Genomic DNA, 72,089 nt, shown 5'->3' with positions numbered 1-72,089 from the left:
AAACCATACTTATTTGATAATCATATCAAACACACATTTATTAAACACTCCAATCAAAAGACAGAATTGTCAGAATTTAAAAAGAAAATGATCCAGCTATAAAAGATACATATTTTACATTCATAGACTCAAATAAGAAGGAAGTAAAGGATGAAAAAGATTCATACCAGTCCTTCACAAATCAGGTGAGAGTACTTCCCAAGATATGCCATGAGGATTCCATTACTCTGATTCCATAATCAAATTAAAAACAAATAATAAGTACACTAAAGACCAGTATTCATTTTTAACATAGATGCAAAGTTCAGAAACATGAAAATGGATTGTGCATCAAGATCAAGTGGGATTTATACCAAGAATGCAAGTGTGTTTATTATATGAAAATCAAAGTGATACATGAAGGATACAAAACATGATCATCTCAATAGAGGAAAATGGAACAAAACAAAAAAAGACATTTAATAAAATTCAATACCCATCCATGACAAAACTTTCAATATGTCAGATATAAAAGAAATGTACCTCAATATAACAAAGATCATATATGGCAAGACCAAAGCTTTTCCTTTATGATCAGAAACGAAACAAGAATACCTACTCTTGCCACTTTTTTTTTTTTTTTTTTTGCCACTTCTTTTTAACACAGTACTGGAAATCCTAGTCAGAGCAATTAAGCAAGACTATATCTCACTCTTAAAAAAAAAAATCCCCTTGCAAAAATAAGTTGTGTTTCTAAACACATGAATCATCTGAAAAAGAAATTAATAAAACAATCTCATTGGCAATGTCATAAAAAAGAATAACACTTATTAATCAAGGTATAAATTTAACCAAGAAATTATATACTGAAAATGACAAAACATCCATGAAAGATATCGTGTTCATGGATTAGAAGAATTAATATTGTTAAAGTGTCTATACAATTCAGAATGACCTTTGAATTCAGTGCAATCCCTATAAAAATTCCAGTGGTGTGGTGCAACTGGGTGGCTCATAGGTTGAGTACCTGCCATCAACTCAGATGGTGATCCTGGGGCTCTGGTATAGAGTCCCCATTAGGTTCCCCACAGGAAGCCTGTTTCTCCCTCTGCCTATGTCTGCCTCTCTCCCTGTTTCTCATGAGTAAATAAATAAAATCTTTAAAAAAATTCCAATAATGCTTTTCATAGAAACAGAAAAAGCACTCCTAAAATTTGTATGAAACTAAAAGATCCCAACTAGCTAAAGCAATCTTGACAAAGAACAACAAAGCTAGAGAACTAACACTTCCCGATTTCAAATTATATTACTAAATCTTATAAAGAACTCTTATAACTCAATAATAAAACAATACTTTATCAAAAAATGGCAAGGAACCTCAATAGACATTTTCTAAAGAGGACCTTCAAAGGGCCAGAAGGTATATATATGAAAAGGTTCTCAACATTACTAATCATCAGCTAAGTACAAACTAATACCACAATGAGAAATCACCTCAAACCTTTAGGTGACTATTATCAAAATTAAAAGATAACAAGTATTGGCAAAGAGAAAAGAGTACACTTTGGGATGTATAACGAAAATATGGAATATATATATATATACAATGGAGTATTATGTATTCTAAAAATAGAAGGCAATTCAGCTATTTGCAAAAATCTGAATGGACCTTGAGGATGTATTATGCTAAGTGAGATAAACCAAACACAAAAAGAAATACTGCATGATTTCACTTACATGTGGAATCTAAGAAAGTTGAACTTAGAGAAACAGAGGGCTGAGAGGTAAGGGGAGTGGGGAAATGATAGTCAAAGGGCACAAACTTTCTGTTATAAGATGAATAAATTCTGAATATCTACTGTACAACATGGTAACTCTAATTAATAACATTGTATTGTATTGTATACACGAAATTTGCTGAAAGTAGATCTTAAGTGTTCTTTCCATATACGCATATGCAAAAAGGTAATTATGTGAGGTGATGGATATGTTAGTTAGCTTACTTGTAATAATTTCACAATGTATATGCATATCAAATCACATTTTATACCTTAAATATATATAATTTTTATTTGTCAATTATACTTATTAAAAACTGGGAAAAAGAAAAAGGAAAAAACCACTGATCATCTCAATTGGCACAGAAAGAGCATGTGACAAAATTCAATATACTTTCAAGATTTAAAAAAGGACAACTAAAGAAACTAGGAATAGAAATGAACTTCATCAAGCTGATAAATAGCATCTACAAAATTTTACAACTAGAATCCTATGTAAGAGTAAAAGACTACAAGCTTTTCACTTAAGATCAGAAACAAAACTAGGACACTTATTCTCACCACTTGTATTCAACATTGTATTGCAAGATATACACGGGGTAATTGAGGAAGAAAAAATTAGTAAAAGTATACAGAATTATCATTCTGGATCAAGAATAGCTATCTCTAGATGGCATAACCTTATGCATAGAAAATTCTAAGAAATATATATATATAAAAAAGAAAACCATATCTGGGGGCATCACAATGCCAGATTTCAGGTTGTACTACAAAGCTGTGGTCATCAAGACAGTGTGGTACTGGCACAAAAACAGACACATAGATCAATGGAACAGAATAGAGAACCCAGAAGTGGACCCTGAACTTTATGGTCAACTAATATTCGATAAAGGAGGAAAGACTATCCACTGGAAGAAAGACAATCTCTTCAATAAATGGTGCTGGGAAAATTGGACATCCACATGCAGAAGAATGAAACTAGACCACTCTCTTTCACCATACACAAAGATAAACTCAAAATGGATGAAAGATCTAAATGTGAGACAAGATTCCATTAAAATCCTAGAGGAGAACACAGGCAACACCCTTTTTGAACTCGGCCACAGTAACTTCTTGCAAGATACATCCACGAAGGCAAAAGAAACAAAAGCAAAAATGAACTATTGGGACTTCATCAAGATAAGAAGCTTTTGCACAGCAAAGGATACAGTCAACAAAACTCAAAGGCAACCTACAGAATGGGAGAAGATATTTGCAAATGACATATCAGATAAAGGGCTAGTTTCCCAGATCTATAAAGAACTTATTAAACTCAACACCAAAGAAACAAACAATCCAATCATGAAATGGGCAAAAGACATGAACAGAAATCTCACAGAGGAAGACATAGACATGGCCAACATGCATATGAGAAAATGCTCTGCATCACTTGCCATCAGGGAAATACAAATCAAAACCACAATGAGATACCACCTCACACCGGTGAGAATGGGGCAAATTAACAAGGCAGGAAACAACAAATGTTGGAGGGGATGCGGAGAAAAGGGAACCCTCTTACACTGTTGGTGGGAATGTGAACTGGTGCAGCCACTCTGGAAAACTGTGTGGAGGTTCCTCAAAGAGTTAAAAATAGACCTGCCCTACGACCCAGCAATTGCACTATTGGGGATTTACCCCAAAGATACAGATGCAGTGAAACGCCGGGACACCTGCACCCCGATGTTTCTAGCAGCAATGGCCACCATAGCCAAACTGTGGAAGGAGCCTCGGTGTCCAACGAAAGATGAATGGATCAAGAAGATGTGGTTTATGTATACAATGGAATATTACTCAGCTATTAGAATGACAAATACCCACCATTTGCTTCAACGTGGATGGAACTGGAGGGTATTATGCTGAGTGAAGTAAGTCAATTGGAGAAGGACAAACATTATATGTTCTCATTCATTTGGGGAATATAAATAATAGTGAAAGGGAATATAAGGGAAGGGAGAAGAAATGTGTGGGAAATATCAGAAAGGGAGACAGAACGTAAAGACTGCTAATTCTGGGAAACGAACTAGGGGTGGTAGAAGGGGAGGAGGGCGGGGGGTGGGAGTGAATGGGTGACGGGCACTGGGGGTTATTCTGTATGTTAGTAAATTGAACACCAATAAAAAATTAAAAAAAAAAGAAATATATATATGTACACACCCATATTATTAAAACTAATAAATTACAAATTATGTAGTTAATATGGAAATACTTGCCCAGTTTGTCTACAATTTATTTTTTATTTTTTTTGTCTACAATTTAAATGTAATACTTATAAAATATTTTTTTTCTGCAGAAATTATAAGCTATTATTTAAATAAATATGAAAATGCAGAATAGCCAAAGCAATCTTGAAAAAGAACAAAGGTGGAGGACTTAGATATATATTTAAATTTTGAAACCTACTGCAAGGCTACAGTAATCATGATATTATGGTACTGGAAATAAGATGGACAAATCAATGGGATAGAATTGAGAGTTCAGAAATAAATCCTATATGGTCATTTAAATCATTTATGGTCAAATTATTTAAGGTCGATTGAATTTTAGCTAGGATGCCAAGGCAATTCAATTGCAAGGAATGATAGTCTTTTCCACTAAGGGTTCTGTGTAAAATGGATATCCACATGGAAAAGAGTGGATTAAGACCCCTGCTTCCCATCATAAACAAAAATGAACTCACAGTGATTCATAAAACTAAGCACAAGAGCTAAACCTATTAAAATCTTAGAAGAAAACACAAATAAATCTTCTGACCTGAATCAATGCAATGGCCTTAGATATGATAACAAAAAAACACACATAAAATAACAAATCATAACAAAAAAGCTAGATAAATTGGATTTCCTTAAAATTAAAATGTTTTTGAAAATTAAAAACAATGGAAGGAAGAAGATATCAAATGTCATGTTATGCATGGTGAAGAAAAATTGTCTACAACTCTTTGCAAATAGACCAAAAAATAACATGAAAGAGTAATTTCTGGTCATTTTACTAATTTTCTTTCTTTACATACACTCTTAATTTATGCTAACTCACCATTTCCCCCACTCTTCCACTGAAGTTTCCTTTTCTATCTACATCATCTACAATCTTTATTGTTAAACTCAACATTCCTTTTTACTTCTTATCTTGCTTGACTTCATAGCAACATTTGACAACTTTGATGCTCCCTAATTATTAAAACATTTTTACTCTGGAGTTCCATAATACCACACTTCTTAGTTCCTGTTTTTACTTCTCAGTAGATTTTATAGATTTACCTCCATACATACCTTTCTAAACATTTAAGGGGCAAGGCTTAGTCCTAGATTCTCACTTCACAACTGGAGGGCACATTGCTTTCCCTTTTTTCAAAATCTTCAGGGCACATCTATGGCCAGTTTTTTACACTAAAACATTAAACCTTGACTTGTCCTGGGGAAAACTGTCAGGACCCATCTCCAGCAAGAAAATCCTTAAATGTTCATAATCTGGAGATAAACCTGGTAAGGAAAATCTGCTGAGGTCTTTGATCCTCAGATTAACAAAGTCATTCAAATCTTGACAGTATGTCAGATCACATACACTGAGAAAGGATATTACAAATAAAACAAGAAGAATCAAAGAAAGTGGCAGAGTAGGAGGACCCTAGGCCCCTCTTGCCCCACAAACACAACTAGATAACCATCAGATCATCCTAAATACCCCCTAAATTGACCTGAAGTCTGGGAGAATAGACTCTATAACTGAAGGGAGAAAAGAGCTCACAGTGAAGAATTAGAAAGTGTGGAGACATAGTTTAAGGGAGAAACACATCATGGGTGCCATGGAGGGGAGGGAGCCATGGTCACAGAGAAGGAACAAGAAAGAAGGAAGCACACAGGGGAACCCACAAAGAGAACATTTCCCTAAAGTCATTGGCTTGGGAAATGAAAGGGGCAGAGTTTCATCAGTTGTAAAGGTCAGTGGGCTTGTCTGGGATAGAGCCCTGAGGGTGCTGACTTGCTTCTTGATGGAGCACAGACAAACAACCCACACTGTGTCTGGAGAAAAGTGAAATGTCCGAGGCACTCAGGGGAGGTTATTGGCTTGTCTTGGAGACCTTCCCTGGGGGGGCAACATTCACAGAGATGAATCTTCAGGAACTGAGGAATGAACCAAAGCCATTTCCCTCCCTTACCCTCATCATAAACACAGAGGCACCTGTGGGAGTCAGTTCAACACCCACACTGGCTTATACCAAGACCCACACCTCTGTTCTGGCAGGACTGCTTTTCTTGGTCAAGCTTGCCTCAGTTCCAGAGTGGTAGGCCCTTTCCCCAGAAGACCAGTGTGGGCCCCTCCCCACAGCATGTCCCTCAAGCCTAGGATTTTAAAAGTCAGAAGGCTTGGCTGGGATTGATCCAGGAGGGCTCCTGGAGAGAAGGCAGACAAACAACCCAGGGACATACAATATGGAGACAGTGATCTGAAAAACACCTGGGGCACACAGTGGAGAGATTATTCCCTATTCTAGGAGAACTTTCTTAAGAGGCAGCATTCAGGGAAACACATCTCTGTGAATAAAGAAGCTGGTTGGTGCCATTTCCCTTGTCTGCACCTCCACATAAACAGAATCTCCTGAGGGGAGCAGCTCAGCCCTGATACTGGCTGCCTAACCCATTTATTCTAAGCCCCATCCCCATGGTCTGAATGGACTTCCATTCTCTGTCAAGTTTGTTTTAGCTCTAGTAGGGCAAGCCCCTTCCCCCAGAAGACTGGCTGGCACAAACCCCTGCCCACACCATGTCTCCTAACCCAGAGTTCTGCAGGGCCTCAGTTCTGGTGGAATTGGTGCTAGAGCATATCTAGTTAAAACTCATCACATTCAGGCCAGGGACCAAACATGGACCACAGCATGCAGGGAGAGCCTCTGTAAACAATTGGCCTGAAGGAAGAACACCCAAAACACAACAGCAGAGTGCTTGCAGCACACACTGGAGACACCCCTAAAACACCAGACCCTGTGTACTACATGAACTCTTCTTCATAAGGCCTTTACTTTCAGAAGAGGAAGACATAAATGGCTTTTCTAACACAAAGAAGGCAGAGACTCAGACAAAATGCCAAGATGGTAGAAATTATCTCAAATGAAAGAATAAGGGAAGGCCATGGCCGGAGATCTAAGTGAAACATATGTAAGTAACATGCCTGATGGAGAATTTAAAGTAGAAATCATAAGGATACTCACTGAGCTTGAGAAAAGAATAGAAGACATCAGAGACCTTTACCACAGGGATAAAAGAGTTTAAAAAGAATCAATCAGAGATGAAGAATGCAATAAAGGAGATTGGAAACAGACTTGATGCAATGAAGAGAGGACTGGAAGAAGCAGAAGTAAGAATTAGTGACATAGAAGACCAAATAACAATAAATAAATAAATAAATAAATAAATAAATAAATAAACTGAACAAAAAAAGAGAAAGAATTATAGAACGTGAGAATTGATTTAAGGAACTCAATGACTTCATCATATGTAATAACATTTTTATTATAGGAGTGCCAGAGGAAGAAGAGAGAGAAAGGGGAGTAGAAAATTTATATCAAGAAATAATAACAGAAAGCTTCCCTAACCTGAAGAAGGAAATAGACATCCAGATCAAGAAGACATAGAGAACTCACATCAAAATCAACAAAAGCATGGCAACACCAACACATATTGTAATTAAATTTGCAAAGTATAGTGATAAAGGAAAAACTTAAAAGCAGCAAGACAAAAGAACTCTTTAACTTAAAAAAGAAAATCTATAATGTTAGTTGGAGATTCCTCAACAGAAATTTGGGAAGCCAGAAGGGAGTAGCATGATATATTCAAAGTGCTGAAGGGAAAAAAAATATGCAGCCAAGTATATTCTATCTAGAAAAGAACAGAAGGAGAGGTAAAGAGTTTCCCAGAACCAAAAGCTAAAGGAGTTCATGACCACTAAATCAGCCCTGCAAGAATATATATACATCATATATAAATATGTACGTAAATATATATATTTAAAGATTTTACTTATTTATTCATCAGACACACACACACACACACACAGAGGCAGAGACACAGGCAGAGGAAGAAACAGTCTCCTCACAGGGAGCCTGATGTGGGACTCGATCCCAGGACTCCAGGATCATGCCCTGGGCCAAAGGCAGAGGCTCAACCACTGAGCCACCCAGGCGTCCCCCCTGCAAGACATTAAAGGGGCCTCTTTGAATGCAAAAGAGATAAAGACAAGAAAGGATCAGAGAATACCTCCAGAAACAATGACAAAACAAGTAATAAAATGACAATAAATACATACCTCTCAATAATTACTTTGAATATAAGTGGAATAAATGCTCTAATCAAAAGATACAGGATATCAGAATAAACACACAACCAAAAAAACAATGGAAGACCTGTCTGTATGCTGCCTACAAGAGAGACATTTTAGACCTAAAGACACATGTGGATTGAAAGGGGTAGAGAAACTTTTATCACACAAATGTTTGTCAAAAGAAAGTTGCAATACGTATATCATAAAAACTAGACATTATTATTTTCTTTTTGTTCTTGTTTTTATCCTGCTTTGGTATCAGGTTAGTACTGGCCTTTTGGAATGATTTTAAATTTATTTTTTATCCATTATTTGTAAGACTTTGATTAAGATTGTCATTTATTTATTTATATTTATTTATTTATTTATTTATTTATTTATTTATTTATTTATTTTAAGTTTGTTAGAATTCCCCAATGAAACCATGTGCTCTTGGGCTTTTCTGTGTTGGGAGATTTTTGATTCCTAATTCAAATTTCTTTTTTTCTTTTTTTTACATTTTTTAAATTTAAAATAAATTTGTCAACATATAGTATCACCCAGTGTTCATCCCACCAGGTGCCCTCCTCACTGCCCATCACCCAGTTACCCCAACCTCCACCCACCTCCCCTTCAACAACCCTTTGTTTGTTTCCCAGAGTTAGGAGTCTCTCATGGTTTGTCCCCCTGTCTAATTTTTCCCACTCATTTTCCCTCCTTTCCCCTATAAACCCATTTACTATTTCTTATATTCCCCGTATGAGTGAGACCATCTGATGATTGTCCTTCTGATTGGCTTACTTCACTCAGCATAATCCTTCCAATACCATCCACCTCAAAGCAAATGTTTGCTATCCATTCTTTCTGACAGCTGAGTAATATTCCTTTGTATATATAGACCACATCATCTTTATCCATTCATCTGTCAATGGAAACCGAGGCTCCTCCCACAGTTTGGCTATTGTGGACATTGCTGCTGTGAACATTGAGGGGCAAGTGTCCCGGCGTTTCACTCCATCTGTATCTTTGGGGTAAGTACCAAATAGTGCAATTGCTGGGTCCTAGCGTAGCTCTATTTTTAACTTTTTGAGGAGCCTCCACACAGTTTTCCAGAGTGGCTGCACCAGTTCATATTCCCACCAACAGTGCAAGAGGGTTCCCCTTTTTCCACATCCTCTCCCACATTTGTTGTTTCCTGCCTTGTTAATTTCCCCCATTCTCACTGGTGTGAGGTGGGATCTCATTGTGGTTTTGACTTGAATTTCCCTGATGGCAAGTGATGCCGAGCATTTTCTCATGTGCTTGTTGGCCAGGTGTATGTCTTCTTTGGAGAAATTTTTGTTCATGTCACCTGCCCATTTCATGATTGGATTGTTTGTTTCTTGGGTGTTGAGTTTGATAAGTTCTTACAGATCTCGGATACTAGCCCTTTATATGATATGTCATTTGCAAATATCTTCTCCCATTCTGTAGGTTGTCTTTGAGTTTTGTTGCCTGCTTCCTGTGCTGCGCAGAAGCTTTTTATCCTGATTAAGCCCAATAGTTCATTTTTGCTTTTGTTTCCCTTGCCTTCATAGATGTATCTTGCAAGAAGTTATTATGGCCAAGCTCAAAAATGGTGTTGCCTGTGTTCTCCTCTAGGATTTTGATGGATTCTTGTCTCACATTTAGATCTTTCATCCATTTTGAGTTTGTCTTGGTGTATGGTGTAAAAGAATGGTCTAGTTTCATTCTTCTGCATGTGACTGTCCAATTTTCCCAGCACCATTTCCTGAAGAGACTGTCCTTTTTCAGTGGATAGTCCTTCCTGCTTTGTCAAATATTAGTTGACCATAGAGTTGAGGACCCATTTCTGGGTTCTTTATTTTGTTCCGTTGATCTATGTGTCTGTTTTTGTGCAGGTATCACACTGTCTTGATGATCACAGCTTTGTAGTACAACTTGAAATCTGGCATTGTGATGCCCCCCAAATTGATTTTCTTTTTCAATATTCCCATGGCTATTAGAGTTATTTTCTGATTCCATATGAATCTTAAGATATTTGTTCCAACTCTGTGAAGAAAATCCATGGTATGTTGATAAGGATTGCAGTAAATGTGTACAATGCCCAGGGTAGCATAGACTTTTTCACAATAATTATTCTTCCAATCCATGAGCATGGAATATTTTTCCATCAGTTTGTGTCTTCTTCAATTTCTTTCAGTAGTGTTCTGTAGCTTTTAGGGTATAGATCCTCTACATCTTTGGTTAGGTTTATTCTTAAGTATCTTATGTTTTGGGTCCAATTGTAAATGGGATTGGCTCCTTAATTTCTCTTTCTTCAGTCTCACTGTTAGTGTATAGAAATGCCACTGATTTCTGGAAGTTGATTTTGTATCCTGCCACATGGCTGAATTGCTGTATGAGTTCTAGCAATCTTGGGGTGGAGTCTTTTCGGTTTCTATGTACAGTATTATGTCATCTGTAAAGAGGGAGAGTTTGACTTCTTCTTTGCCCATTTGAATGCCTTTTATTTCTTTTTGTTGTCTGATTGCTGAGGCTAGGACTTCCAGTACTATGTTGAATAGCAGTGGTGAGAGTGGACATCCCTGTCTTGTTCCTGATCTTAGGGGAAAGGCTCCCAGTGCTTCCCCATTGAGAATGATATTTGCTGTGGGCTTTTCATAGATGGCTTTTAAGATTCTGAGGAATGTCCCCTCTATCCCTACACTCTGAAGAGTTTAAATCAGGAATGGTTACTGTATTTTGTCAAATGCTTTCTCTGCATCTATTGAGAGGATCCTATGGTTCTTGTTTTTTTCTTTTGTTGATGTGATGAATCACACTGATTGTTTTCTGAGTCTTGAACCAACCTTGTATCCTGGGGATAAATCCCACTTGGTCATGGTGAATAATCCTCTTAATGTATTGTTGGATCCTATTGCCTAGTATCTTGGTGAGAATTTTTGCATCCGTGTTCATGAAGGATATTGGTCTATAATTCTTTTTCTTTTGAGACATATCTTGGTCTGCTGTTTGATTTCTTATTTAGCTCATTTCTTGTGAGGTAGTGTTTTGTTTAATATTTATGTATTAGATTTCCCTGCTATGTTTCATTGTCATTCTTTAGTTTTGTACCATTGTGTTTGGAAAATATACTTATCATAATTTCAGTCTTCTTACATTTGTAATATTTGTTATGCTTCATTATGTGATTTAACCAGGGAATTCTGTATGTACTTAAAGAAAATGTGTATTCTGTTTTTCTTAATGTTTTATTTATATCTTTTAGAACCATATATTCTGAAGCATGCTTCAAATAAAACATGTTCTTTTTTAAAAAAAAATATTTTATTTATTTATTCATGAGAGACAGAAAGAGAGAGATGCAGAGATACAGGCAGAGGGAGAAGCAGGCTCCATGCTGGGAGCCGGATGTGGATCTTGATCTCAGAAATCTAGGATCACACCCTAAGCCAAAGGAAGATGCTCAACCGCTGAGCCTCCCAGGCTTCCCTAAAGCATGTTCTTGTTGAAAATAATAATAATAATGTTAAATGAGGGTACTTGTTTTAAACAAAGCATAAATGAAGTTATTGGTGGAGGGTGGGTGAAATAGGTGAACGGGATTAAGAGCATGCTTATCATGATGAACACTAAAAATGGATTATAGAACTGTTAAATCACTATATTGTACACCTGAAACTAGTATAACACTTTATGTTAACTATACTGGAATTAAAATTAAAAACAGTAAAAATAAACATAAATAAAAACAAAATACCTTTACCTATATTTAGGGTTAAAAATAAACTGTCTTTAGTATATTTTACCATACACACATATTATGGTTACTACCTATTAGTAGCAAATTGCAACAATTATATCTGTTTTTATAACTGATAACATGTGTTTTGAGTATGTAGAGATATGGTAAAATATATGCTGACTTGTATTTTTGTGTCCAAAGCAGTTTTTTCTAAGTTATTGATGTTCTGAGAGCCTCAATAAAGATTAAAACAAAATAAAACAATATGAATAAATGGTCTCTTGTATTCTCAGAATATGTAGAAACAAAATAGTTATTACTTTCATGTTTTCATTTAATGTTATACAATACTGCCATTGTTTAAATCAACATAGCAAATGGATATTCTGGATGTCTATTGCTGCCAAGTCTTCTCATGTTGAAATTTTTATATGCATTAATTGGATTCCTCATTCAACTCAGAAATTATATGTAAATTCAGAAAATGTTTGTTACCAATAAGCACAATAGGTTATTAAATTGATTATTTTGAATGGCCAATAGTCTTAATTAAAGCCGATTGCTCATTTTCACCCAAATGGTTATGTTTTGTTGTTATACATGAAGAGATTTTTGTATAGGTTTTTATTTATTTTATGAAGCTTGGCAAACAAAATAACTCTGTTTTTGGAAATTAATATTCAACATATAACATGTTCAATATACTTAATAAATAATATCACAAAATATGCCTGGATTTATTTGAAATATCTATTTATGTGAGGATAAATAAGTTTTATAATCCTACAGAATCTTAAAAAGAGTAAATACAAAGTAACATTATTTCCTAATGTAGAAACAATCATGGAATAAAATATAACATTATGTTCTATATTGTAAAATTTTCTTTAAAACTCTATTCACTTAATAGCATACTCAATTTTATGATAATGTTTGTGTCTTATGGATAAAATTAATCTGCATGGCTGCTTAGTTTTATTCAAAATAATAACAACAACTCAAATCCAGTATATTTGATTAGCACTGCATTCGATTAAATGAGTTTGAATTTAAAATTAATGTTCTCAAGATTTCATTGGCTAATATTTACTACAATATGGTTATGATATTTATAGCTATCTTAATAAATTGTGTAAGTAAGTATATATTTGTATTTGTCCAACATTTAAATTGTCTAATACTGTAAGGATCCAGGAGAAGTTATATAACTTGCTCAGCTTATAGAGTTGGTTATTATCTGAAATGTGATAAGAATCCAAGATCTTTGGAAGCCTTGGTGGCTCAGCAGTTTAGCATCTGCCTTTGGCTCAGGTCATGATCCCAGGGTTCTGGGATCAAGTCCCACATTAGGCTTCCCGCAGAAAGCCTCCTTCTCCCTCTGCCTATGTCTCTGCCTCTCTTTCTGTGTCTCTCATAAATAAATAAAAATAAAATCTTAAAAAAAAGAATCCAAGATCTTTGCCATCTTTTAAGTTATCCTTCAGTTATGCTATCTTTCTATGTGTTTGTTTTGCAATTAATGTTAGATTGAAAGTGTTCTCCAAAAAAGTCTGCATATTGCACTCCAACAAAAGTATTATTTAATTACTTTACTAGTCTTACCATGGTGCATCTTTTGGCTTTATGGATAATCAAATCAAGTCTGAGAAGGTCTGTAGTACAGATAGAAAATTTATTCATTCATGAAGTACACGTAGCATTTAACTATGTTAGATGTATTTTATCAAATATAAGGTAGTGCATTTTGAGTAATATACATTCATTATGCCATTTAATCCATTGTAAATATTATAATCCATTTCATGTGTAGCTCTCTCCCATGACATTACCACTAGAGTATTACCAGTTTAGAAAAAAAAAAAAAATCCTTCTGCCACCAGAGTTTTGATTTCTAATTTGAAGTTTGTCTTAGGAAGTCTCCTTAAACAATCTCTTCTTAAACATTTTATCTATCTATCATCTATCTATCTATCATCTATCTATCTATCTATCTATCTATCATCTATCTATCATCTATTTATTTATTTATTTATAAGATTGTTTTTATTTATTCATGAGTTTTATTCACAACTAGAAGCAAGCTCCTTGCAGGGATCCTGATGCTGGACTGGATCCCAGGACCCTGGGACCATGGCCTGAGCCAAAGACAGACACTCAAACCACCAAGCCCCCTTTCTTAAACATTTTAAACAATTTTAATACTGTAACAAATAGCACATCTATTATTCTATAAATTAACTACTTAAAAGTTCAAAGATTTTAATACAAAACTAAGGTAAGTGGTCTCAAGCTGGATTTGTTTAACAAATGAAGAAGTTGAAAAACAGAACTGATTAATCTTGAAGACAATGGGAAACTCCCATAGAGACCAAACTCCACACTCTCACCATAGTGACCTACAAGGCCTCTCTGAGAGGTTGCTGCTCCTTTTTCCATCCTCACTTTGTACTACATTTCAAAATGCTTTTTCCTTCAGCTTCAGCCACAAAGTCCAATTTTAGCTCCTGAGAAGTGTTAAATTTTTCCTGTAGTAGAAAATTTCATTTTCTTTTATCTTTTCCTTTCCTTTCTGCTTATCTTTGAGTGTGAGCTTAAATGTCACTTCCACTGAAAGTCTCTAATCTAAATGAATCCTTCTTGTTATATTTCATGTCACCACACACATCTCTTTTATTAGAGAAATCTGTGTGCATATATAATTTATTTATTCATATAATTGCTTTTTAATGTTTGTTTAACCCGTAGATTACAAGTACTGTGATGGCAGGAAATTTACCACTCATGAAGCTTTTACATGTGGTAGCATGTATCTACTTTTTAGTATTCTAGGACATAACTATGGCTACAACGAATAGTGGAATCCACTGCTTAATTCTGTTATTTCTCTTGCTAACATTTAAAATTTTTTCAGTGCTTAGATTTCAGTTCACCTGTTTAGTAAAACTATGTTATATCTTATCTCTGAACATATGCCACAAATCATATCAAATTGTGTACTCTGAAATAACACATTTCACACAGTTTAACTACTTAATAACTAGGTAATTCTCATTTGTATCTCATGTCCTATACTTAAAGTAATTATATGTTGTATTTCTAGTGGAAAGTAATGTTTGAATACTTGATGTATAGACACTTCATATTATAGTAACATACCTCCTTTTGTTTTCTACATTTGTCATGAAAAGTTTCAGTTTATTTCACTGATCCTTTTGTATCTATATGCAGTTGAGGAGGTAATAAATCCAGGTATGACAGATGCCAGAAATAAGTTAACATGAAATAATCAACTGGAAATTTTAAGTTCACATTATCTTTTAAAAAATTGAATATTTGGTACTATATGAAAATGTTAGAAATAACAAGCACAATTTTTCACTTTTATTTAATCTAAGTTCATTATTAAAAATAGCTAATTGGAGGGATGCCTGGGTGACTCAGTGGTGGAGCATCTGCCTTTGGCTTTGGTTGTGATCCTGGGGTCCTGGATCGAGTCCTGCATCAGGATCCCCACAAGGAGCCTGCTTATTTCCCCTGCCCATATCTCTACCTCTCTCTTTATGTATCTCATGAATAAATAAATAAATAAAATATTTTTAAAAATAAAAATAGCTAATTGTATTGCATGACAATGAGAAAAAAGTGAATTGTTTAGAGACTAAAATATTCTCAAAATGTAATTTTTATATCTTTTTATTAAATGAGATGAAACTTCCAGATTTCACTCCTTTAATGTATGTTATTCAGAAAATTAGAATAGCCCTTTAACTTGGTCTTTCATTCTCCAGCTCCTGTTCCTATATATAACTTTAATTAGTTAAACTGTATTTAACTTTACTAGTTTTTAAAAGCATAAAAAAAGTCATATGCCTTCATCAGAAAGCAGTCTCTATTGAAGATGAGGGAATGTAATTAGTAATCAGAATTTACTACTTCTTAAAAAAAAGGCTGCTTTTAGTTTCATAAAGTTTGTAAAGTGTTTAGTAAAGACATTGTCAATCATGTATAGATGCTCCTTTAAAAAATATATTTAAAAAAAAATAAAAAAAAAAATAAAAAATATATTTTAGCATTCCCAAGGTGTATATTATGGTGCACAACATGAAGAAAAGGATTCAATGTCAATGTTACAATCCACTAAAAACTATGGAGTACTTTTTGAACTTATGTGAGAGATTTGTCAAGAAAAATCTGTCCAGAGGAAAAGAATAGGGGCAAGAGACCAGGAGAAAACTATCAAAAGAAAAATGTTTATCAGTTTAAAAGAGAAAAGAAGAAGTTATAATAAAAAAAGAGATGAAATCCTCTTTTTGCCATGGTAGCCTCTTTCATTTCAATAATTTCTTTCTTCCCAGGTATTTTTATTTGATTATAAAAGCCGTGGTGTTAGACCTTTTCTTTCTCATGAGACATGGAGTAATAATATAGGTCTTGTTGGTTTAAGACTGTCACAATATATCCCCCTTGGGAGAAGATACTATTTTCAACTCATAAAGCTAGCAGAATGTGAAATCACTTCTGATTACTGTTCTATTTCATCCTAGTTCAATTAGTATAGAATATTGTATTTGTGAATTGCCTGTCATCCAAGCCTTCCCCTAGTGCTTATAATGGCAAATGAACTGTATGCTAAGCATTTTCTATAATGTACATATAAAACTATTATGTGATGTGCAACAACTATGTTGGTGTATTAAGAAGAAATAAGTGATCTGTATTCATTAATTTTACAATCACAGTTTCATTTTTGTTGTGCTGTCAGTTCATCCCCTGCAAATAAAATTTAAGTAAGAACACAGGTAATTTTCATTGGCAATTCAGGTGGGATTCTCAACATTAGATAAAATCATTAGGCTTAAAGTACAAAATGAGATTTAAACTATCCATTTTTAGATTAGTTTTGCTGTACAGAGAATTGATTAATGAAAGAAAGGAAAATAATTAGAGAATCTGTTCTTGCAACTAATTTTTGAATGGGCTTTAAAATTTCTAATAATTTCTATTTTGGTGATTGCTGACAGAAAGTCAAGTTATACTAATTTCTTATTTCTACTAGCAGCATGGCATGTGAAGCATCAGGATTATCTTTATTAAAAATAATCATTTTGTTCTCCAGAGATTACAATGTTGAAAATTCATGGTTGATTAGTACTGAAATTAGTACTTGAAATTTATGGTTCATGGTTAATTAGTACTGGAAACTAACACCGATATTGTGTTAGTTAGTTCATGGTTAATTAATACTGGAGAGTGACACAGGATTACTGCACTGTAGCAATTAAAATATCCCATGTATTCTTTTCTGTCATAAACAACATGTGTCATTTTAATGTATGCATTTAGCAATGCACAATAGAAACATACTATTGGGATGAAGACAAAAATTATTTGAATGTCTCCAATATTTTACTAGTTATACTATATTTGGCCTAAAGAGAAAATAATTTATATAGATTCTCCAGACTTTGTAGATACTTGTTGAATTATTTTCACATTTTGAATAAATGCAATTGCATATGGTTTTTTTTTTCCTTTTTTCCTTCCTCTCTTCCTCCTTTCCTTCTATAGCCAGGCAAGAGATTAAAAAAGAGATAGGTAACAACTAGGTATAAAAATATATGTGTGATTAATACTGAAGAAATATTTTGCACTATACATAATCAAAATATATCTAGCTGAACTACTGAAGTTAAAGAAGACTTAATGCTAAGCTAGAAAATAAATTGTATCCTGGAAAGAAAGGAAACTTCTTTCATTCACAGCATAGATCACTGTCAGTATGCTAAAAAAAGTTATTTTTACTGTATCATTTCATGAAGTAAATCTAATTGCAAGGAATGAATAAACCCTCGTCTCCTTAAAGTTTTGTTTTTATTTCTTTGACTTCAAATTTATCTTCTCTCCTGGAGGGTTTTGAAAATAAGTATCCTCCCCCTTTTTTTAATCCTTAGACAAATTTCTCTCAGTTTTCAGGAAAACAGAGATTGAAATGTGAGCTTAGCTTTGTTGTTCTGCTATTCTGATCCAACAACATCTCAGGATCTTAGGTTGTAAGATTGTAATATTGGAATATATCACCTTTTTTCAAATGCAGGATAAGAGTCAATTATCAATAAGAAAAGATGTAAACTAAAGAGAATCTTTCATTTTTATTTCAAACTTTTAGTTTATTAATATTCCATATTTATTTTCTTTACCTATCAAATGGAGATAATAGTATCTAGTCCTGTCTTCTTCTTTTAGGTTTCAGGAAATTGCTTAGTGGCTAATGGGGAATGTAATTAGAATTTATAAGTAGTTGATTAATTAATGACCTTAGCTTTATTTTGTTTGTTTGTTTGGGGGAGGTGGTGCATATCATAAGCTAACTGTAATATTCAACAATATTAGAAGTTGAAGATAAACTTGTAGAATAAAACAAGAATCTAAGATAATACATTTTCCAACATGACAGCAATTCTTGTTTTGCTCATAACATTTACAGAGTTTTTTCATATTTATCAACTAAACATGCATTCTATACTCATTCAGGACTACCCAATTATGTGACAAGCAAAGTGCTAAATAAAGAAAAATATTACTTGTTATCAGCCCCAGAAACATAGGAGAGAGAGACAGAAATACAAATCAATGACTATGAACAGTATGATAATTGCTTGATAGAAATCTTTGAAGAATGCTAAGAAAAACATTAAGAAAGAGAAATGAAACTGCACTGATCTCCTAAGTTTACAAGAAATGGTTAAACTTGGCCTGAGTTATAGACCAAAGAGAATGATGAGGTAAATCCACAATGCTCACACCTCCAGAATTCACAGGTATTGTGTTGAGTCCAGGAGACCAAAGTGACACTGGAGAAAGATTTAACTAGAAGCAGGAACAGGAGCTGGAGAATGAAAGACCAAGTGTGCTTCCTGGTCAGGAGGTGACTATTACAGTGTAATTTAATACGTTTTTTATGGATGCGGTTATGGGAGCAGAAGGCAAATAAATCATCAATGCTCCTCACAAGGAGAAGAAATAAACAAATTGTGAAGCATCCATACAAAAGCCATTACTTAAAAATCCATAAAAATAAATTCCTTAAATAATTTGGCTTTTACTTTAAAATTTTTGGCTTTTGTTATACATGGAAAAAATCACATCTTTTTAGCAGTGTTGCACAAGTTCTCTGCTCCATATTTACTGTCTTTCCTAAGCATACTTGTTATTTTATGGTCCACTTTTTTCCTCATTATTCTTATGGTTACTGTAATTTAAAATTGGCGCTACATCTCTTATCTACTATTTCTATGGAAATGCATTGAATCATAAATCCCAATGATTAGTATTTTATCCCAAAAATGTTACTCATTAGTAGTTTAAAGTGAGGGAATTAAATTATTAAATTTAACATAAATGTTCAAGACTTGTGGTATTGGGTATATTGTTTACAAAATAAGGTGTATAAAGGCTTGCTGTAAACTTGGTACAAGTACGGCCTTTCATGCTATCTAATGAAATATCTTCTGTTTCCATATTTAGCCTATGACAAAACTCTGCTTTCATTATGGAATGGAGAATCTGGAAACAAAATAGATTCATGAGAATTTCGTTTAAGACTTTTAACTGGAACCTCTTTATGAGTGGCTCAAGGAAGACTTTTGTTTTTGATAAGATCAAGAAGCAGAGATGGCTGCAAAACATATGAGGTATTTAAAGCTAAAATGAAGTGAATAACTGAACATTAGCTACTGAGATTAACATGGATTCTTCTTTAGGCTGTTAGACAAAAAGATAATCTCCATTCAGAAACCATTTAGGTGGATCAGGCCCAAAATGGGTTTTGAACCATAAATAATCCAAATTGATTTAACTGCACAGAGAAATAATCAACTGTTTACTTTGACTTTATTTTTACATGGCTTTATAATACCTTTCATTTCTTTCATACTGAAGCGGTAACAGTGGTGACCATATGTCTAAGACAATTTATTCTAAAATCAACATGAGACAGATGAGGTTTTCATCTTCAACATAGACACACTGAGGTGAAGCAAGGGGAAATTTTAATCAGAATTTACTGTTCTGATTATCTGAGATTAGGATGCATCAGTGATGGAAGCTTTGTAATTAAGTTGCTGCTTTTTCTTCAACTGACTCTGATTTTCAAGTCAACTAATATACATGTCAATGACATTAAACAGAGAACCTAGGTTCAAATAATTTTCAGTAAATGGGAATTGTTCTTACCATAATCATAATTAGTGTCTTGGGCCCTAAAACAACAAATTATTTCTTCATTGATTTTGGCTTCTCTAACCTCTCATTGATTCTTACCATTATTTTCATTTTTCTAGGATACAGAATCAGTCGTTTAAGGAAACTATATAGTTTAGGAAGGTTTTATTGTGGTTGTTGTTTTACCTATTTTTGTTGTTGATATTTTGAATAGTGACATGATCTAATATACCCATCCAGTAACCTAATATTACTTTTTTATCATTTTTATTATTTATCTGCCTATGCTACTAGAAAATGTTCAAATAATATAATTTTCATAAAACAATTATAGAACATTAGACAAAAACTCTGCAAAGTTGCATATTAACATATTTGTCTATTTTTTCACTAATTTGTTTCAGTAACTACTTTTCAATAGTAAGAGAATATTTTTCTTAAAGATTTTATTTACTTGACAACTAGGCTGAGTGGCAGGCAGAGGGAGAGTGAGAACCAGGCTCCCCCCTGAGCATGGAGCCCAACCAATGGCAGGAAGGGCAATAGTAAAAGAATATTAAATAATATCACTAATAGACATTTGCTTCTATAATAATTCTTGAACATTACTCCAATGTTCTTGTTCTCCTTTGTATGACTGACACAAAATGAATCTGTTTTTTCCTGAAGTTTAAAGTCTTGCTAATCTACTTTTTCTGTGACATTCCAATAGCACACGGCCTGTTTATTAAAGGAGTAAAATAGTTGATAATAGAAATAGAAATCATTTTACTTCCATGAATCTATGCAGATAGGAATGAAATGGAATGAAGAATAATTATTCTTATAATTTGTTAAATATAAAATAATGGTATAATTTATTTAGGCCTTATATATCTGTCCATTCATTGTACACATAGCTATGAGTCTAAGTTCAACTTTCAACTCCTCCAAGTTATAAAAAATAATAAAACAGTGGAAAATACAAGGGTAAGTAAAGACCTTCAAAGTCTCAGATATCTGAGGATGAGGGAGATGTGAACATTATTTCCTTGGTGTTCCTTAACAATTTTGATACAGATGTTTATAGTTAAAAGCTGAGAAATAGGTTAAGCTTCATATTAAAAAAAAATTGAGTACTGGCATCTTGTTGAATTCACCAAAAATATAACTCATCATTAGAATGTGGGACTTGTTAAAAATGTAAGTGCTAGGAATCTAGCAGCAAATTCAGGTTCATTACCTATCTCACATAGCTGAGGAATTTGTATTTGATCTGGTACCACACTTGATTTTGAGGTACATGTTAGAAAAACACTAGCCTAGGGATTTTTTTGAATTTATCACATTCAGTAATTGAACTTTTACACTGCCCAAAGAAAAAAGAGGAGACTTACTCTTATGAAACAGATTTACAACAGACAAGCTGATAAAATATGACTGTGACTTAATAACAATAAACAACTTCTAAACAGCCTAGATAGAGTGCGCTGTCTTTATGGGATCTTGTGTGTGTGTGTGCCACTGTCCTTTTGAAAATATTTTTTGTGATAGGTTAACTAATGATATTTAATTATTAAATTTTATTTTTTACATATATCTGATATTTAAAGTTTCTTAACTTGATTCTTTTCTTCCTCATCAACCTCTGGAGGAACTTATTCACTGCCTATATTTTTACTAAACTCTATGTATTCTTTTACTTATGTACCCATTCATTCATTCAACAAAAGCAAACTATCATTTATGTGTAATACACTGCCATTTGCTATGAAACTACAATGATTATTAAATTTACAGTACTTTTGAGCATTTAACATTTAATCTAGGAAAAACTCAAATAACATAATAGACAAGGATTCAGTGTAATAATTCAAATATGGATCAAGTGCAAAGTAGGTTAATTTAGACCCATTTGCTAGAGATTTTGAAAGTCAGAGAGATCTAGCTACTGTTTATGTTCATGTAAATGGCAGAGCATAGAATCTAACCCACAACTATCTCAATATTGATTCTGCCATCATGTCACCATAAACGAGATTGCAGGACAAAGTATTCAAGGAAAAGAATGAGCAGCAGCATCATTATTTTATGTTTCGTATATTAAACTGTGTTTATTATTACTAGACCTTTACTATATGGCAGATTACATATATGTATGTGTATATGCATATGTGTCTCTGTGTGTATAGGTAAGCAATAAAGCAAAATCACACACACACACACACACACACACACACACAAAACAACAACACAAATACCCAATGAATTAAACTGGAAATTTAGAATGTGGAAAAATTATAGCCCTAAAATTTCTCATTTGCCCTGACTTAGTCTCATACCTCTGACTCCTATCGTTGAAGTGACAACCTTATGAAATGTTATTTTATAGTTTTCTTGTTTTTATTATCAATTTTACCATATATGCATGTATCCATTTATCCCTTTTATGTTTCTGATATTCATTTTTTATTAAGCATTATCTTTGCCAGACATAGCTAGGTTGATGCACATAGCTATAATTCAGATTGTAGCATAATATCCATTGTATGAATGTACTATATTTTATATATCCAGTATATTGAGATGATCACTTTTGTTACATTGGGATTTTTTTCTATTACCTAAATCCCTCTATTAACATCCTATCTCATGTACACATGCACTAAACTTTCTTTTCTAGAAAGTTTCTCTCTTAAATTCAGTTGCCAAGTATTAATATTTTCAACTTAACCAGATAAAATTAGCTATTTAAAGTTGTAGCAACATACTTTCTTATAAGTAAATTACATATGTTCAATTATGTTTTATTGTAATTTCTCCTTAGCATCTCCATTTTATTCTAGCAAGGCTGAGGTTTTCTCATACATTTGCTGGCATTTTCTATTTTTATTCTGTTATGCCATGAAATATTTTATCCATTTTACTATTGAGTTGCTATTTTCTTATTAATTGTAATGTTTTAAAATATATTTTGGGTATTAATAGCTTGTCACTTATATTAGTGTCAAGCTTCCAGTTTGTGCTTTCTACTCTTCCTTTCTTTATGGTAGCCTCTGAGGAACAATCACTATACATTTTGATGTTGTTAATCTCCATGTAATTATTTATTTCTTTTTAATATTTTCCACTCTTTAGAGTTTAAGAACTACTTTACACAAAGTTAATAAAGATATTTTCCTATACTATAATTTAAAAACTTTTGGTTATTTGTCTTTCACATGTAAATCCTTATTCATCCTGTAATCAATCTTTTGTGTTAAGCAAGGGTGGATGGATGGATGGATGGATTGATTGATTGAAAGGATTTCATTCTTATTCTTTCATTTGTTGAAAAGTCCATCATCTCCCCACTAGTCTCCAGAACCAACTCTGATGTGGCTCAAGTTTTCATGTATGAGTGGGTTTATCAGCTCTGTCCTTATAAGTTTCATTGGATGATTTATAGATTCCACAGTGTTTCTTTTGATGTAATTGATACGTTAGGATAATTTTTCACACACATTCTATTTCTCCAAGGATCTCTCAGATATTCTTTACTCTTGGATGCATTTCACATTACTATTCAAAATACACACAAGACCCAAGTGAGAAGTTTTAGTGAATTGGGAAAGACTGACATCTTCATAGTCTTGAATGTTCATAAAACAGTATTTTTCACCAATTTTAAGAATTTTATTGTAGTCTTGTAGCAAATAGGAAACAATAGATTTGATTGTGTCTGATTTCCAAGCCTGGGTTATAAAAGGCATTGCATACTCTGCCTTGGTTTCTGAATTCCTTACTGTTGGAGTAGCCAGCTGCCATCTATGTGCTATCAAGCAGCACAGTGGAGGGGCCCACTGGATAGGAACAAATATGCCAACAATCTGAATAAAACATCTTGGAAACAAATCCTTCCTAAGATATAGCCCCCCAAGCATCGAACTGCAACCTCATGAGAGAACTTGAGTTAGAGATGCCCAAATGAACCACCCTAAAATTCCTGACACAGAACATTATAAAAAACAACAAATCTTTACTGTACTTTAGCTTGCTAAAGTTTGCAATGATGAGTTAGGTAACAACAAATAAGTAATAGTAATAATATAAAATAATATAGTATTATAATTGATACAGTTATAATTATTATGTTATATGGTCAGTTACTCTTGAGGATTAATCCACGTGTTTACCATTCCATGCAACTCTTTGTCTTACTTCTCAAAATTTCCTTTTGGTAAAGATTTTTTTACTTTTCTGCTTATTGAAGTATATGCTTCAGAAGTGACATAAATGAATTTCTGCATTTTAAGTTTGTTCTGCTCTAGGGTGTCTAAAATAGTATTATTTCCCCTTATATTTGAAAGTAAGTTTATGGGATTACCATTTTAATTTACCAGTGTATTTCTACCTACATTTTGGAGGCACTATCAATATGTCTAATTTACATTGTTATAGATATTTGTTTTGTTTTCTTTTCTCAGAACCTGGAAAAAGAATGAATTCCAGCTTCCAACTAATGTGCAATTCAACATCTTTAAAATAAACATTTATAATTTTTCACCTAACCATTCAGAGTCACATTTGACACAACATATGTTTTTTTTTTACTTTCTGCTAGCTTGTGATTTATTATTATTTATTATTTATTATTTTTATGAATTTGGTTGTTTGCTTGTTTGTTTCTTTCTTGTGTGAGTGAGTATATCTGATCTTCAAACACCTCCTTAGTCTAAGGTCAGATGTTTTGCCTTATGCAGACTCAAGCTTTACTTAGTAAGCCTTACGTTCCAGAGATCATTAAAACAAGCATTAGGCTCTTGGTCAAGTATGAATAACTCTGCTGCCTGCTGACTTCTTAGTCTTAGGCTCCTATAAATCTTCTGGCTTTAGAGGAGATATGTTCTTGTCAGCTCACCCATTTATTTATTTATTTATTTATTTATTTATTTATTTATTTAGGAGTTTAATTTGCCAACATATAGCATAACACCCAGTGCTCATCCCATCAAGTACCCCCCTCAGTGCCTGTCACCCAGTCACCACCACCACACGCCCACCTCCCTTTCTACCACCCCTTGTTCGTTTCCCAGGGTTAGGAGTCTCTCATGTTCTGTCTCCCTTTATGGTATTTCCCACATATTTTTTCTCCTTTCCCCTTTATTCCCTTTCACTATTTTTTATATTACCCAAATGAATGAGACCCTAGAATGTACGTCTCCGATTGACTTATTTCACTCAGCATAATACCCGCCAGTTCCATCCACGTAGATGCAAATGGTACATCGCTTCTAATGGCTGAGTAATATTCCATTGTATACGTAAATCACATCTTCTTTATCCATTCATCTTTCGATGGACACCGAGGCTCTTTCCACAGTTTGGCCATGGTGGACATTGCTGCTAGAAACACTGGGATGCAGGTGTCCTGGGGTTTCACTGCATCTGTATCTTTGGGGTAAATCCCCAGCAGTACAATTGCTGGGTCATAGGGCAGGTCTAGTTTTAACTCTTTGAGGAACCTCCACACAGTTTTCCAGAGAGGCTGTACCAGTTCACATTCCACCAACAGTGTAGGAGGGTTCCCCTTTTCCACATCCTCTCCAACATTTGTGTTTTCCTGCCTTGTTAATTTTCCCCATTCTCACTGATGTGAGGTGGTATCTCATTGTGGTTTTGATTTGTATTTCCCTGATGGCCAGTGATGCGGAGCATTTTCTCATGTGCATGTTGGCCATGTCTATGTCTTCCTCTGTGAGATTTCTCTTCATTTCTTTTGCCCATTTCAGGACTGGATTGTTTGTTTCTTTGCTGTTGAGTTCAATAAGTTCTTTGTAGATCTTGGATACTAGCCCTTTATCTGATATGTCATTTGCAAATATCTTCTCCCATTCTGTAGGTTGTCTTTGAGTTTTGTTGACTGTATCCTTTGCTGTGCAAAAGCTTATTATCTTGATGAGGTCCCAATAGTTCATTTTTGCTTTTGTTTCTCTTGCCTTCATGGATGGATCTTGCAAGAAGTTACTGTGGCCAAGTTCAAAAAGGTGTTGCCTGTGTTCTCCTCTAGGATTTTGATGGACTCTTGTCTCACATTGAGATCTTTCATCCATTTTGAGTTTATATTTGTGTCTGGTGCAAGAGAGTGGTCTAGTTTCATTCTTCTGCATGTGGATGTCCAATTTTCCCAGCACCATTTATTGAAGAGACTGTCTTTCTTCCAGTGGATAGTCTTTCCTGTGTTGTCGAATATTAGTTGACCATAAAGATGAGGGTCCACTTCTGGATTCTCTATTCTGTTCCATTGATCTATGTGTCTGTTTTTGTGCCAGTACCACACTGTCTTGATGACCACAGCTTTGTAGTACGACCTGAAATCTGGCATTGTGATGCTGTGGTTTTCTTTTTTAATATTCCCTTGGCTATTCGGGATCCTTTCTTAAAATAATTTGTTCCAACTTTCTGAAGAAAGTCCATCGTATTTTGATAGGGATTGCATTAAATGTGTAAATTCCCCTATGTAGCATTGGCATTTTCACAGTATTAATTCTTCCAATCCGTGAGCATGGAATATTTTTCCATGTGTCTTCCTCAATTTCTTTCAGAAGTGTTCTATAGTTTTTAGGGTACAGATCCTTTACCTCTTTGGTTAGGTTTATTCCTAGGGATCTTATGCTTTTGAGTGCAATTGTAGGTGGGATTGACTCCTTAATTTCTCTTTCTTCAGTGTCATTGTTAGTGTCTAGAAATGCCACTGGTTTCTGGGCATTGATTGTTTATCCTGCCAGGTTACCAAATTGCTGTATGAGTTCTAGCAATCTTTCACCCACACATTTAAAGGAATTGTTACAGTATGTGTTCTGACATTTTTATGTATTTTGTACAGGTACATTTTAGGATATCTGATTTGCAATATTGTCATAAAAGAGGCTCTTGGCATTGAAAATGTTAAGCTGATGTTTTCTAAAACTCCCTTTTGTAACTTTGTAGGAAATGATGTGGAAAAACAAACAACCAACAAAAATTAATTCAGAGATTTTAAAAGGAAAAAAAATCTAAAGATAATGAAAGCAAAGATTTAGATATGATACATAATGGCACAGATGAATGTCCAATAGGAATAGAGTGAATCCAGAATAGTTTTTAAAGAGTTTACAATGAAGATCAGAAAGGAGAAAAAGAAGAGAGCATGAATAAAATAATAGGAATAAGTTTGAAGTTGTAAAAGTTTGTGTTAGATGTCTTCTATCTTCTCCATAAATTTTGTGAGGAGGGAATCTGTGGAGATTTTAAGTAGTGGAGCTGAGGGACTCCTGGGTGGCTCAGCGGTTGAGCACCTGTCTTTTACCCAGGGCGTGATCCTGGAAAACCCGGGATCGAGTCCCACATCAGGCTCCCTGCATGGAGCCTGCTTCTCCCTCTGACTATGTCTTTGCCTCTCTCTGTGTGTCTCACAGAATAAATAAATAAAGTCTTAAAAAAAAAAGTAGTGGAGTTGAGGATATATGAATGCTTTGTCTCAGTTTTCTAATGACTCTTTTAGGGAACTAAAGACTCATTTAAAAGCCAAGGTGCTTCCTTCCCAAGGCCTACTCGAAGTTGCGTAAAATTAATTTGAGGTTGATCCTTTTAGGTCATTTTTGCATTTTTTTCTTCCTATGTATAATTCAGTAGCCATTGTGAAAGTGTAAAAACCAGGGAATCATGATAACAAGTAAGGTGTTATTTTTATATCTAGTAATTGTCAAGGTAAGTGTATCAAAGATAAAAGTAAAAGAAAAAAAATCATATATTGAATGAACTATACAAGCTAAATTTAAGAACCATTTATACATGATTGAAGAGTCTTGTGCCCAACTGCATAGCTAGTATAAGTGAACAATATAAAGGTCAAAATAACAAGTTTGAGGAATATAGTTTTTAACATAGTTTATTATAGTATATTAATATCTTATCATGTTACTTTTAAAATTAAAGGTATTGGGCACCTGGGTGGCTCAGACAGTTAGTTAAGCATCTGCCTTGTGCTCAGGTCATGATCCCACGGTCTGGATTGGAGCCCCATGTTGGGAGACTTGACAGGAAGACTGCTTCTCCCCCTCCCTCTGCCTGCCACTTCTGTTTGTGCTCTCTCTCTAATAAATAAATAAATAAAATCTTAAAAAATAAAAATAAATAATGGTATTGAAAACTCTTGTAAAAAATGTAAATTGATTTGTGTACTAAAATAAGATAAAGCTTTAAGAGTCTTTATTTTTCAGGTTAGTTATCATGATTTAAAGTAAAAAAAAGTGACAAACAATCCAGAGAAAGAGAAGTCCTTAATATGGCAGAAGTTCCCTTTTCTCCTGTTACTGGTATGGTAATACTAGATAGAAAACAATGTTTTCCAATAAGCAGAATTACCTGAAGACATATTTTTCATTATAATTATGGATGGCCTGGTCACAAGAAGCTTAGAGCCATATTCATACAAAAAAGTAGTAAACATTTCTTCATGCTGTCCAATGTTGAATCTAATTTATTTATGAGTTGTGGGAAATATTTATTTTTTCATATTGTATTTTACATTATTTCCAATTCATCTTTGAAATTTTAGGAATAATCAAAAAAAATAAAATAACATCAAATTCTTCTCCCCACACCGAATGGGAGTTTCTGGTGGAACTAAAAATTTTTTTGATAAAGCAGAAGCATTAGGATTCTGTCAGGATAAGGTTTCAATATGACCTCAAGTGAAGAGTTCTTGCCTAAGGAAACTGAAGATAAAGTGATCAAGGTGTTGACTAAATGAAAAGCTGTGCAGAAATTTGATGACTAAATGTCAAGTAATTAGGTATATAAAAAAACTCCTGAAATACCAGAGTTACGAGTTTAGATAAGTATGTGGAGACAGGACGCCTGGGCACCTCATGGGTTGAGTGTCTGCCTTCAGCTCAGGTCATGATCCCGGGGTCCTGGGATCGAGTCCCACATCGGGCTCCCTGCAGGGAACCTGCTTCTCCCTCTGCTTGTGTCTCTGCCTCTCTCTCTGTGACACTCATGAATAATAGATAAAATCTTAAAACTTAAAAAAAATTGTGGAGCCAAGGCCCAAAAATTTGCAAAAATAAGTAGATATTAAAAGCAAGTGAAGAAATAGGTTGAATCTTTGGTGAGATTAGCTTGAATCTATGACTTCATTTTGTCATCTCAGAAGGCCATATTATAAGGGAGTTGATATTCAAATAATCTGATCCAAGGTTAGACAGAGTAACATTGAGTGTAGCTTTGCTCAAGGGTTTGGTAGACCCCCAGTTCTTTTTATTTTCATTTTATTTTTTAAATGCTTTGCCAGTGATAAATCCCTGATTCAATAGAATTTCTTTTCTTCCTTGAAATTATGTTTAAGCAAGGAGTTGAACCCCAGCCTAAATATTTTGATCAGCAAATGAATAATAGAAACTACTGCAAGAGGAGAACAATCACTAAATAAATTCTTCTACTGTAGTCCAGGTCTTATTTTGGTTTTCATTATTTCTTTTTCTCTGTCAGAATGTCCTAAAAATCTTCCTATGGCTGCAGGTGCTGATTCATCTAAGGTAATGCAAAGAATATGAAGCATAGATTGTAAAACTTACTAGCATTTTCTCATTAAAGCTTTTGAAATTAATGGCAAAGCCTTGATTTGGAATCTGTGTTTGATCAAGAAATGTAAAGATGAAGGTAATTAGACTCACAAATCTTTCTCTTACCTATTGGCAAAAAAAGGGGTTTTTCAACTAGACTAGACCTTTCTGTGATCTTCTGGATGAATACCAGGAATACTTACTCATGCAGTTGCAGAGTTTAAATCAGTCATGCAACGTTGATTGGAAATGCAAAAATTCATTACTATTTATTGTTACTGTTGGCATAAGTGGTGGTGCCTGATTGCAAAATATTTGAAAAAGAAGATAGGATTTGGTTCTGTTGGTATTAATTTTCTAAAGATTTAAATATTATTGTGACTGTTATTTCTTTATTTCTTTATAAGAAGAAAATAAAGATAGGTAAAAAATTATAGTATACTTCCAAGAAAACTCCCAGTATATTTTTACCACATTTAGTTAACCTCAAGGAGCACCAGGTGTTACGTATGTATATACTTACATACACTCTATGTAAATCGTAATGATCCCTGACAATTAAATTGAACATGGCCTAAAGGGCTTTAATAAGTAGCTTCCCTCTTTCATACCCTTCCATACAAGTATAAGGTACAGACAGATGTCATAGGATTAAGTACAAAATTATCCATATGGTTAACATAATTTTTATAACCCACAATTTTCAATTTATATAAACAGAATAACATTAAACTCAAATTAAAGCAACAAACAATTTAATTGACTGATGGGCCCATACAACATATGTTCCACTTTTTACCCTATTTTTTAAAAGACATCTGAAGAACCAGAAATGCTAAACAAAACATCGATATCCTTAATGCTCTCATGTTTCAGATCTTAAATGTTCTTATTTTCTTCAAATATGTTTTGCTATGGAAAGATGTCATGCATATCCTTTAGTGGAACCACTCATGCTGCAACATAGGTCCCTTAAAAATAGTTGCCACCAATCTGGTTCACTGGAACTCAGGAGTAATTCCACAATGTTACACAATTTAAGTTAGAGAAAATATTCATGTGGAAAAGATAGTACTACAATTAATAGATCAACAAGATAAGAGACTCAATAAGATATGAAGAGATATAAATAAGTCCCTCATTTTCATGTTATTCTATGGGCATATCAGGGCCTGGGGTATTTGCTGGATAAATTGAGTTGAGTGGATTTGTGTTCAAGTGGAAGACTCTTTTCTCATTCTCCCAACTGATCTTCTGTGTTATAAGGTAAGCATAGAACCAAAGTGTCCGTAGGAGCAAATTCATACTCTGGTACGAAGAACTCTGAATATAGACGGCAGCTACTGACAGGAGTTATCTCAAAATGTCAACTTCAAATACTTAGATACGTTGATACCAAGGGTGAGATTTATTCTCCTCTACTAGCATGATGGAAGCCATAACTTCACTGCAAATTTGAACTTTTTACAATCCCTTTGAGCAGAGGATATCTAAGGTTTCTTTTCAAACAATTTTACTCATAATTTTATAATGATTTTCATAGGAGACATTTTCCCCTTTTCCCTTTATAAAGAGTTCTAACCAAAGACAAAGAAATTGGTTCACTTAAAGATAAGTGGAAAATTTTACTAATCACATTTTATATAAGATAGAGAAAATGTACTGGAATACAAATCCTAAAATATGTATGAAAATGACCATGCATTTCAATAATTTGTTGTTGACCTTTAAGTGTATATGCTACATGGATTTGGCTGAATCACCAGCAAAAAAATAAAAGCCTCAAGTGTCAAGGAAGAGTCCTAATGTAAGGCAGAAAAAAATTGTTTGAAAACTTATTGCTCTGTTTGAACTAAAAGAACCAAGAAAAATATTTTAACATCTTCCTACCTCTCTTTATCCCTTACAGTAATTACGGCAACAAACTCAACAGCTCAAATCTCCATGCTCATTCCAGTCTGCTCTGTTGAAAGTTTCCAGTATATATCAACTTTTAAACATATGAATCTCAGTTGGAGAATAAACTCTCAATCTGATTAAAGCGTGCTCACAGCTCTTGTTTGGCTAGAATTCTATTTACCTCTGGCTGATATCACATCCTGTCATTCCAGGAGCTCCCATTAATACTGAATTAAAGCATTTACTTGTAATTTTGTGTGAGGTCCTTCTATGAATGCAGTTGGGTTTCACGCAGTTAACTTACCAATTGCTTTAATGGGTTAATAAAAGATCCTTATAGTGAAAAGTACAGTTAACAGTACTTTTAGGTTGGAAAAATAAGACCCAGGAGATAAAGACGACTGGTGATAATGTGGTGATTAAGAAGAGACAGTTATATTACCATTATCTCTTTTGAGCAAACTGGCATTTCCTCAAATTTTATCCTCCTGTTTAGCCTATATCAAAAATAAAATAAAATAAAATAATTATATATATTTTTTTCTTTCTCTCTCTTTCTCTTACCCATGCATGTGTGAATGCACACATGTGCCACACACATTTATGCATGTGAGAATACTACATATGCATACATTTCACATATTGAGAGAAAAGAAAGAAAAGACATTAAAATCCAATCTCTGTCTTCCATTTCTTTGGGAATTAACTACAGTATCTTATAAATTTAAGCAGCAGAATTGTTTACATATTAAATCTCTGAGTAAAGGACATCTGAAAATAGCTGTTATCTTGATGGCTGTTGTATAATAATTTTATATCTCATGGCATGCCCAGGCAATTGCATTCCTCAAGGATTCAGTCACTGAAGCATTTAAGAACAATTTATTTTAAAGATATTATTTATTTATTGAGAGACACAGAAAGAGAGAGAGAGAGGCAGAGACACAGGCTGAGGGAGAAGCAGGCTCCATGCAGGGAGCCGGACGTGGGACTCGATCCTGGGTCCCCAGGATCACACCTTGGTGGCGGGGGGGTGGGGGGGGGGCGCGGCACCGTGAAGGCGGCACTAAACCGCTTTAGGGCCGACGGCGGCACTAAACCATTGAGCAACTCGGGCTGCCTAAAGAACATTTTTAGCAATAAACAGAAGTTCCTGCTTGTTTCTGAAAAAAACAAAATGAACAAACAAACAAAAAACAACAACAAAAATCTCCACTGGATACTTTGGGGGAAGATAAACCCCTTAAAATTTGCAGAATTTGAATGAGAGACTTGAAGGAATGTCCTTTAGACTTATGTGGTAGGAGAGTGTAACCATCATCAGCATGTGGATAATGAACATTTTAAATGAAATGCAGTTGGTATAAATGATGATATGATGTAAGTGTAAAATATTCACCAAATTTCAAAAATGTGTCTGTAAAAATATAAAATGTAGCATTAATAATGTCTACATTTATTACATAATGGAGTGAAAAATTTATATACACTGAATTAAAATATGATACCATTAAATTAATCTGTTTTACATTTCAAAATTACATAAATGGTTCATACTATATTCTTATTGCAGTGTTGCTTGAAAACTTATAAGACATTTTTTGAAACAATGCTATTTCTAAAGCATTTTAATGTACTGAAAGATGATATTGTATAGAAAACATAAGTATTGATGACCCTGAGTCAAAAATAATTGTGAAGATTTGGAATCTGATTGCAAAATGTTTTTGGAATTATGCTTACCTAAGGAGTTGGGTGAATATAGTCCATAATTCACTTCAAGTTGCCACTTGTTTTTGAAAATAAAATTTTAGTAGAATGCAGTATGTCTATTGGTTTGCGTTATGTCCCTGATTGTCTTTTGCTATAATGGCAGCTTTGAGCAGTTGTACCCAAAGCCGATGGCAAAGTCTAAAGTGTTTGTTATCTGTCTCCTTACAGAAAATGTTGCTGGCCCCTCCTTTAAACAATTTATTTTGTTTATATTTTCTTTTTGTTATGTTTGCACAGAAATGATAAAATCCCTGTATAAAAATGTAAATACAGGGATCCCTGGGTGGCGCAGCGGTTTGGCGCCTGCCTTTGGCCCAGGGCGCGATCCTATGACCCGGGATCGAGTCCCACGTCGGGCTCCCGGTGCATGGAGCCTGCTTCTCCCTCTGCCTGTGTCTCTGCCTCTCTCTCTCTCTCTCTCACTGTGTGCCTATCATGAATAAATTAAAAAAAATGTAAATACATAATGAAGTTCAAGTAGTAAACTCTCATTGGATATTTATTAACTAACATTTTCTTTTCTGAGAGTTTATAATTTTTATTTTATTTTATTTATTTATTCAGAGAGACACACGGAGAGAGGGGTAGAGACACAGGCCAAGGGAGAAGCAGACTCCATGCAGGGAGCCTGATGTGGGACTGGATCCTGGAACTCTGGGGTCACTCCTGAGCCAAAGGCAGACGCTCAACCACCGAGCCCCCCGGGCATCCTGAGAGTTTATAATTCTATGTTACTGTCATGTTGTAGAATTAATGAACGATACTTAGATTGATAATAGATTACTTTCTTGCGTATATAAATAAATACGAAAGCTTTTATTTTTTGGTGAGTAATTATTGAGAGATTTCTATTGACTACATATTATTTAGGATAAATATATAGAGTGTATTATATAGAATAAATTACTATTTATTAGGAACTTACAATCTAGAATGAGAAAGCCAGAGCACAGAACTGCAGGTGTTAAGTAGAATTAAAAAGAGGTTTCTCGACAGGTGACCTGCGGCCGAGGGCGGCGGGGGAGGGGCGGCTCGCGGGCAGCTGGGGGCCCCGGCGTTGGAGCAGGGGCGGCTCCGGTGGGGAAGGGGCGGCGGCGGCCGAGGCGTCCCCTCCCCCTCCCCGTGGGGCCGGCGTGGGAGCTCCGGGGCGGGGACGCCAGGCCCCCCGCGAGGCCCCGGCCCCCCGCGCCCCCCGCGCCCCGCCCGGGAGCGGCCCGGAGCCCGTCGCCGTCCCGGGGCGGTTCTGGGGGCGTCCGCAGGCGTTTGTTTGAGGGTCGGCGCCGCCTTCCCCGCGGGACGGCTCCTGTGACAGACGCTGCCGCTGGGCCGTTTCCCAGGGCGATCACGGAACCAGGCGGCCGTCCCAGCGGCACTGAGGATCCTGACCACGTGGCGGCCTCTCCACTACTTGGTCACAGAATTCCCGATCCCAGCACGGGAGAGGGTCGTGCTCCGGACATGAAGATCGAAAACCTACAGAGGCGCTCAGGACGGACCTGATCACCGCCGTGAGGCTGCATGACTCCTGTCAGCTGAACCCAGAGGAGTACTCTGTGCGGGCAGGTCCCTGGAGACAGGAGTGGGAAAAAGGGGTTCAGGGGCCAGCGAGCCCTGGGACCATCCCTCAGCCGGTGACCAGGCTCGTGTTCTTCAGGCCCAAGAAATACATTGTGTCGCCGGGCTCCGAGCCTCCAGAGTTGGGCTCTGTCGATATCCGGACCCTGAGCGACAGTGTGTGTCATTACGACCTCAACGACATGGATGCTCGGAGGCTGGAGCTGACGAATGAGGAATTGAAGGAGATGGGAATGCCTGAATGAGATGAATACACCATGGAAAGGGTCCTAGAGGAATTTGGGCAGCGGTGCTATGACAATATGAATCAAGCTATAGAGACCGAGGAAGGCCTGGGGATCAAATATGATGAAGATGTTGTCTGTGATGTGTACTAGTCACCTGACGGTGAGGACGGCAAAGACATGGTGTTCGTGACAAACGCAACACCTGTGCACAGCAGGCCTGTTACAGAATCCTCAAGGTCTCGGACGGCAGTTCCCTCTGCCGAACATGTGCCCTGGGGGTTCAGCCAAAGTGTTTGCTGTGTCCCAAGAGAGGTGGAGCGATGAAGAATACCCACAGTGGCACCAAGTAGGTCCATGTCAGCTGTGTTCTGTGGATCCCTGAGGTGAGCATTGGCAGCCCCGAGAAGATGGAACCCCTCAAGAAGGTGTCTCACATCCCCAACGGTGAGTGGGCGCTGATGTGTAGCCTCTACAACGAGAAGATTGGGGCCTCCATACAGTGCTCTGTGAACTTCTGCACCGCCTTCCACGTGACACTTACACTTGGTGACTTCAATGTAGCACTTTCTACACTGGATAGGTCTTCTAAGCACAACATCTCCAAAGAAACAAGAGCTTTAAATGATACACTGGAGCAGATGGATTTCAAACATATTTACAGAACTTTACATCCAAACTCAACTGGATACACATTCTTCTCAACTGCACATGGAATTTTCTCCAGAATAGATCAATACTGGGCCACAAATGAGGCCTTAACTGATACCAAAAGATTGGGATCATCCCCTGCATATTCTCAAACCATAATGCCTTGAAATTAGAACTGAAGCACAAAAGAGATTTGGAAGGATTTCAAACACATGGAGGTTAAGGACCATCCTGCTAAAAGATGAAAGGGTCAACCAGGAAATTAAGGAAGAATTAAAAAGATTCACGGAAACTAATGAGACTGAAGATACAACCATTCAAAATCCTTGGGATACAGCAAAAGCAGTCCTGGGAGGGAAATACATCGTAATACAAGCATCCCTCAAAAATTGGAAAGAACTCAAATACAAAGGTTAACCCTACACCTAAAGAAGCTAGAGAAAAAACAGCAAATAGATCCTACACCCAGCAGAAGAAGAGAGTTAATAAAGATTCTGCAGAAGTCAACAAAATCAAGACCAGAAGAACGGTGGAACAGATCAACAAAACCAGGAATTGGTTCTTTGAAAGAATTAATAAGATATATAAACCATTAGCCAGCTTTATTAAAAAGAAGAGAGAGAAGACTCAAATTAATAAAATCATGAATGAGAAAGGAGAGATCACTACCAACACCAAGGAAATACAAACGATTTTAAAAACATATAATGAGCAGCTATATACCAATAAATTAGGCAATCTAGAAGAAATGGATGCATTTCTGGAAAGCCACAAACGACCAAAACTGGAACTGGAAGAAATAGAAAACCTGAACAGGCCAATAACCAGGGAGGAAATTGAAGCAGGCATCAAAAACCTCCCAAGACACAAAAGTCCAGGGCCAGATGGCTTCCCTGGGGAATTCTATCAAACATTTAAAGAAGAAACCATACCTATTCTACTAAAGCTGTTTGGAAAGATAGAAAGAGATGGAGTACTTCCAAATTCGTTCTATGAGGCCAGGATCACCTTAATTCCAAAACCATACAAAGACCTCACCAAAAAGAATTATAGACCAATATCCCTGATGAACATGGATGCAAAAATTCTCAACAAGATACTAGCCAATAGGATGCAACAGTACATTAAGAACATTATTCACCACGACCAAGAAGGATTTATCCCCGGGATGCAAGGCTGGTTCAATACTCATAAAGCAATCAATGTGATTTATCATATCAGCAAGAGAAAAAAAACAAGAACCATAGGATCCTCTCAATAGATGCAGAGAAAGCATTTGACAAAATACAGCATCCATTCTGGATCAAAACTCTTCAGAGTGTAGGGATAGGTGGAACATGCCTCAACATCTTAAAAACCATCTATGAGAAGCCCACAGCAAATATCATTCTCACTGGGGAAGCACTGGGAGCCTTTCCCCTAAGATCAGGAACAAAACAGGGATGTCCACTCTCACCACTGCTATTCAACATAGTACTGGAAGTCCTAGCCTCAGCAATCAGGCAACGAAAAGAAATAAAAGGCATTCAAGTGGGCAAAGAAGAAGTCAAACTCTCCCTCTTCGCTGATGAGATGATACTCTATATAGAAAACCCAAAAGCCTCCAACCCAAGATTGCTAGTACTCATACAGCAATTAGGCAGTGTGGCAGGATACAAAATCAATGCCCAGAAGTCAGCGGCATTTCTATACACTAACAAGGAGACTAAAGAAAGAGAAATTAAGGAGTCAATCCCATTTACAATTGCACCCAAAAGCATAAGATCCCTAGGAATAAACCTAACCAAAGAGGTAAAGGATCTAAACCCTAAAAACTATAGAATACTTCTGAAAGAAATTGAGGAAGACACAAAGAGATGGAAAAATATTCCATGCTCATTGATTGGAAGAATTAATATTGTGAAAATGTCAATGCTACATAGGGGAATTTATACATCTAATGCAATCCCTATCAAAATACGGTGGATTTCTTCAGAGAGTTGGAACAAATTATCTTAAGATTTGTGTGGAATCAGAAAAGACTCCCAATATCCAGGGGAATATTAAAAAAGAAAACCACAGCTGGGGGCATCACAATACCAGATTTCAGGTTGTACTACAAAGCTGTGGTCATCAAGACAGTGTGGTACTGGCACAAAAACAGACACATAGATCAATGCAACGGAATAGAGAACCCAGAAGTGGACCCTCAACTTTATGGTCAACTAATATTCGATAAAGGAGGAAAGGCTATACACTGGAAAAAAGACAGCCTCTTCAATTAATGGTGCTGGGAACATTGGACATCCACATGCAGAAGAATGAAACTAGACAATTCCCTAGCACCAGACACAAAGATAAACTCAAAATGGATGAAAGATCTAAATGTGAGACAAGAGTCCATCAAAATCCTAGAGGAGAACACAGGCAACACCTTTTTGAACTCGGCCACAGTAACTTCTTGCAAGATACATCCATGAAGGCAAGAGAAACAAAAGCATAAATGAACTATTGGGACTTCATCAAGAAAGAAGCTTTTGCACAGCAAAGGATACAGTCAACAAAACTCAAAGACAACCTACAGAATGGGAGAAGATATTTGCAAATGACGTATCAGATAAAGGGCTAGTTTCCCAGATCTACAAAGAACTTATTAAACTCAACACCAAAGAAACAAACAATCCAATCATGAAATGGGCAAAAGACATGAACAGAAATCTCACAGAGGAAGACATAGACATGGCCAACATGCACATGAGAAAATGCTCTGCATATCTGGCCATCAGGGAAATACAGATCAAAACCACAATGAGATCCCACCTCACACCCGTGAGAATGGGAAAAATTAACAAGGCAGGAAACCACAAATGTTGGAGAGGATGTGGAAAAGGGGAACCCTCTTACACTGTTGGTGGGAACGTGAACTGGTGCAGCCACTCTGGAAAACTGTGTGGAGGTTCCTCAAAGAGTTAAAAATAGACCTGCCCTACGACCCAGCAATTGCACTGTTGGGGATTTGCCCCAAAGATACAGATGCAATGAAACGCTGTGATACCTGCACCCCGATGTTTCTAGCAGCAATGTCCACAATAGCCAAACTGTGGAAGGAGCCTCGGTGTCCATCAAAAGATGAATGGATAAAGAAGATGTGGTTTATGTATACAATGGAATATTCCTCAGCCATTAGAAATGACAAATACCCACCATTTGCTTCTATATGGATGGAACTGGAGGGTATTATGCTGAGTGAAATAAGTCAATTAGGAAGGACAAACATTATATGGTCTCATTCATTTGGGGAATGTAAAAAATAATGACAGGCAATAATGGGGAAAGGAGAAAAAATGACTGGGAAATATCAGAAAGGGAGACAGAACATGAGAGACTCCTAACTCTGGGAAACAAACTAGGGGTAGGAGGAAGGGTGGTTGGAGGGGGGCAGGGGTGACTGGGTGACGGGCACTGAGGGGGGCACTTGATGGGATGAGCACTGGTTGCTATTCTATATGTTGGCAAATTGAACACTAATAAAAAATAAATTTACAAAAAAAAGTGTTTCTCATACTTAGGGATGGATAACAAAGTGTTTAATAAATGGTGTTGAAAAAAAAATAAATGGTGTTGAAGAAGGCAATTAGTAATCTTGGGAAAATAAATTGGGTTCATGTCTCACAAAGAATATCAGGAAAAGTTTTAAATCAAATACATAAATATAAAAAAGGAAGTAAAATATATTAAAACAAATTGACAATTTTAGTTATTTTAGAAAGGAGATTTTGTAAAATTCAAAATCTAAGGGTCATAAAAAGGTAAATAAATTCAATAAAAATTTAACATAAAGGCATCTTTATGGGGGAAAATTTTATACAATCTTAGAAGGCAAATACCATAAGTTGGAAAAATAATTACAGATTTTATTATAGAAAACAGGCAATAGGGATGCCTGGGTGGATCAGCAGTTGAGCATCTGCTTTTGGCTCAGGGTGTGATCCTGAGATCTGGGATCAAGTCCCACATCGGGCTCCCTGTGGGGATCCTGCTTCTCCCTCTGCCTGTGTCTCTGCCTCTTGCTGTGTGTCTCTCATGAATAAATAAATAAATCTTATAAAAAAGAAAACAGTCAATATAGGAGAGAGAGGTTGGTCATTGTGGGGAAGGAATAGGTAGTCCACTGAATTTGTGATATGCAGTAATTTAGTGGAGAGAATAACATAGACACAGCGTAGAAGAAATTGGCACACATTTTCTCTTGATTCTTTCATTGAGTGAAAACCAGTGTCTGTAAATTGTGAAATTCAGCAAGGCTTGGCAAAGAACAACATCAATAATTATCAGAACACAGTCAAGGTCAGGAGATGTTCAACTTCTAGCCCATGAAATTGGAGAACCCACCATGAATACTTGAGACATTCAGTGGATAGCCAGAGATCTTAGTAGTTTGCACCTTCTACAGTAATGTTTATTTCATAACTGAGCCAATAGAGTGACCAAGCTGACCCTCATAATTTTAAATGCCCCCTAACAAAGTTAGTACTCTTAAGAGAAGATAATATTATTCAGATGCTCTACAACATAATGTTAATGTGAATAAAACAATTAAACTAGAAGACAAAGAATTTCAAATAGTTCTAACAAATATGCTCAAAGATTTAAAGAAAATTACTAATATCAGAGTGAGACAATTGATATGTTTAGTTGAAGAAACAAATGGAACTTCCAAATGACAAATAAATATATGCAATGAAAATTTCACTTGATTGATTTATAGCAGATTATGTACTGCAGAAGAGAAAAACAATTGACTCAGAAACACAGGTATAGAACCCATCCAAAACAAGACAGAAAGAAAAGAAGAAAGAAAGAAAGAAGAAAGAAAGAAAGAAAGAAAGAAAGAAAGAAAGAAAGAAAGAAAGAAAGAAAAAGAAAAGAAAGAAAGATCAAAACATTACTATCCTAGTAGAACCATATGTATAATAGGACTAGAAGAAAGGGAGAAATGGGACAAAGCCTCAAAATTATCAGGGAGTATTATTTCCAACATAAAAGCATACAATCAATTAACTAAACATTTAATCAAGCCTAAGGGTGGAAAGAAGACAATTTTAGACATTCATTTATATCATCCAGAGTTAAGTTTCACAGAAGAGAATCTATTCAGTCTAGTTTATGCATAAAAAGATTAATGATAGGGACACCTGGGTGGCTCAGTGGTTGAGCATCTGCCTTTATTTATTTATTTATTTATTTATTTATTTATTTATTTATTTATTTATTTTGAGCGTCTGCCTTTAGATCAGGGTGTGATACTGGGGTCCTGGGACTGAGTCCAGCATCAGGCTCCTTGCATGAAGCCTGCTTCTCCTTCTGTCTGTGTCTCTGCCTCTCTCTCTCTTTCTCTCTCTGTCTGTCATAAATAAATAAATAAAATCTTTTAAAAAAAGATTAACAATAGATTACTAAACTGCCTAAAAAGTATTGGAAGTGCTGATAAAAATTAAATTTGCCTTTAATAATTTCTATTATTATTATTATTATTATTATTTTACTTAAACTCAAGTTAGTTAATATATAGTGTAGTATTGGCTTCCAGGGTAGAATTTGGTGATTCATCACTTAAATATAACAGCCAGAGCTCATCCCAACACTGCCCTTCTTAGTGCCCATTACTCATTTAATGCATCCCCCCATCTTCCTCTCCTATAGAAACCCTCAGTTTGTTCTTTATAGTTCAGAATCTCTTATGTTTTGCCTCCCTCTCTGCTTTTAGTTTATTTTAGTTTTCCTTCCCATCCCCTATGTTCATCTATTTTGTTTCTTAAATTCCACATATGAGTGAAATCATATGGTATTTGTCTTCTCTAACTGATTTATTTCACTTAGTATAATACACTCTAGCTCCATCTACATTTTTTTTCGGTTGTTATTTTTTTTATAATAAATTTATTTTTTATTGGTATTCAGTTTGCCAGCATACAGAATAACACCCAGTGCTCATCCGGTCAAGTGTCCCCCTCAGTGCCCGTCACCCAGTCACCCCCACCCCCCGCCCTCCTCCCCTTCCACCACCCCTAGTTCGTTTCCCAGAGTTAGGAGTCTTTATGTTCTAGCTCCATCTACATTTATGAAAATGGCAAGATCTCATTCTTTTTGATGGCTGAAATATTCAATTATATATATATCACACCTTCTTCATTCATTAATTGGTCGATGGACATGTAGGCTCTTTCCATAACTTGGATATTGTTGACAGTGTTGCTATAAACACTGGGGTGCATGTGCCCCTTCAAATCAGCATTTTTGTGTCCTTTGGATAAACACTTGGTAGTGCAATTGTTGGGTCAGTGGGTAATTTGGTTTCTAACTTTTTGAGAAACTTCCATACTGTTTTCTAGAGTGTCTGTACCAGTTTGCATTCCCACCAACAGTGCAAAAGAGTTTCCCTTTCTCCACATCCTTGCTAGCACAAATTCTTTCTTAGTTGTGAATTTTAGCCATCCTGCAGAGTTTTAGGTGACATCTCATTGTGGCATTGATTTATATTTCCCTGATGATGAGTGATGTTGAACATTTTTTTATGTGTCTCTTAGTCTTTGGAGAAATGTCTATTCATATTTTCTGCCCATTTCTTACCTGGATCATTTATTTTGGGGTGTTGATTTTGATGTGTTCTTTATAGATTCTGAATCCAAGTGTATTAGCCAATGTTCTCCAGAAAAACAGAATCGATAAGCAATTAGGATGTATATATAGGTGTGTGTGTGTGTGTGTGTGTGTGTGCACGCTTGCGCGTGTGGAGAGTGAGAGAGATTTATAACAGAATTAGCTCACACAATTAGGAAGGTTGACAAGTCCCAAGATCTTTAGGGTGAGCCAGCAACCTGACCTAGGAAAGCCAATGGCACAGTTTTAGTTTGCAAGCTGGCAGGTTCAAGACCCAGGAAGAGCCAATGTTTTCATGGTTCAAGTTTGAAATCAGGAAAAAGCCACGATCACAGCTTAGGCAGGAGGAACTCTCTCTCCTTCAGGAATGATTGACTTTTGTACTTTTAAGATCTTCAACTGATTGGATGAGGCCCACTGACATTAGAAAGGGCAATTTGCTTTACCCAGTCTATCAATTCAAATACTAATCTCATCCGCAAGTATCCTCACAGATACATCCAGAATGCTGTTTAACAAAATGTCTGGGTATTCCATGACCCAAACAGGTTGACATATAAAATTAACTATTACACCAAGTCAAAAAAAAACAAAACAGGTAAAAATAGCTCAAGGGAGCTATTTTTGCAATCTGAGAACACTGCCTTCTCATTTGGAAAGCTATCAGTAACAACCAAAACAGCCAAAGTGTATCCCCTGCCTTACTTCTCAACTCCAAATTTTATGTTTGTCAATTCATCATATTCACCATGGTCCACTTCTATGATATTTCTTATGCATATACATGGATATAGCTTCCCATGCATAACCTTCTGGAACTACCAACATCTACAAGCTCTTATATTACATGATGCAAACATCTCCCTGATGCAAACATAAATATGTTCATTGTCACTCCAAAAGGAGATACTAAAATCTTTAGACATGGAATCTGTTTATTACGTGCATTCTTCTCTGTTCAGTCAAAATCCCAACTGGATAACCTGTACCCTATGGAATAAGCTATAGAAATAACCACAGTCATTGCATAACACAGTATAAAATAGAGAAAATGAAATGAGGAAAGAGGAAAATGTAGAAAATAAAAGCTTTTACTATACCCTTTGTTTTTGTAACTGGCCATAAAACTGCAGTTTTTGTTTGTAACTTTCTCATTTCATTATCTATTTCATATTACCTTTGCTCTCAACCATGATTTTTTAAAAGATTTTATTTATTTATTCATGAGAATCAAAAGGGGAGAGAGAGACAGAGACAGAGACTGAGAGAGAGAGATAGGGAGGGAGGGAGAGAGAGAGAGAAGTCAGAGACACACAGGCAGAGGGAGAAACCGCCTCCATGCAGGGAGCCTGCATCGCTCCCTGGGTCTCCAGGATCACGCCCTGGGCTGAAGGTGTTGCTAAACTACTGAGCTGCCCTTTTAACCATAATTTTATCTTGCCAAGGTTCTTTTTTTTTTTTTTTTTTTTTTTTTTTGCCAAGGTTCTTTATAAGCCTGAGTAACCAAAACTTTATTCTTGAAAAGGTCTGAGCCCTTGAGAGTCATTTCTGTATTTAATTGCTGTAAACTTCAAATACTTTTAAGAGTTGATCTCACAGTGCTGGACAATATCCTTTAGATACAATATATTCCTCATTGTGTAGAATCAAATCCAATTTCTTGTTGATCATCTGGATAAATATCCCAAGTACGTATCCTTTTTTCTTCTATTTCAGAGGCATGAAGGATGCATTTTGAAAAGGTGGCAGTGTGAACATTCAATTCAAAGCAGCAATTGTTTTATTGTATGGTGGAAGAATTTCTTTGGAGATGTTAGGTCCTCTGAAACTGGAAGAAAAGTTTTGTCAGGGTATAATAGAGAAGTGCTCCAGTCGTATTTTTAGATAACCTCTTACCTACCCAGTATTTTCATAAAGATCTTTTAAAAAATAATGACTGTTCTATCATAAAAGCCTATGAATATTAATGACTCTTTTAAGTACTTTGTGGAGCACCTGGTGGCTCAGTAGGTTGAGCATCTGCCTTGAGCTCAGGTCATGATCCTGGAGCCCTGGGTTGGAGCCCCACATTGGACTCCTGCTCCTTTGCCACTTCCCCTGCTTGTGCCCTCACTCTGTGTCAAAGAAATAAATAAAATATTTTAAAAGAATAACGTACACTGAGGTCTCTTAGGGACATACATAATAAAATGAAATTTAAAATTATTTATTTGATAATACAATTTGTTTAAATTGAGGTAAATTCATGAAAAAATCTATAAAGATCTTAAGGGTCGAATTCTATATATTATCTTTTATACTTTCTTTTTCTTAAATACAGAAATTTTAATTTTATATGGTAGTAATTATTTATATACTAGTAATTTTTAAAAAATATTTATTTATTTATTTATTCATGACAGACACAGAAAGAGAGAGACAGACCGACAGACAGAGACAGAGACACAGGCAGAGGGAGAAGCAGGCTTCATGCATGGAACCTGATGCACTCGATCCTGGGTCTCCAGGATCACACCCCCCCGCCGAAGGCGGTGCTAAACCACTGAGCCACCAGGGCTGCCCTATACTAGTAATTTTTAAAGTCATCTTTAATTGTGGTTCACATTATATCCTACTTTAAAATAAATTCTGTTTTATACTTTAATTTTCTGTGCAAGTGCAAGGTCTAGAAAAAAGAACATTTCTGAAGTAGAATTTCACTGGTGCAATTGATGCTATTTCCTTTTATCATCCTAGATTGGGATGTTTAACTTGGCACTATTGGCATTTAAGACCTTTTAATTTTTTTTGTTTGGGATGCATTGTAGAATGTTTAACAACAGTCCTGATCTCTACCCATTTGATGCCAGTAACCATCTCCCTTCATCCCCCTCACATTTGCAAGTTGTGACAATTTAAACTATCTCCAGATATCTGTCCCATGGAGGGGCAGAGTTATCCCTGGCTGAGAACCATTGCCCTACATTTAAGAAGAATTTTAGGTCACTCTGAATTGAAATTTAACTATTAGAATAAAAATCACTATAACATGATGTAGAACACATTTTGTATTTTTAATTATGTTACTTCTTATTGCTAGTCTGTGGATTATTGTATTAGGATGTCTTTTCTATGAGGGAGTATTGTTCTATATTAGAAATAATTTTATTAATAGTTCTTCTTGGGTTTCAAGAAGACCCCAAATGAGTAAAAGAAATTAAATAGTGGCATGGCACAAAAGGTACGGTTTACAGCAAGTTTTTCACAAAAATTTGCTGGTGAAACATTAACTTGACTTGATTCGCTCTCCTTCAGGCTTTTGTGAATTTTGAAATGAGTTAAGTGATTTAGGGTTGCAAAGAGAAGACAGAGATGAAAGAAAAAATAAATCCTTGGAATTTTGAAAATCAGAATCCTAGTATTAATTACCCAGACTGAGATATTCAGGAAGCTATTTAGTGAGTGTTGCCTCAGTTATTATTTCAACTTACGTGTTTGTTTTTCTACTTACCCAAGTTATGGGACTTTATTTAGTCAATTGGTCATCAAAAAATAAGAGGTGTCCAGAACACCTGTGTGGCTTAATTGGTTAAGCACCAGATTCTTGGTTTCAGTTAGGGGCAATATCTCCTAGTTCCCAGGATTGAGCTCTGTGCTCAACAGGGAGTCTGCTTGAAGATTTTCTCTCTCTGCTCCTCCCCCATATTCAGTGGGCTCTCTCTCTCTTCTGCTAAATAAATAAATCTTAAAAAAAAATAAGAAGTGTCCTTTTGGGAAATGTTTTAGGACAAAATGTTTTCTTGTGAAAAAAAATGTTTTCTTTTGTATGTAAAAATCAGGTTTTTCTACTTAACTTCAGGTAATTTCAATGTAATAAAAATCAACATGGCAAGAACAAAGGAAAATTTCAAGTCTGTTTACTTCTCATATTTTAATTTTCAATCCCCCAAATTCTCTTTAGAATCCAAAGTAAAGAGGAAAAACCTAAAAGGCAAAGTGATGCAACTAGCACGAGAGAGGCTGCCATATATGCCCTTTTGGTACGCTGTAGTTTTTCATCCGACTTAGACCAGTCACTTCTGTAAAGAAGCAAGGAAAAAAAAAAAAGAATCTAGGCAGTAGGCAGGGATGGGATAAGCAGATTTATACCTAAATCTGGATTATATATGTATGGTGTGTGTGTGTGTGTGTGTGTGTGTGTGTGTGTGTTTTGGTGGTGATGTCCTGAAATGTTTGTTATAAACTTAAAATCACCACCACTACCTATTAATGTCTCTTCTGCAACATAGAGAAACTGTATTTTCCAGAATCTCTTTTCTAGTAAAGTTCTAGACCAGATTTAACCAAGTAGAAGCACTGAATGACAATTTGGAAAGCTAAAGCAGAGGAGAAGCTAATATTCTCTGGATTAAGTTCTGACCAAACACATGAGTGGTTGTGATATTTACAGAAGTTCCAGGGTAGCTCCTGAGAACAATTCACCTTGGAACTCTAGCCTAAAATAGATCCCCTGATCCCTTCCTCTACCTTTGCTGCCTCATTGTTTTCAACAGATCAAAATCTTAATGCTTGAAATATATAGAGTACCTTCTATTTTCCTGATATAAGATGTGTCTAAATAGTTTTAGAAATTATGACAAAAGGGTAACTAAAACCATAAAGTATTATCCTTGCCTTATTTTTTTTATAATTTAAAACATCAGCAAACTTTTCTTTAAAGATGTTTTTATAGCATGTTTAGGTTTACAACAAAACTGAGGGAAAAGTACAGAGATTTCTCATATATTCCCACATACATAATCTTTGCCATTATTGACATCACTCACCAGAATGGTACACTTCTCTTTTTTTTAAAAGATTTCCTTTATTTATATTAGAGAAAGAGAGAGAGACAGCAGGGGAGAGGGACAGAGGGAGACAGAAAAGGGGAGATGCAGACTCCCCACTGATCACTGGGTGTAGAGTCCCACATAGGGCTTGATCTCATAACCCTGAGATCACAACCCAAACCAAAATCAAGAGTGGGATGTTCAATCTACTGAGCCACCCAGGTGCCTCTTATATTAGGTGTTCTTACTACAAAACAGCAGCAACAACAATAAAGGGACATAGGGGACTTTTGGAGGTCATGGTATATCTATTATTTCCTGTTAATGGTTTCATGGTTATATGCGAATGTCCATACTCAACAAATTGTACACATGAAATATGTTCAATTTTGTGTATGTCAATATGATTCAATAAAATGTTAAGAAAAAGAAAAGAAAAATTAATAGAAAGAGACCCAGAAACACACATATATTGGAACTAGAAATCAATTGCTTTAAAATCATATAAAGGAGTATATTTGAAACCCAAGGAATTCTCTGAAGCTTGTCTTAATGCTTATGTATTTGAAGGTAAATTAATAGGAATTTCATATCGTTCCAATACAGGCAAGACCACTAAGACTCAGATATTTTTAGTATGAAATTTTGATGCAACCTACCAGGCAAAGAAACCTAACCAAATTGGGCACCGGCTGAGGCATAGGGAACATGTAATGATTGATGGAAGAAGGAAGTTAAATATATAGTACATACATGTTTTCCCTCCCATTCACTAATCCATTTTTGAATTGAGTATTAACCAGTTTTCCACTCTTTTACACTTGACTTTTTAAAAAATGTAATATTAATTTTGGTTAATGCAAACAGGTGAAATTTGAACTAAACAAGAAAATTAATTTATTAACAAGAAATAAATATAGGACTGAACTATGTTTCTCCTTTGGGGGAAAATGCTGAGAACCCTTTCATTTTTTTAAATTGGCTGTAGTGAAGTACAACTTATAAATTATAAAATTTATCAAGTTTATAAGTAAAGTTTGATAAGTTTTTACAAATACAATGTATAACCACCAACAAAATACATGAAATCTTTTTGTCACTGGAGAAGTTCCTTTTTGGTAATATTTTTCAAAAGTCACACAAAAATAGAAGGATGTTAAAATCCCATAGGCAGGATAAAAAATGAATGAGAATATGTTGTGTTGTTTTGTTTTGCTGCCAGAAATCATGATCTTTTCCTATATACAAAGCAGACTTTTAATTCTGAAGTTCTAATGATGGCTAAAATGTCTTTCCACTCCTTTGCTTAACTGTAAATTTTACTGTTTCATAAAAATTTGATATCATTTAAATATTTTTCATTTTCAAGATATATGATGGCAAAAGACAGTCTATTTAGCAACCTCCTTGCAAGTTGAGTGTATACACTAAGTAGTATTAAATGACAAAACATTTTCCTAATAAAAAAGCTTACTTGCTTATCACATTGACTAACAATGCAGATAAAGCATTTTTGGTTATTTTTTAAATTCGAAATAAAATCACTTTGGTTGATAATCATATTGATATTTAAGATTAGTTTAAGTTATTTCCATTAATCATATTACTTTGCTTTTATGTACTCTTTTACTGTTATTCACCTCTTCTTTAAAATAACCTAGTAAAACTAATATTTTGTCTGTATTTCTTTGAATTTATTTTCTTTTTCTTTTTCTTTTTCTTTTTGTTAAATAGGTTCCATGCCCAGTGTGGAGCCAGCCCAATGTGGGACTCATAACTTATAACTCTAAGATCAACACTTGAGCTGAAATCAAGTGTTGGATGCTTAAGTGACTGAGACTTTTAGGTACACCCCTGTGTGTATATTTCTATACATTAGTTAAACTAAGGCCCAGAGATATTATTTAACTTGAACCACTTTTATGAAATGGCAGAGATATCTCTCAACATCTGGTCTTTTTACTCTAAATATCATTCTAGTCTACTAGGATGCCACATTTTAAATAAGTAATTAGTTATTGATTATCATATGAACCAAAAAAATAAAATGCAATGACTTTGTGGATTGATTGCAATAAACCCTAAGATATCTTTGATATAAAATTAGCATCTCCAATGATTTGGCTTGCAAAATATTTCAAATCATATCTAGTATATCATTATTTTTGAAGATTTTTGGAGTGAGAGAAAATGCCTATCATTTCATTTAAAATCTATCATATTTTTTTTCCCAAAGTCCTCTACTTCATGACTCTGGATTTTTCTTTTTCTTCTTTCAGTCTTTGGCCCTACCTCTTCTGATTTCTTTATTACCCCACACCCTAGTTTTTATCCAACCTACTAAATCAGCCCTGAAGACTCACAACTTACTGGGGCTTAAAACATATCTGAAGAAAACTATATACTGAGCAAATATGTCATTCATACCAGCTGCTAAAAATGTAAAAAATACCCCACATGTAACTATATCTGAGGGACACCTGAGTGGCTTAGTCAGTTAAGTGTCTGCCTTCGGGTCAGATCATGATCACAGTGTCCTGGGACTGAGTCCCACATTGGGCTCCCTGCCCAGAGAGAAATCTGTTTCTTCTTCTCACTGTCCTTCTGTGACCTCCTTCTCTCTCTCTCTTAAATTAAACAAATAAAATCTTTAAAAAAAATAATTATAACTGGAAAAATAATTATCACTTCTATTATTTTGGAAATTCATGATGGAAGTATTTATTTGCTTAATAAGTATTTTTATTGGTCCTCATCTTTTCATTTCTTTAGAGTAGGAGCAGCAGGCATCATTTAACATTACTACCAATCTAAATAAGAATATTGTATTTATCTTTGTTTTGTAACAATATTGCCACAAACTTAGCAGCACATGTTTATTATCTCACAGTTCCTTTTGGTCAGGACTTTGAGGACATCTTAGTTATGTACTTTGCTTAGATTTTGTGAAACTATAATGTAGGTATTAGCTGAAAATATGATCTCATTAAGGTCTGACTGGGGAATGGCCTGCTTTTAAGCTCATGATTGCTAGAAGTATTTAGTATTTTGTGAGTTCTTGGCTGAAGGCTGCAGTAAATTCCTAATTGACAGGTCTGAGTGCTTTCTTAAAATTAGCAAAAGAAAGTCTCACCTAGCAAGGTAGACATTACTATATATATAATGTAATTACATACATCCCATTGTCTTTATCCTATTCTATTTGTCCTAAGTAAGTCATAATTCCCACTGCCTAGAAGATGTGAACACTAGGAGATTCAGATGATGAAAGTTATAGAGTTTGTCTGCCACAGTTGGGCTCCATATTCTAGTATTATAGCTGAATGCTCCTAAGAAACATATGTATTACAATAGAAGTTTGTCCTATGGCTTTGATCCATGCTATTTCTTAAAGTTAGCTGTCCCCAAATATTTTAAATATAATAAATAAATAAATAAATAAATAAATAAATAAATAAATACAATAAACGTGACATTTTTTTTTTTAAATTTAGAAAACAAATTTAAGCAGGAGTATCAGAAAGTAAATTTCAAAAGGAGAGTTATAAGGTGGAAATGAAAGTCACTATTTTCCTACCCAAATCTAACTGGCTTCATAAATAACAACAGCATGGATACAGAAAAATATATTTTTTTCAGAAAAATATATTAAATGAGTGTATTAATCTTTTGTTATCACCATACAAATTACCACAAGTTCAGCAGTTCAAAACAAAATTCCTTAATTATCTTCAATGTGTGGGAGCTCTGGGCACAACAGTACTCAACTGGTTCTCTGTTCCAGGTTTCACAAGGTGGAAACCAAGATGTCAGGAGGACGGTGCTTCTTTTGGAGGCTTGGAGGAAAAAACCTTCTTTCAAGCTCATGCAGGTGGTTGCTCTAATTCAAGTTCTCATGGTTTTAAGACTGAGGTTTCCATTTCTTGGCTATTGGTTCAAGGCAATTCTCACTTTCTAGATGCCATCCATATCCCTGGCTCCTGTCTACCTTCATCCATCTCCAAACCCAGAAATAACCAATAATGGGTCAAGTCTTTCATATTCTGCAACTCTATCTCATTTCTCCATCTGTCTCCTTACCCCTCTGCTTTGAGTCAGATAAAGCTCTGGGATTTTAAGAGCTCATGTTATTAGATTGGCTCCACCAAGATAATCTCACTATTTTAAGTAAAACCATAATTAAATCAGCAACATTTCTTCCCCAGGCTAATGTATTCAAAGATTGTAGAGATTAGGGCATAACCATCTTTTCTGGATGTGTTTTTTTTTTTTTTAAATCAAAATAAACAATAAAATGACAGTAAGTAATGATGGGATGTATTTTGTTACAAGAATTAAAAAAAAAAGTTTAATATTTTACTGTCTCAAGGGACAATATAACCGGATAATCTAAATAAATGGCAGAGATTTAAAAGCTTTTAAGAGTTTTTGTAATTTCAGTTTTATCCAAGAAAGTACAACTTCTCCAGAAGTCTATTTCATTGTAATTAATCTCAGCTACAGTATTATTTTTAGGGCAGTGAAATATAAGCTGATTATAAAGCATTTTGGCATCTCTTACACAATTTCTGAGCAGTCCTTAGGTCTAGGAGAAAAATGTTGAGGAGGCCAAAATCCTTTCATCCAAAATTATATTTTGGCTTAGACACACAGCAATTGTCAACATTTCATAAAAGAAATGCCAAAATCTTCGCTTACAAAAATTGAGAGGTGTTTATTTTTGTTGGTTTTGTTTTATCTGTGTTCTTAAAAATATCAAATGATCCTGAAAGTTGATGTATTTTGTGTGTTTGTATTTGGTGAACTCTAAATAAATCAGCAATAGTATGTCACTTCATGATGTGCTTCACAGAACAAATGTATGTACTTACTGACCCTGAGAAGAATGTCAACAAACACAGCAATAATAATGGCTTGTCTTACTCAAATGCTTCATTTATAAAACACTATGCTAAGCACTTTCATGAACTACCCCCACTTAATTCTAACTGAATAGTAGGCATATTATTCCAAGAACAAAGATGGAAAACAACCCAACTAGTTAAAATTCATACTATTGGTACCTAATAGATCTGGGTGTAAAACCGTGAATATCTATTTTTGGCAGCTACAACCTTAATTTTTATTTTCTACCTCCTACACAAACATAAAGACTCACAATCATGCATGTACAAAAGGTATACATCTAATATCAAAAAGTACACACAATCAGTACACATGAAGACTTAAAGACCTCAGTGTTTGTCCCTAGATCAGGCCTAGGTGCAATAATGCTAGAGATCAGCAAAGATGATAGAAACATTAATTATGTTTGTTTTAAAATTCTAAAACTTTATTTTCTTTTATAAAAATTCACATTCATGCTTTTCTTTCTATTAGGTTCATTTTGAAGCTAAGCTTATGTTACTACTTTTGACAGGACCTCTGAATATACCACGTTAGCTTAAAGTGAGACCATGATTAAGATATGGTGATAAGGCAAAATGCAGTACACTACAAATTAAGTTATATCACCAGTTCTATAGATTCTGGGCACCATAAGGGGCATTTTGTTAAAAGAGATGCTAAATGAGTTTCTGAAGGTTTGAAATATTTGGGACAAAACACACTGGCGGAACTCCAAGATATCAGATAATTGGACTTAGCTCCTTTACTGGGAGTAATTAGGCCTAATTTGCATAGATAAGGTCATTTGAACAACTTTCTGGTGGAAAATAAAGTTAATTGAGATTAATGACTCTTAAACACATTGCTCCTCTACTTAGCATATCAAGACAATATTTCCTGGAGAACAGAAAATGCTTCAGGAATTCTATTGGGAAAGTAGGGGTAAAAGGCCTTTTATTCTTTCACTCATTTTGTCACCAAACATTCTTATAAGTTCCTGTAGTACATGTCAAATTATTTTACAAAATAATTTTTAAAAAATCCTTATCAATATAGCAATTTTTTTATTTCCAGCAATTTCTGTGCTTAACATTTTCTACACTCATTCATTTTTCAGTATAGTCACAACTTTTATTCATTTATAACTCCTAGAAGTTTGACATGATTTTCTCCTCTTTTAAAGATGAACACACTGATGCTTGAAGAAATGAAGTTCCTTACTAAAGACTATAGAGCTAGTAAACAGTCAAGCCAAGATCTGAAATCGAGTCTCTTCAACTTCTCAAACCATTTCAAAGCCTAAATCAACTCCTAGAAGTTTGACATGATTTTCTCCTCTTTTAAAGATGAACACACTGATGCTTGAAGAAATGAAGTTCCTTACTAAAGACTATAGAGCTAGTAAACAGTCAAGCCAAGATCTGAAATCGAGTCTCTTCAACTTCTCAAACCATTTCAAAGCCTAAATCAAAATAAACAGAATGAAACACATACAATTTACCAAAAGTAAAGCAATATAATTTTTCTTTTGGTTTATATTCTTATTATACTTCATACCAAATAAAAACAGGAAATAAATGCACGTATTTGTTTTGAGCAGCTGTGTGGTATATATAGACATATGAAAACATTAAAATACTTTTTAAAAACTTTATCAGGGTCTTGATTTTATCAAACATTCCAGTAGAGATTGTATAGGAAGAGAGAGCAATATATTTGTACTACCTACAATGTTTGAGTATGTACTTTGAACAAACTTGGTTCTCTGACAATGTATTGATAAATTGATCTTTCACTAAATCATCACACTGTAAAGATAATTGACAAGTAAAACAAATTAAATCTGTAAGTCTAAAGTAGTATACAAATCCTTCCCCTTCACAGAAACATAGTCAACATATGAACTGGATGACTAGGTGTGACCTAATAATTAAAAAAAAAGAGAAGACAAAGAAAGAGAGAGAGAGAGAGAGGGAGAGAGAGAGAAGACTACTACTCTGCTATAGGCTGAACTGTGCCCTGTGCCCCATCCCATTCCTATTTTTAAGCCCTAAGCCTTGGTATCTCAGATTACAACTGTATTTGGAGAGAGGGCATTTAAAGAGACTAAGTAAGTATAACAAGGTAATTGTGTTGGGCCCTAAACCAATATGGCTGGTGTATTTGCAAGAGAAGATTGGGACTCATAGAGAAGAAGACATCAGATAGGTGCATTCAGAGTTGAGGGACAGACATGTAAGGACACAATGAGAAGGCAGCCATCCACAGGATAAGGGAGATAGGCCTCAGAAGAAATCACACCTGCTAACACCTTGATTTTGGATTCTGGCTTCCTAAACTAGGCAAAGTAAATTTATGTTGTATTTTATTATGGTAGCCCTAGTAAGCTAACACACAGCCCCTTCCATTAAAGCACCTAAACTCCTTTTCCACTGAAACTGATAATTGTACACATTAACTTCTACAGAGATCTATAAGAAAAAGTCAAATTATAGAATCTGTAGGGACCACATTATAAGATTCTTAGTAGAAAAAAAAAATTCAACTTTTAAAATGACAGAATTTTTAGCTCTTTGTTTCTTTCTCTATGGCTTTCTGAGGTTGGTTTTCCAAAATCATTACTTGTCATTACTTTCATTACTTGTTTCTTGTGATGCTCTGATTGTAAATTTGATACTTGATCTGGTTGGTGTAGACCATTCCTAGTCTTATGTCAGAATCAAATGAGCAAACCATAAGATTGTACCTAAGGGGAAAAAAAATAGAGCAATTAAAGCCACTTTGGTATCTCAAAATAAGGGTATACTATAAACTCAAAATGGATGAAAGATCTAAATGTGAGACAAGAGTCCATCAAAATCCTAGAGGAGAACACAGGCAACACCCTTTTTGAACTCGGCCACAGTAACTTCTTGCACGATACAGCCACGAAGGCAAAAGAAACAAAAGCAAAAATGAACTATTGGGACTTCATCAAGATAAGAAGCTTTTGCACAGCAACGGATACAGTCAACAAATCTAAAAGACAACCTACAGAATGGGAGAAGATATTTGCAAATGACGTATCAGATAAAGGGCTAGTTTCCCAGATCTATAAAGAACTTATTAAACTCAACAGCAAAGAAACAAACAATCCAATCATGAAATGGGCAAAAGACATGAACAGAAATCTCACAGAGGAAGACATAGACATGGCCAACACGCACATGAGAAAATGCTCCACATCACTTGTCATCAGGGAAATACAAATCAAAACCACAATGAGAGACCACCTCACACCAGTGAGAATGGGGAAAATTCACAAGGCAGGAGATCACAAATGTTGGAGAGGATGCGAAGAAAAGGGAACCCTCTTACACTGTTGGTGGGAACGTGAACTGGTGCAGCCACTCTGGAAAACTGTGTGGAGGTTCCTCAAATAGTTAAAAATAGACCTGCCCTATGACCCAGCAACTGCACAGCTGGGGATTTACCCCAAAGATACAGATGCAATGAATGCCGGGACACCTGCACCCTGGTGTTTATAGCAGCAATGTCCACAATAGCCAAACTGTGGAAGGAACCTCGGTGTCCATCGAAAGATGAATGGATAAAGAAGATGTGGTTTATGTATACAATGGAATATTCCTCGGCCATTAGAAATGACAAATACCCACCATTTGCTTCAACGTGGATGGAACTGGAGGGTATTATGCTGAGTGAAGTAAGTCAATTGGAGAAGGACAAACATTATATGTTCTCATTCATTTGGGGAATATAAATAATAGTGAAAGGGAATAGAAGGGAAGGGAGAAGAAATGTGTGTGAAATATCAGAAAGGGAGACAGAACATAAAAACTCCTAACTCTGGGAAACGAACTAGGGGTGGTGGAAGGGGAGGAGGGCGGGGGGTGGGGTGAATGGGTGACGGGCACTGAGAGGGGCACTTGACGGGATGAGCTCTGGGTGTTATTCTGTATGTTGGCAAATTGAACACCAATAAAAAATAAATTTATTATAAAAAAGGGTATTCTAATTACCAATTGCTACATAATACATTTCCATAAAATTTAGTGGCTTGAACTAATAAACATTTATTACTTCATAGGTTCTGTGGAGCAGGAATTCAGGTGCTGCTTCTAGGTTCATCTTGCTCAGGGACTCTGACAAAGACGTCATGTAAGTACTGCCCAGCACTGCAGTCACAACTCAACTGAGGGAAGACTTATGTTCACCCTTGAAGCATGTTAATAGGAATCAAGTCCCTGTTGGCTATCAGTAGAAGAGATTAGTCCTTGCCATACGAATGTCTATATAAGGCTACTGAAAACATGACAATTAGATTCTAATCAAGACATGACTGCAGTGCTGAGCAGTACTTACATATCGTACTTTATATCAAACATACTATATTATAGACTTCAAAGTTGCTAAGAGACAAGATCTTAATTGTTCTCAACACAAAGAAGAAATTATCATGTGAGTGAATAGAGATATTAGCTAACTCTATGGTGGTAATTATGTTGAAATATATACCTGTGCCAAATCAACACATTGTATACATTATATATATAGTGCATATTATATATAATGGTATATATTATGCCATTATACCATGTGATATATTATATATGCATATGGTGTGTGTATATATATATTACATATATATATATATATATATATATATATATATATATATATATATGGTTACCTGTCAATTACATAAAATTATTGGTGACCAAATGGCAGAAAAAGACCTAAAACATGTTATTGAAATAGAATAGAGTGGTTACTAATGCATGAGTAAGACCAAAGAGTGGGAAAACCATTGGTATCATAAATAATTGACCTTAGACGTAAGACGAACAGGGTCAGAGAAGACAGGTTTGAGTAGTCTTGGGAAGGAAGACCTTCCTCTGATCTACAAGGTCCTTCCAGTTAGAATCAAATTGACAGATTAACAGGAGAAAATCGAATTTAATAGAGGAATCCACACAGTCATGAAATTCCAAAGACAATGAGGTAACGTGAAGCTTGTATGATCTAAGGAGAGTGGTAGGGTCTGAGGAAACAAAGGGATGTAGATACATTATCTACTCCGAATATTTGATATATCTTCAATATACAGTTATCTCTATTTGAAATATGCTTTCTTTTCTTAAGGAATTAATGAATTGGTTAATTAACTAATTGTAATCCACTTCTTTTTTTGCCATAAATGTTTCAGTGATTCATTGGGCTATTTGCAAACAACTCTGCATTAAGCTCTCTCAAGCATTTCTTTTCCTTTCACAACTTAATGAACTATCCTCTGGAGTACACTGTGTGACATATTTGGTTTAAAAAGGGGCAGGTAAGAAGAGAGAAAGGAACTAAAAAAAATTCATTTTGAAAACCTGGCAGTTACAGTCTGGGCTTCTGAGACTTTAATTAAAATAATAAAATTTTATTGATCCCATGATTACTTTATATACCTTGTTGTTTTGTATTTTTAATTATAACAATTGAAAGCTGTCTGCAGTGTTTTGTTCCTCAGACTAAGTAGTATGGAAACAATATTCAGAGGATATGTGGATTATCATCTTTTACTTAAGAATTGGGATTCCAGTTTTCTTTCCTTATGCATCTTGTATTCACAGGTGTGGTTTAGCAATTATCTTCTGTCCCCTACAACATGCAAAGATAACTGCAAACCTCACATGTTAAGCTAATTAAAACATACTCCTTTTTTAGTTTTCTCAATGTCAAACTGCTATCCAATAAGTGATAACAATATGGATAAACAAGGCCAATTTGACCAATAAGTCAGTTAAATAAGTGAATGTTTTTAAGTTTTTTTGCATATTATTTTGCATATTGTAGACAAATCTTTTAAATAATCAAGTTCATTTTCTCTGAACTTTGTAGTTAGAAATATTATACATTTTGTTCCAAACTTAAAAAAAAAATAGGGTGCCTGGGTAGTTCTGTGGTTGAGCATTTGCGTTTGGCTCAGGTGGTGATCCCAAGGTCCTGGGATTGAGTCCCACATCATGCTCCCTGCAGGGAACCTGCTTCTCTTTCTCCCTATGTCTGTGCCTCTCTCTGTCTCTCATGAATAAATAAATAAAATATTTTTAAAAAGTAAAAATAAAATTAAATAAGTAATATTATTTTATTTCTGAGCTTTGTAAAGCTGTTTAATTAAAGAACGACCATTTTAACTGATGTGGAGTGATATCTCATTGTAGTCTTGACTTGCATTTCCCTGATGATGAGTGATGTTGAACACTTTTTCCTGTGCCTCTCGGTCATCTGTGTCTTTTTGGAAGAATTGTCTCTACAGGACCCCTGCCCATTTTAATTGAATGTTTGGGTTTTTACTGCTGAGTTATGTAAATTCTTCATACATTTTTGGATATTAATCTCTTATCAGGTATATCAATTATAAATACCTCTCTGATTCACTAGTTTGCCTTTTGTCGATTATTTCTTTTGCTGAGCAAAATATTTTATTTTAGTGTCGATAATCACCTCACACCAGTTAGAATAGCTAATATCAAAAAGACAAGACTAGAGGAACCTGGGTGGCTCAGTCAGTTAAGCATCTGCCTTCCACTCAGGTCATGATCCTGGAGTCCCAGGAGGGAGCTGTAGATTGGGGTCCCTGCCCAGCTGGCAGTCTACCTCTCCCTTTGCCCCTCACTCCTCTCATGCTCTCTCTCTCCCTCTCTCTCTCAAATAAATAAATAAACACAACCTTAAAAAAAAAAAGACAAACATTGGTAAGGATGTGGAGTAAAGAGAACCTTTGTGCACTGTTGGAAGGAATATAAATCAGTGCCACCACTGTGGAAATGTACAGAGGTTTCTCAAAAAATTAAAAATAGAAATACAACATAATTCAGTAATAATAATAATAATAAAATGTATGATACATAATTCAGTAATTCCCCTGCTGGGTATTCACTCAGAGAAAATTAAAACACTAATTTGAAAAAATACATGCACCCCTATGTTTATTACAGCATTATTTATAATAGCCAAGATATGGAAGCAAACTAAGCAAGTGTCCATGGATAGATGAATGGATAAAAAAGATTTTGTATTTATAAACAATGAGATATTACTCAGCCATAACTCAGATCTTGCAGCACCTGAGTGGCTCAGCAGTTGAGCATCTGTGTTTAGCTCAGGTGGTGATCCTGGGGTCCTGGGATCGAGTTCCACATGAGGTTCCCTGTAGGGAGCCTGCTTCTCCCTCTGCCTACATGCTTTTCTGCCTCTCTCTGTGTGTCTCTCATGAATAAATAAATAAAATCTTTAAAAAATGAAAATAAGAATAAACTAATTATTCTAGGTTGGGGAATACAACAACTAGACCTACACCAAATCAGATGAATATATCTGTAGAAATACACAACTATACTGACCACAGATTTCTTGTTTCAAGTTTAAAATCACAGATTTCAACTGAGCTCTCTGAACTGAAAATACTATGTTGCTCCAATAGGTTAACTTTCTCATTCTGGTAAAAGAGTATCCTTTTAACATCCCCCCATTATCTTGCTTTCAGTCAATGAATTTGTATATATATACATATATATATATATATACATATGACCTAATTATTCATAAAAATACCTTCATTTGGTTGTTCATTATCCCTATTTATTTAGCTTTTTCTTTTTTTCCCTTCTTCTGCCTAAGTCCAAACTTTTAGTTATTATACATATTACATGTGTCTTGTCACTCAAAAATCTCACTCTTGATTTATCTTCTTTCTTTTTGCAACATTGTTTATATCCTGTATTACACGTGTTACGTTTAGCATAAACAAAATCGTTCTTAATTTTATTAAATCTTATAAAATACTCCCTTGGCCATTTACTTTAGATACCTCTAACAATTGATCAATTATCTGTTTCCATTTTTCAGACAATCTCCACAAAAGTTGTTTGTGTTTACTGTTTCTAATTCTTCATGACCCATTCTGTTTTCTCTTATCAGATTTTCATTCCCTTGTGACATCTTTCTATTTAAGTCCATGAATGACTACTACGTTGACTGTAAAGCACCGTTCTTAACAAGTTCACGAATGGTTTGGCTTATTTTCAAGTTTATCAAATACTTTTCAATCATTTATATGCATTAATCCTGCTTGGATTCTCAGCAGCTTTGACAAAATCATTATTTCTACCTTATTGAAGCACTTTAATGTGTTGGCTAAATGACCTCATTAAACTCACAGAACCTTAGTTTCTCATACATAAATGAGGACAATTATCTTGCAGGATTGTTATATGATTCAGTGAGGTAATATATATAGGACATCTACCAGTGGCTGGTTTTTAGGAAGGACTCAATCGAGAGAAGCAAATGTAATAATAATTAATTTTGTAAGCATTCTAATCTTGTCTCTAGGTCTCATCTATGCTTTATGAGATGCAAGTTAGCAGGAAGCATTCCTATTTTTTATACTCATTAAGCCCATGTCTGAACACAAACATAGAAAACTTTTGGAACATGGCAGTAACTATTTATTAAAAATTATTTAATTCAATTGTTTAGTCAATTTTTAATTTTAAAAAAAAATTTTAAAGATTTTATTTATCATGAGAGACATAGAGAAGAGGCAGAGACACAGGCAGAGAGAGAAGCAGGCTTCCTGTGGGGATCCCAATGCAGTACTCATCCGTGGACTCCGAAATCATGTCCTGAGCCAAAGGCTCCCTGAGTCATTCTTTTTTTAATTATTAAATTGGTTGTTTAAGTAGACATGCACTTTCCTTAAGAGTGGGAATACAAAATCCATAGATATCAAGTTTAGTATGTTCCTTTTTGACATCCTCCAGCAAAATTGCTCAATATACACCCAAATGTGCATTTATAATGGTTTACATCACCAATACATAGCACCAATTCTAATCTCTATGTGTCAGAGTTATGGATACTTGAAGTCTTCTGTGAACTTTAATTTCAGCTTTTGTTATTTCTCATTAAAGGTAGACTACTTCAACTCAATCCATTACAAAAAATTATGCCTTTAATTCCTCCATTCCTTTCAGTCAATTGAGGTGATGTTCACATAAGTACAGAACTAGAAATTAATTTTATTGTAGCAAAGTCATTGTATGATAATTTCTTATGAGGCTATAACTTTAAAAAAAAAGAATAGTAGAAAGCAAATTTATTACTTTAAAATCCAACATAAGTATTATGGCTAAATATGAAAAACCCACACCCAACATCATCCTTAATGGGGAAAAAAATGAGAGCTTTTCTTATAAGGTCGGGAACAAAACAAGGATGTCCACTGTCACCACATTTATTCAACGTATTACTGAAAGTCTGAAAGTCCTAGTCACAGCAATCAGAGAACAAAAAAGAAATAAAAGACATCCAAATTGGTAAAGAACAAGTAAAAATTTGACTGTTATGACATGCTACTGTATATAGAAAACCCTTAAAGACTCCACCAAAAAATGCTAGAATTGACAAGTGATTTCAGTAAAGGATACCAAATTGACATACAGGAATCTGTTGCATTTCTATTCAATAATAATAAATAGACAAAAGATAAGAAAACAATCCAATTTATAATTGCACCCAAAATAATAAGACAACAAGGAATAAACCTAACCAAAGAGATGAAAGACTTGTACCCTGAAAACTATAAAATGCTATTGAAAGAAATTGAAGATGACACAAAGAAATGCAAAGACATTCCACGCATATGGATTAGAAGATCAAATATTGTTAAAATGTCTATAATATCTAAAGCAAACTACAGATTTAATGCAATCCCTATCAAAATACCAACACATTTTTCACAAAATGAGAACAAACAATCCTGAAATTTGTATAGAACCACAAAAGACCTGGAGTGGCCTAAGCAATCTTGAACAAGAAAAGCAAAGTTGGAGGCATCACAATTCTAGACTTCAAGTTATTTCACAAAGCTATAGTAATGAAAATAGTACAGTCCTAGCACAAAAGTAGATGCATAGACCAACAGAACAGAACAGAAACCAAGAAATAAACCCACAATTATATGGTCAGTTAATCTTTGACAAAGCCGGAAAGGATATCCAATGGGAGAAAAAGAAAAAGAAGATGTGGTTTATGTATACAATGGAATATTACTCAGCCATTAGAAAAGACAAATACCCTCCATTTGCTCCAACATGGATGGAACTGGAGGGTGTTATGCTGAGTGAAATAAGTCAATCGGAGAAGGACAAACATTATATGTTCTCATTCATTTGGGGAATATAAATAATAGTGAAAGGGAATTTAAGGGAAGGGAGAAGAAATGTGTGGGAAATATCAGAAAGGGGACAGAACATAAAGACTGCTAACTGGGAAACAAACTAGGGGTGGTGGAATGGGAGGAGGGCAGGGGGTGGGGGTGAATGGGTGATGGGCACTGAGGGGGGCACTTGACGGGATGAGCACTGGGTGTTATTCTGTATGTTGGTAAATTGAACACCAATAAAAAATAAATTTATTATAAAAAAAAGAAACAGTCTCTTCAACAAATGGTGTTGAGAAAACTGGACAGCAACATGCAAAAGATTGAAACAAAAATAAATTCAAAATGGATTAAATACCTAAATGTGAGATCTGAAACCATAAAAATCTTAGAACACAGGCAGTAACTTCTTTGACATCAGCTGTAGCAACTTCTTTGTAGATTTGTCACCGGAGGCAAGGGAAAATGAAAGAAAAATAAACTATTCGGACTACATCAAAATACAAAGCTTCTTCACAATGAAGGAAATGACCAACAAAACTAAAAGGCAACCTATAGAATGGGGGAAGATATTTTCAAATGGCATATCCAAAATATATAAAGAATTTATACAATTCATCATCCCCAAACCCCAAATGATCCAATTTAAAAACGAGCAGAAGATGTAAACAGACATTTCTCTAAAGAAGACATACAGTAGCCAACAGAAAAGATGTTCAACATCATTCATCAGGGAAATGCAAATCAAAACCACAATGAGATATCACCTCACATCTGGCATAATGGCTAAAATCAACAACAGAAGAAACAGCAGGTGTTGATAAGGATGGAGAGAAAGGAAACCTCATGCACTGTTTGTGGGAATACAAACGGGAACAGCCACTGTGAAACAGTATAGAGGTTCCTCAAATGTTAAAAAAGAACTACTTTATGATGTAGCAATCACACTACTGGGTATTTACCCAAAGAGTACAAGAACAGTAATTCAAAGGGATACATGCACACCTATATTTATCTCGGTATTATTTACAATATCCAAGATGTGGAAGCAGACGAAGTGTCCATCACTTGATGAATGGATAAACACAATGCAATATTATTCAGCCATAAAAAATGAAATCTTACCATTTGTAACAATATGGATGAAACCAGAATATAATGCTTAGTGAAATAAGTCAGACAAAAATAATACCATAGAATGCCCTCATGTATGAAACTTAAGAAACAAACAAGTAAAGGGGAAAATAAGAGAGAGGGAGGGAGAGAGAGAGAGAGAGATTAAGAAACATACTTTTAATTATAGAGAACAAACTAATGGTTACCAAAGGGGAGGTGGTTGGGGAAGATGAGTAAAATAGGTGATGATACTTGCCTTGATGAATACACGGTGATATATGGAAGTGTTGAATTATTATATTGTAGACGTAAAACTAATATAACACTGATATTAACTACCTGGAGTTAAAATAAAAACTTGAGAGAAAAAGAAAGAAAAAAGAGGAAGGAAGGAAGAAGGAAGAAAGAAGGGAAGGAAAGAGAGAAGGAAGGAAAAGATGGAAATTCAAATACTCAATTTTAAAACAGGTAGTGCCAAATGACCATTTCCTTCTGAATCTCACTGAAAATTCTTCCTCAAACTCTCTCATTCCTCTGTCCACCAATTCTAAAATATTATATCATAAACTATAACCAGCCCATAGTAAGCTCTTACAGTGAAAGCCTAACTTTAATGTAGACCTTAAGAAAATGCAATTTTTTTTTTTCTTTTTCCTCTGAGAGCCACCAGAATTCTGCTAAGGCAATAATAGTCTTATCCATGGTAAGCAATAAAGTCAACTTTATCAAAAGGTTGTTTGGTATTCTTTTTCAGGAAACACCACTCAATATTTTTATATTTATTTTTTGATAATTTATAAATCATTTATCATAAATGTTCAGTTATATCTATATATTCTGATATATATATACATTTATAATTAGCATAATCTATTTTTATCACCTTATGTGTTTATCTTTGGTCCTTCTTTGTTCACCTCTGTATCAACAGTACCTAGAACAATGCCAGGCTTATAAAAGGTACTCAACAAATATCATTGAAAATGCGAGTGACTCTTCTTTTTATTTTTGTTTATTTTGCAATAATTTGTTTTCATAAAATTCCTAGAATCTCATACATCTCATGTGCATCCATATAGAGATATATAAGCCGTATTTATGTGGAAATCCTAATAATTCATCACAGTGAATTCATAACATGTTTTATTAAGGTAATTTACATAGCTTTAAATAATTTATCTGAAACGTCTCTCTTAGACTTAAAATTTCTGCTTAAAACCACCTTCCAGTTTTACCTCTTTTTAGGGCACAAAGGAAGTTAACCTTCCTGCTTTTGTTATCTTTTTTCCTCATTTTTTATGAGTTTTCATATTAGGGATGACTGATTTATATCCTCCTTCAAATTCATGTCTTGTTGGAAACTGATTTATTCATATTAGAGAAGGAAACAAATGCATCGCCCCATACTTAGAGTGAAAAAAAGTTAATGAAGCTCTACAAGGGCATACCCTATCTCTGATGTCCTTGGAGCTCTACGTGGTTCTTTATACAAAAGTTAGCACCAACATGCATCAGGGGCATTTAATTAAAGAAGCTCAACTGCACTGACTCCAACCAACTGGATTAATGATCAATAAAGAAGTAAAAATCTACCATTTATTTTTAGGGAGTGAAAATACTCTAGGATATTATAATAATATGTAATAGACATTTGTCTAAATTCATGCAATGTATGGGTCACTCATGATAGCGAAGTCATCTTTTTTTTTCTTCTAAAACATCTACAAATCTTCCTCTCTCAATTCAATAAATCCTGTGAGAACACACATTTTTATTTGCCTAAAAATCTGATTTCCCTTTTTATTTCTTAAAGAAACAATATATGTGTGTTATGAACATACATATGAACCCTAATGTAAACTATATACCTGGAATGATTATGTGTCAGTGTAGGTTTTCGTTGACAAAAAGTGTACCATTCTGGGATGCTAGGGTGGCTCAATTGGCTGGACATCAGACTCTTGGTTTCAGTTTGTGTCATGTTTCCCATGGTCCTGGGATTTAGCCCTGTGATGGCATTGATCTATTCTGGAGATTCTCTCCCTCTCCCTCTGCCCCTCCCCCATCTCTCTCTCTCTCTCCAAAATAATAAATAAATAAATCTTTAAAGAAAAAACTAACATAAGACATATCCTCTTAACAAGATTTTTAGTGCTTAATACAGCATTATTGTCTATAGCCACTATACTGTATGGCAGTTCTCTAATTCAGCATGCATAACTGAATCTCTATTCCAATTCATCAACCCTCCATTGTCTCCTTTCCATGGCCTCTTTTTTCCCCCTCTACTGCGAATGTGTTAACTTTCTTCTTCTTCTTCATATATCAAATAATAACTGATCTTCATATATCAAATAATAACTGATTATAAATAGGATATTATGGGAACACCTGGGTGGCTCAGTGGTTGAGCATCTGCCTTCAGGTCAGGGCGTGATCCTGGGGCCCTGGGATTGAGTCCCACATCAGGCTCCCTACAGGGAGCCTGCTTCTTCCTCTGTCTGTGTCTCTGCCTCTCTCTGTGTCTCTCATGGATAAATAAATAAATAAAATCTTAAATAAATAGTAAATAGGACCTTATGAATGGCCCGTTGTTCAAAATTTAATTAATGAATAAATAAATAAATAAAATCTTAAAAATAGTAAATAGGATAAATATGAATAAATAAATAAATTTGCAAATTTTAATGACAGAGTTCAGTAGTATTAACAGGTACAGTATGCCAGCAAGTTTTAAATATTTTCTATCTAGCCAATAAAAATAAAAATTGTTGACTCCTGAGTTAGACCAACAAAGAAAATATGATATATATTCCCTTAATGGGGCCAACCAGGTGATGTATCTCTTTTTAAGTATTTGGTGGGGCAATACCTACCAACTTCTGTTTTTCACTCTTTTAGAGGTTATCCCAAATATCCCACATAGTAGGTTTTATATTCCACCAGTCTCATTAATTTAGTGTGGCTACAATTAAATGTAATGGACTAAACAATTCAATCAAGAGGCAGAGATTTTCAGACTGGGTAAAGAAATAAAACCCAACTGTATGTCGTGTACAGAGGACATATTTTAGATTAAAAGATATAAGTAGATTAATAGTAAGATGATAAAAACCTGGTATAAACTATTAATGTCATACAAAAGATAATTTAATATAAAAATTACTAAAGATAAAAGGATATTTATGAAGATAAAAGGGGAAATACAATAAACATATAATAATTAAAGAAATATATGCACCTAAAAATTGAGAACCAAAATACATGAAACAAAAACTGGAAGACAGGAAGGGTAGATAATTTAGCAATAATAGACCAATACTTAAATACCTCACCTAATAATGGGTAGAATAACCAGGAAAAAGACCAATAGGAAACAGAAGACTTGAACAGCTTAATAAACCAAGTAGACCTAACAAACATCAATATAATATTATAACCCAGCAGCAGAATATATATTCATCTCAAGCACACATGGAACACTTTCCAGTAAAGGCCATACCCTAGACTGTAAGACAAACCTCAGTTAATTTGAAAATATAGAAAAATCACAAAACATTTTTTTCTGTTCATAAAATAATTAATTCAGAAATCAATAATAAAACATTTGTAAACTCAAATGTTTTGTAACTTTTGTACAAACTTTTTTACAAACTTTGTAAATATGTGGGAATTAAATAATACAGTCTTAAATAACCAAGAGGCCAAATAATAAATCAAAAGGAAATCAGAAAATATTTTGAATTGAATAAAAATAAAGACATAACAAACCAAAATGTATGAGATGGACACATAGCAGTGTTTAGAGGGACATTTATAAAAGCATATGCCTCCATTAGAAAAGAAGATAAAATCTGAAATTAATACCCAAACTTTTCAATTAAAAAATAAGAAAAGACAAGCAAACTTAAAGTAAACAAAAGAAAGGAACTGATATAGAAAGTTAGGCAAAGCAATGAACTCTTTTTGAGGCAATAAAAATATTCTAAAATTAACTGTGGTGATAGTTGTAACTGTATACTTTAAATGGGTGAATTGTATGACATACGAATTATATTTCAATAAATGTTTTTTTAAATTACTGTGTCTTATTTCACACACTTTGAAGTACATTGTACTAGTAAGGATATATATTTTATGCATTTGTAACTATATATGTATATGTAAATGAGCAAAGGATAACATACAACTATACTCTATGTACTTTTTTTACCGATATATAGTATTTTCTTTTCTTTTTATGTAGGCTCTCCACCAGCACAGTGCCCAACATTATGCTTTGAACTCACAACCCCAAGATCAAAACAAGAGTCGGAAGCTTAACTGACTGAGCTACCTTAGGTGCCCCTCAACTATATATACATTTTTGTAGAGATTAGAATTGTCTACTTTAGTAAATATTATTTAAGAATATACACACTTATAAAACTGAACATATAATTTTATAATTCAAAAATAACATGTGGCCAGCATACACATTGAGCAACAGAACATAGTTACTACCCCAGAGGTCCTTTCTATTCCTTACAGTCATAGAGTTCCCACTCCCCAAGGATAACTACTACTCTTACATCTGTCATCATAGATTTGTTTTGTTGAGTCTCAATTTAATTTAAAGGAAATCGTTATATGTGTGTGTGTGTGTATATATATGTATATATATATATATATAATTTTGTATCTGGAGTCTTTGCACAACTTTATATTCTTGGGGCTTTCATTTTTCCTTACAGTTATAGAATCACATTCCTCTTAAAAATGCTGCTATGTTAATATGGATTACATTGAATATATAGCTCAATTTGAGGGTAACTGGCATTTTTACAGTGGTGAGTCATTAAACTTATGATGTCAGATATCTCTGTGTCTATTTAATCTTTATTTTTTCTCAGTGATATAGAGTTTGAAGATTTTTTTTTTCAAGGTTTAAATAGACTTTATTGTTACAAGGAGGATCCTCCTGAGCAGGGCCTTATAAACCAATATATGTGGCCCCATGGAGAAATCAAGAGGTCATGAGTACAGAAAAGGTCACTTGTAATTGAAGGACATGATCCAGGGAAGGACAGCCAGGAATGTAGCAGATATAATCAGGATAGGCCAGTGATAGTCAGGTCACAGGTCAGGTCACAGGATGAGGGATAGGACAGCCCCCTTCACTCCTGCTTTTTGTAGCTCTCCAGATTTGACAGGACCTAGCACTATAGTGGGAGGAAACAAAGGAAGCAGGAGGTGAGCCCATTGGTGACATCCCGGATTCTGAAGACTTGGGATGCCCGGGTGGCTCAGCAGTTAAGCGTCTGCCTTCAGCTCAGGGTGTGATCCTGGAGTCCTGGGATCGAGTCCCACATTGGGCTCCCTGCAGGGAGCCTGCTTCTCCCTCTGCCTGTGTCTCTGCCTCTCTTTCTTTCGGTGTCTCTCATGAATAAATAAATAAAATCTTTAAGGAAAAAAAAAAAAAGAAGAAGACTCACATTCAGGGCCTGGTTCTTCCACCTGGGAGCCTAGGACGCCTCTGGACTGGGAACACCAAGAGCCCAGGTTAGGCCTGTCAAGCTCCTCAGCAGCTGTGGAGTCAGCATAGGCAAGACCACACAGAATGACTGCAGACGGTGACAATGACAGTCACATATTAGGAATAGGTTTGATTTCCTTAAATTGATATTGTACCTTATAACTTTGTTCACTTTAGATCAACTATATTGTTTTGATTTTCTACATGCCAAAATGTCATTTTTATGATATGTATTATCATGCAGAATTTAAAGAATCATAAGATTGAAATTATCAAAATTTTAAAAATATTCTAGATTTCAAGATTAATGTAATATTTAGAATGGCCTTTTATACACTAATTAAAACAATGTTATTTCATGATTTTGTTAGGGACAACCATCATCACTTTGGCCTCATGTTTCCATTGTAGGATCTTCTGCTTGAGTTGATATTTCTCAGTGCTGACTGAATACTAGTAACCTGTGAAACTCCTGACAACACACACACACACACACACACACACACAGTGTCCAGTTCACTATCCTAAGACATTGTTATTGTATTGGTCTGGGATGGTCTGGAAATTATTAGCTTTTAAAAGTTCCAATTTGCAGGAGGGTAGTGAATCTATAAGGCTGACCTTGCTCCTCCAATGCTTGTGTGCATCAGAATCATTTGGAGAGCTGATTCAGCAAGTGTCCCTGGAACTTGAAAACTGACAATATTTACTAACTGCTTAGGATGGTTCTGATGCTGATAATTCAAGCACCACGTTTTGAGAATCACTCCTAGTCTGACTTTATGCCTTACTGATTCTTATCCAAAACAAAAGAAAAGCATATACGATGGAGGAATTTCAATGATCTTTGTGACTGCCTATTTTCAGAACTAGTGCATTCTAGTTTGTTTCCTTGTAATTAAAAATTTTAATCATGCAAACTTTGCCCCTGTTGAGGGAAGCTTATATCTGTTCAGATAGGATTAATCTGGGTGGGTCACTAAGGATTGTTAGCATATCCTTTAGATTCAAATTCTCCAAACAATTTTATTAAAATTGAAGTCCCAGTGTACCTCTGTGGCTCAGATGCTTAAGCGATTGCCTTTGGCTCAGCTCATGATCCCAAGGTCCTGGGATGGAGCCCTGCATTGGGCTTCCTGCTTGGTAAGGAGCCTGCTTCTCCCTCTCCCCCTGCCCCCCACCCCCTGCTTGTGCTTGCTTTCTCTCTGTCAAATAAATAAATAAAATCTTTTCTTTTCTTTTTTTTTTTTTAAAGTCCTTGTATTTCCACTGGCATTTTTCAACGAATTACAGATTTGGAAGAGGCTGAATAAATAAATAAAATTCTCTTGTTGGAGAGATCCTTTAAGTATGATATAGTGTCCCTCTTCATCTCTCACTACAGTCTTCGGGGTAAATTTTAGTTTATCTGATATAAGGATGGCTACCCCTGCTTTCTTTTGAGGACCATTTGAATGGTAAATGGTTCTCCAACCTTTCATTTTCAGGCTGTAGGTGTCCATCTGTCTAAAATGAGTCTCTTGTAGACAGCAAATAGATGGGTCCTGCTTAAAAAAAAGGAAATGAAAAATAAAAAATAAAAAAAAAAGTGTGAAAGAGGTGCAAAAAAAGTCATAAAACAAGGATGCACATTGCAGTGCTCTTCATGATATTCCACCACTGGAAAACCCCACAAGACTAACAAAAAAGAGTAGATAACTAAGTTGCTATATATTCCTGTAATGGAAAAATATGTAGCAATAAAAGACTACTATTATGTGCAAAAAATATAAAAAATGTAATACTTTTTGTAAAATAGATTTTATTCATTTATTTGTGAAAGACACAGAGAGAGAGGCAGAGACACAGGCAGAGGGAGAAGCAGGCTCACTGCAGGGAGCCCGATGTGGAAATTGATCCTCGAACTCTGATCCTGAACTCCGGGATCACACAATGAACCAAAGGCAGATGCTCAACCACTGAGCCACCATGGGGTGTCCCCCTCAAAAATGTAAGACTGATGTGACCTATGGACATATCTTTTAGATGTAATCTATGAATAATTAATCTGCTTTATGAAAGGAAACATAATCCTCTCTGCAGAAGAGAAGCTTCATTAGAAATTGTCATGGAAAGTCTTGATAGTTATATTTTGGTACATTTCAATAACAAAATTTATTAGAGAAAAATAATATTATATATTCTATTCTCTTTTTATATTTATGCTAAATGAAATTTAAATTTTAAATTTATGCTAAATGAATTTGCTTTTTGCAAAGAGCTATCTTTGGCACTTATGGATTAATTTGATGATTATTTCTAATTCATTTGGTTCCTAATTTACCTTCATTTTTTTTCCTCTTGCATTCTTTTTTTTTTTTTTTTTTGGTATATTTCTTATTGGAGTTCGATGACCAATATATAGTATAACACCCAGTGTTCATCCCATCAAGTGCCCCCCTCAGTGCCCAACAACCAGTTACCCCATCCTCCCACCCAACTCCCCTTCCAATAACCCTTGTTTCCCAGAGTTAGGGGGTCTCTCATGTTCTGTCACCCTCACTGATATTTCCCACTCATTTTCTCTCCTTTCCCCTTTATTCCCTTTCACTATTTTTTATATTCTCCAAATGAATGAAACCATATAATGTTTGTCCCTCTCTGACTGACTTATTTCACTCAGCATAATACCCACCAGTTCCATACTCGTCGGAGCAAATGGTGGGTATTTGTCCTCTGTGATAGCTGAGGAATATTCCAGTGTATATATAGGCCACATCTTCTTTATCCAGTTATCTGCAGTTGGACACCGAGGCTCCTTCCACAGTTTGGCTATTGTGGACATTGCTGCTATGAACACTGGGGTGCAGGTGTCCTGGTGTTTCACTACATCTGTATCTTTGGGGTAAATCCCGAGCAGTGCAATTGCTGGGTCGTAGGGCAGTTCTATTTTTAACTCTTTGAGGAACCTCCACACAGTTTTCCAGAGTGGCTGCACCAGTTCACATTCCCACCAACAGTGCAGGAGGGTTCCCCTTTCTCCACATCCTCTCCAACATTAGTGGTTTCCTGCCTTGTTAATTTTCCCCATTCTCACTGGTGTGAGGTGGTGTCTCATTGTGGTTTTGATTTGTATTTCCCTCATGGCAACTAATGTGGAGCATTTTCTCATGTGCTTTTTGGCCA

General features: G+C 35.1%; 1 pseudogene; it reads left to right on the top strand.

The window, feature by feature from the left end:
- The first annotated feature begins 34,684 nt into the window (after nt 1-34,684).
- LOC144295205 (protein Jade-1 pseudogene) lies at nt 34,685-46,449 on the top strand (annotated as a pseudogene).
- The last annotated feature ends 25,640 nt before the right edge of the window (nt 46,450-72,089 follow it).

This window comes from Canis aureus, chromosome 23 (assembly GCF_053574225.1).
Source record: "Canis aureus isolate CA01 chromosome 23, VMU_Caureus_v.1.0, whole genome shotgun sequence".
Classification (NCBI taxonomy): domain Eukaryota; kingdom Metazoa; phylum Chordata; class Mammalia; order Carnivora; family Canidae; genus Canis; species Canis aureus.
The sequence above is the reverse complement of the archived record's forward strand: the minus strand, read 5'-3'. Positions and strand labels throughout refer to the sequence as shown.